The 72,089-nt window shown below is 40.3% G+C and overlaps 1 long non-coding RNA gene across 1 annotated transcript; it reads left to right on the top strand.

Moving 5' to 3' along the window:
• The first annotated feature begins 25,456 nt into the window (after nt 1–25,456).
• LOC142162815 (uncharacterized) lies at nt 25,457–40,039 on the top strand. The gene is made up of 2 exons (XR_012694234.1): nt 25,457–26,167; nt 39,640–40,039. It is a non-coding gene; the product is annotated as an uncharacterized LOC142162815 (long non-coding RNA).
• Nucleotides 40,040–72,089: the final 32,050 nt, after the last annotated feature.

Here is a 72,089-nt window from a genome sequence, read left to right as displayed (position 1 = left end):
AAGTTAGAACACACTCCTGTTGATCCTGCCCCTGCGGCCCCAAAAGAACCAACCTCGAGCATGACATGTTCGCTCAAAGGAACCGCCGACCGGGAGTCAGGCACTCCGGAAGCAGTAGACTCGGGCGACGCCCCTTCCATAGAAGTGTGAGCCTGACCAGCACCGCTAAAGGCTCCATCATGCCATGGGTGTCGATTCCTCTTATTGTCGTCGTACCTCGACCCAGAGGCCAACGATTCCTTCCCCTCTTCAGAAAAACATTGCCTTATCCCAAGGAACCGCCCGATATCTGCAAACGGCGAATCTAGTACAATTGAAAGGGGAAAGTGTTACCTCGGGTATATGAAGGCAAAGGCAACATACGCATATACCTTGGTATTGTGCTCCCCATCTAGTACGAAGCACAACTCGCCTCCTGCGCTCGTCACAGGACGAATGGATCACCAGCCTCTGGACCCAGCCGGGCAGGTCATAGACTTCACCCAGTATCCACGAAGTTGCTACAACAAGGGAGACAACATTATTTCTCAACTTTTTTTTGCTATATGCAGAATCTGAAAAAGCGCCAAATGCCTCACTCACATGCATGATTCCACAGTTCGGGAAATGGTAAAAACTCCACAGGGATAATATCGGTCGTCCGGACCCGAATAAACCAACTAGCCCACTCTCGATCCCTGCCTTCCTCATCATCAACAACAAAAGGCGTGGACGAACGACACCTCAGAGTTAGCAGGCCTCGATGATGAAAGGGCCAATATAGCCTGACAAGATAGTCAAACGTGAATTCAAGCCCGGCTTTCTCTGTGAAGAATCTCATCATCAACGTTGTTCATCAAAATGACAGATGAATCTGTGTCAGGGTAACCCGATACTTCGAGCAAAAATCAAGCATAACCCTATCAGGGGGGGCAAATGTGAAAGGGTATAGGTATACACTCAAAAATCCATTAATGGAGTCCGCGATGCCCTTATCTGGGGAAAGAACCTATAGTGTTATCCCCTCGCTCCACCCGCAGTACCTCCTCGCTATCTCCAGGTGTCCCTCTCTTATCAAGGACGTCGTCTCTAGAGTAAAATCCCTCGGTTCTTGAGCATCAAGAGCAGCGTCCCTCGTCCCCTGCTAGATCGGCCCCGAAGTGGTTTCCATGACTATGGTGAAACTAACAGGTCAAGTCAAGGGTGCGCACCAACACTTTTTGCGCATAAAGAGATGAAGTACCCCGTGCCAAAGCGGAAAGGCGACTATCTAAAAATAGTGAAGTCTTGCGAAGGAGCTGAAGCAGCCCCACATATATGCGAGAAGCAGCGACGTTTCCCCTGCCCGAGGCAAGCCCCGGGAAGCCAACAACCTCGAAATAGATCAATGGATCGGTACCCGATCCAGAAAGCACCCTTCAACGATGAGTCAAGACTCGAGGGGCCATTCATATTATCTCCAAGCTCGAGGCAGCACTCTACATCAAGAACCCCCGACCCAAAGAAGTCGAACCTCGGTAAGCTTTAAATGCTGACACTCGACGCAAGGCAAGCACCTGGTCTCGTGATCCCCTCTTTCTGAAAAGAGGAGTAAACATAGGAAGCTCCGATCGCGAAAGCTCCACAAAGGTCCGAGGAAGCGCCCAAATATAAGCAAACTCCTTAGTAGAAGTCAATCTTATACATTCTAAAAGGGTTATCTACATCAAGATCAATAGGGACCCCCAGGTACCCGAAGATGACCTTCATCCATGATAACGTTCCCAAAGGCCCCGAAATTTGATGCATGATCTCCAAACAACTCGGAGGGCCTCGATATCCCGGACCTATTAGATCAATCTAAGATTGGTCCGAAGCATGACGATGGGTTCGGAGGAGAGCCATGTCGATCAGCAGAAGATCAGAGTGAACGCTCATGCTCAAGTCAGATATCAGCAGTCAACGAGTAAAGGAAGGAATTCAAAGAGCCTCGAAGGGCATGAGAGCATACAGAAACAAAGCAAAGCAAGGAAAGAAGAAGTCAGCAAAGTATAATCTTATTCATAAAAATTTGCATACAAGCAGCCCTCGAGAGGTCGTTACATATAATTACAAAATCCTATAGGAGTCTACACCTAAAGCGGAGGAATGAAAGGGTATACATGTGATGAAACCCGGACGCCCGGTCCGCCCACGAGAGTCCATCTCCGGTATCAGCATCCTCGGGTGCCGTACCCTCGAGCACGTATCCTCGAGGGTGATTCCTTCGACCTTCACCTCCCATAGGTTCCCAGCTCAATCCCCCGAGGGATCCCCTCAAGAGAAGATGAAGAAGAGGAAAAGGAGGGGACGCAGAGGAGGCAGAGAAAAGAGACATGGCCTGCCGAAGCCAAAGGTTGAAGATTCGGCAGGCCCCAGCTTTATTCCTTGGGAAAGAAAAAACCCTAGGGATGAAGTGTCACACCAGGCTTGGGTGGGAGAGTGAGCAGCAGTGCATAATCCAAATGACTATCTACATAAGGGAGGAACCGACTCCCCATCCCCCATCACCTCGGGCAAGCAGCAGCAACAAGGGCCAACATACCGACGACCATAGTAATAGCGGGACATCATGTTTATGTTCGACGAAGGGAAGCCCCGACAGAAGGCCACAACACAGTCTAAGGGAACTCCTCCAAACGGCCATAAGATTATAAGCCCTTGGCATGATGTTCAAGGGTGAAAGAAGGTGATAAGAAGGAAAAGGCAAGTAAGCCAATGAAGGCACTAGGATAGGAAAAACAAAGCCAAGGCACCCCCATTTATAGGGGATTATGACACGGTTATCTAGGCTTTGGAAGATTGACCGACGGGAACAGTTAATGCATTCATGGAAAACTAAACCGACGGCAGTACCTGCACCTTGGGAAGCAAGAATTAGGGAGTGCAATGAATGAGGTAAAAAAGCACGAGCCCGTGGATGTCCAATCACCACGAAGCTTACGACAGGGGTTGCATCATCAATATGGCGTCGCCAAAAAAAGCTCGAGGAGTCAAGTGTCAAAATCATTTCCCATCACTTCGTTATGGGAAACGCGGAGACTATATATACGCGGAAAAATCAAAAGACTTGATTTCCCGCTATCAAGACATTTCAAAAGCATGTCCCGGGACCCTGAGGGTGGGAGGCCGCGACCGAGTTCTCGGCCTAGGGGATCGTCGAAGCCCGACTCGAAGGAAACGAAGAACGAAGTCAGGACAAAGGTGGAAGCCCCCTAGGGACATGGCTACATCTGACAGGCCTGACCTATCAGGTGCCTATGCTGAGGCATCACGTTAAGCCATCCCATCGCCGTACTTTGTAATTAATCTCAACTTGAGTGTAGCCGAGTCTCCCCTCCTATATAAAGGGGACTCACCCTACCTTATAAAGAGGATCCCCACCTCTTTGCAGGGGGGACGGATGTTGCTCCATTTCTCCACAAGTGCAATAATATCTCTCTCTCTCTCTCTCTTTTCTTCTAAGTTGTTCGCTCTCACTGGCCCGAGGCCGCTTCAGCATTTATCATTCTCTTATTTGTTCTTCACTACTTTTCTCAATATTGGTAACATAGAGCCTTGCTCGATCATATCTCTTCCTGTTATCCCATTTCCGACTACCCCCGATAGTTCGAGATCGACATTAACGCCGGCCCTGAGGTCCCATCTACCATCTATGCACCCGGGCGACAGCCCCCCCTTCAGTTTGGTTACCGCCTCTTTTTAACTCGAGCTCTATCGTTAAACTTAACATTCTTAGCATAAACTTCTTTAACAACTAGCTCGAGAATAGATCACGTATTTTTAGAATCCCATTTACAAATTTAATTGTTGTTACCATTTTCACGGTAAACAGGCGAGAAATCGATCCCTCCGATTTCACCGTATAAATTTAGAAAAGAGAAAACAAATAAAATTTCAAAAAAGTATTTTCTTTCTACTTTTGAAATTCCCAAAGTTCAAATAAAAAGAAAAGGAATTTTTAGATGTTGTTCTTTCAAAAATAAAATATGTGATTTTCTTTTTCTTAAAGCTTTCATGGTCTGAGTATTATTAAAGTAAACAAAAAAAGAGTTAGCTTACTTACTCCATTCTCAATCTTCCGAGCTACGCAAGATTTGATTCATGCAGCGCCATGATACGTAGGCAATCCCCTGTCACGCCCCAAAATCCGAGGAGCGCGACCAGCGCGCAACTGAGTAAACCCGAATGAGCAAGCCTGTTAGGTTTCATTCTACCCAAACTAATTCATGAATAAATAGGAGATGGACTCCATTAATCATACTTAGTAAGTATTTCATTAACAACTTCCATTTCATTTCCATTAGCAGCTTAAATCATAGTTATCAAAATATTAAAAGTTTTATAAGTCTTTGCCAACATCAATATTTCTACTTTAATTCCAATACCCGACACTACCAACAACCTGTCTACAGAGCCTCTAAACACAACTAAAGAGTAATGTAACATGGAAATGCCGGTAACAAGGCTCCGACTATGCCTCAAATACAAAGTACATGATGAACAGATGAAACAGAACCTCGAAACAAAGTGGGGCTCACCAAGTCAGCTGAAAGGATGATAAGGCACTAGCTATGACCAACACTGCCTACTATAGAAACACCTACATCCATTAAAAATGTAGCGCCCCCGGCAAAAGGGACGTTAGTGCCATCGAATAGCACTAGTATGTATAACTAAACACCATTTGCTTAGAAAGAACTTTCATACAAGAATAAGAAATCACAAGTATAACTCAAAATTTTAACGGTCAACATATTATCAAATAAAAGAATCATACAACTTTCACATCATTTTCCCATAGCTTTTAGTATGGGGCATTTCACACTATCCATCATTTGTTCACAATACCACCACTATCTTGAGCAGAGTCCGATCTCAACCCGATCGGCTAGGTCGCCTCATTTGAGGCATATACTTTAATCACAATCTCATTTTCCCTTCCGGAATTCATTCACAATACCACCGCTATCTTGAGCGGAGTCCAATCTCGGCCCGATCGGCTAGGTCGCCTTTCCAAGGTATTGTTCCCTTTGCATTAATCACTTCGTTTCACATATATCATTTCGTAGGCACTTGGGGCCACAACTTATCACATTATCCTTGGCACTAAGCCGCATTTTTACATCGTTCCCACAATCAATATTAGCTTTTCCATTTAGAACAGTAGGTGAACACAAGAGCAATTTAAATTGTAAGCATAGATAAGATTTCACGTAGATGGCACAACAATGCAACTTCAATCTAAATTTAAGGTCTAAGCATTTCAATACATAATTCAAATCTTTTGCCCCTTTCAAGTTATCAAGAATAGCACATTGATCATATTGAGAAACATCTTTCACACATATAAGGTTGCAACTCCAAATTCATGTGAAACAATAATCAATACAACGATTCAACTTTAATCTTGCCATATTCACACAAACACCGATGAACCTCAATTTCTAAAAGACGGGGTTTTATCCATACATGCCTCAATGGAGCTTTCCTTAAATCTCTACAATACACCAACACCTGTAGCAATAACAATCTATAAGGAGATAGCGGAAATCAATTAATAATTAGGAAGATTATCCATGGTGTAAATCTCTTAGGAGTTTCATCGAATACCTAGCATGTGAAGTAGACTACAAGGTTTAGAAATGGAAATACCTTCCTACCTCAACCAATTTTAACATGAACTACCCATATTAGTTATTTAACATCACATACTACAACTTAGTCCCACATGCATGGCCTATTTCTGACCCCCACAACAGATTTGAACCTTTAACCTATTGCATGAAGTTTTGGAAGTAGGACTTACCCGAATTGAGGACAATCTATGGTTATCTTCCTTGATTCTTGAAGACTTGAGAAGGATTTGGATGATTATGAAGATAGGCCCTTCCTTTATCTCTCTATATGCTCTCATCTCTCTAAAATCATTAGAAAATGACTCCAAAATGAACTCCAACGCTTATATATTAAAATGGGGTCGGGTTATAAAAATAGGATAAATAAGCCTCCGACATCGGGTCTGCGATCGTAGAATGGACCACAAAACAAGAATGTGGGCCGCATAATGCACCACAAAATAGGTTCCCAAAACTGGGCAACACTGGCCTAATTTGCGATTGATTTGCGACCGTAAAGTCGAAAATGCGACAGCTTTGCGATCGCAGATTCGACACAGGATCGCATTTTTCCAGCCTTTGGTAATTTGATCATAACTTTGTGTAGGAATGTCCAAATGATAAACGGTTTGAAGTGTTGGAAATTAGACTCAAAGACCTTTCATATGATAGGTTATTCACCACATAAAATCTTATACATATTTAGATGTGCTTGTTCAAAATGTGGACTTGTGCAAATCATTTGGAATCTTAGCCTATTATGAAATATTTCCCATTTGGCTTACACTTAGGACTCTCCTTGGACCCCACCTTACTTAATATATGACTCATACACTTGTTTACCAAATCCAATTTATGCCCACCATGTTAATAGCACATAAAATATTATAATTAGCCTATGTGGCATCACGAAATCCTAGATTACCTAGCAAAATTTTCCGGGGCCTTACATCCTCCTCCCCTTAGGATCATTCGTCCTCGAATGAGTAGTAGAGTCCGCCCCAAACACTTTAACATCACATATCTCTTTTGTAACCTACCTTAAGTCCCTAAATGTTGACTAACTTCCAAATTGTTTAGAAATTCGGACAAAGTCTCCTTTGTAACTAGGACTATCCACCTGTTTGGGAACTACCGAAACTATCCTAAAAATACATCCACAACTTGATAAATCACCACAATATATATATATCAATAACACTAACCTTAGCATTACAAGCACTACATTATCACGATGATACCTGGACATGGACTGCACATTTGTAAATCATTACACATAAAAGGTACCTTTCAAGTCAAAGCTTTTTGATATACAATCAAGCGAAAATATTTTCCTTCCACGATACTTTCGGCCTTCAAGGTGGCCTCCTAGACTCTCAAGCTTTGCTATAACACATTTACGGAAGCAATCCCAACCACTAAACTTATCTAACAAGGATGACAGCTAGATACCTTGCATAAGCTAACCATCCATTGACATTTACCGTCAATAATTTACACCAGGATGATACACAAATGATCTCCACCTACCTTCTTAGACATAGACATATGAAAACACAAATTCATGAGGAACAACTATGGGGAAACATCATACTCCTAGTGCAACCTAATGGGAAATGCGCTTACATCATCAATTCACATAACATCTACATGGGAAAATTTTGAGAATAACCGGTTCAACCTCCTAAATTCTAAATCTCTACTCGAACACTCATGCTAAACCTTTGATGACCTTCGACAATTACTCTAAGATGTGCTATCATAAACTGGCCATAAAACTACCTATCGAACATATGTGATCACACGGGGATGATCCCCATTTGACATGTTTGGACCTTCAATACCTAATAAATTTAATGCAATGAGGAACACAGAGTTCAAGATTGGACTGGAGTTATCTAGGAATTCATTAATGCGCTGAGTAGAGTACTTTATGAGGTTATATGCTAAGGGACATGAAAGTTACAACTAACATTGCTGACATGGTTAATCATTGTGACGACATCAATTATTACACAAATGAGGCATAGGGGTAAGTAGTACATTGGCAATAGGAATCATTGAGGAGGAATATTCAAGTACATGACCTAGTCGTCTCCTAGAGCGTAGGGAAAATCAATTTACACTCTGGCACCTTGAATGCGATATGGGATTCAAAATACATGAAGTAGAATTACACTCCTAACGTTAGCTAACACAAGGAATCTATGCCATAAGCACATGAGGATGAAAATGAAGTTAAACACTTATGAGATTATCATAATTTAAACAGCTTAACCCTCCCTGACAATTAATCCTATATGAGAGAACTAAAGATACGACAACTTGTCTTCCAATTCAATATGCTAATGATATGTGCAAAAATCTGAAGGCATCTAATCTCACCCTTTCACGAGTAAAACCACATAGCTAGGACATGTAGATGTTGGGGTGAAATCATGTATTGGTTAGAGGCGTTCTAATGGTTAACATGATGCTCCGGGGAGAAAGACAAATGACTCTCCTATCTACCCAAGGAGGTGGAATACAATACCAAGGGTAGCAAAACTCCCCTCACATGACAATGATATAGTCAATTATTCTAGAAGTCGAGTGAGTAGAAGATCGTGTAACCTATCCAATCCGACCCATTTAAGATTTTTTGAAAAGGGAACACAACTTTGGTTTGAAATCACGGTAGTATAAGCTTGAACTTAGGGTAAATCATTACTTTTGGAACCCATGAGACAAGCCCACGTAGCCCTAGAAAATTGTCAATCAATGGCAAGAAGGCACTTAAAATCATTACGAGTTAGTATAGAACAAGGCCTCAAAGTGCCCACATGGATAAGTTTGAAAGAATGATATGTCTTAATGCATTTATCGGGGAAAAGTAACCTAGGTTATCTAGTCACAGGGACAAGTAGAGCAGGTAAATGATTGTTAGAAGAACATCTACAAGGAATACCAGCATTATTTATTTATTCTAAAAAGGAATATGTCCCTACCCTTGATAATATAAAACTTCCTCTTTGATGCCATAAAACATAAAATGAGTTTTTACAATGAGAGTTATCAGATGAAAATAGATGGTAAGGCAGCACATTTAAGAGCAAGCTTAAACAGAGTTGAAGACATTAGAAGTCTGTAGAAAAAGGGAAATTTGCCACTCTCAGGGCGCTTGTAGAGTACATAAAAGTAAGGTTAATTAAATCAGATCATATAGTTGGATAACTAGTCTAGACATTGAGATAATATCGCATTGAAGATTACGGGTAAACAACACGCGATGCAAGACAAATGAAAAGAAAGTGAAAGAGCCTTATGGAAGTAACCTTTACATTTTAACCACTAGGAATGGTGGTAATGTAAAGCGATTATGAGAAGCTACATTTTTGAAATAAGATATCTATATGTAGTCACGTGGCGTATAGCTCCAGATTCAAAAAGAATCCAATTATGTTTAGCAACTCTACTTCACAAGGAAGCACTACCGCACACTTCTACACAACCAACTATTACCAGCCAAATTGGGAGATGCTACAAGACTTGACTGAGAGAGAAGCTTTGGCATACGAATGTGTTACTAGGTGTAATGCTCCTTGGTCAACCCAAAACCAAAAGGAGAGAGTTATACTGATAAGCAGATCGTTGGACTAGCACATGTGTAGATAATCCATTATCAAAAGGAGATCATTCAATCTCAGCAATTATGGCATGCTATCAACCCTTGATGAACTTGAAGCGAGGTGGGAGCCCAATGAGATAGTATAGAATAATCATGGAGGATTTGCAGATGTTCATAATGAGTTCTTAATGGATTTTGACTTGAGAACTACCCAGATACTAATGAAAGACAGAAAAACATGAGAAACAGGTGTTGTGCTATAATAACCCCCAAAGGTGTGCTTGGTCTTGACGGAGAGCCTAGTAAGGGTCCTTACGAGAAAGGAAGTGTTACAATGACTCATAGAAGGATATGTTCTCTCATGGTTATCGAACAAGTGTGGGGAAACTAGCACAATAAATTCACTAACTAAGAACACAATTAACACATGTTGTGGAGGTGTAAAGAGAAAATAAACATTTGTTATAAGCTAGACATGCTTCTGCTATATTAACTCCCAACTGCAATATACGACCATGTCACGAGCAACCACAATACTAGGACCAAGTGAGATACTTACTGCGGGATGTCCCAAGTGGACACGAAAGTTATGGCGACAAAAGATCTTCCTATGATGGGGATGTGAGGATCTCAATTTTCAGAGAGACTTTATGCACACAGTGACCATTTCGATTGACATGCACTCATGTGAGGTGTTAAGATATACTCTTATGTTACTAGATAATGAGAAGCTTTCATGATGATATTCCCAAGAGAGTAGATTGACTGTTCAAACCATATAAGCTATATACACAACTGAGTAAAAGAGTGACTCGAGAAGGATCGCAATGCTGGGATGCTTTGCATGGAACTCGACACCACATAGGTAAACTTTACATCGGTGCATGGATAGGCACAAGTGGGCAGATGTTGTCCATTTCAATAAAATATTCTGTAAGAGATTTATCAGGTATAGTGCCTTGTTAAGAATTTAGGAAAAGCAAGTCGGAAGTATTAATCCTAGAGTCATAACTCCATTCAAGGACACAATTATAGAACTTATTTCCACAAAAATGTAAATAAAAGGATTTGTAATAGAGTGGATTCATGAATAATGCATCTCGTTTAAAGAGTCGATACATGAAATGTTTTGTTATTCAACACCTTGTTAAGACCATGTTTATGAGAATTCTTCAATATGGATACACATATACAATGAGTAATTTTTTTTAATTTGACTCACTTAATAACTTTAGGTTGATATGGCATATAGCTTAATTGATACCTCTCGACTCCACATCCCTAACATATGTAGGTAACATACTGATATACTACATGATCTGGTGGTGCATAGACATTAATAGGAATAAGGGTACTCCCCTTAGCAACAAGTTCTACCAATCCCTCCATGGCTCGATACATTTTCCTAACAAAAGGTTGGGCAATCTCCCTCACATTCAATGGTGGGGGCATTCCATCTTTTCTACTTCCAAAATCATGAATTACTTATTTTGAGATTAAGACATAGAATGGAAATTAGCCCCCTATCTTGAGCTCTACTGCACGATCTGGAGTATCAAAGAAGGGTGAAATTCCTAAATGTCCGAATTGCCTCCAACTTATAGATGTGGTTGACTACACACCGATAAGAAGGACTCTACTAGACACGGCTCCGAGACATCCTAGGACACTTTAAAACCTTAGGCTCTGATACCAAGTTTGTCACGCCCCAAAATCTGAGGAGCGCGACCGGTGCTCAACCGAGTAAACCCGATTGAGCAAGCCTGTTAGGTTTCATTCTATCCAAACTAATTCATGAATAAATAGGATATGGACTCCATTAATCATACTTAGCAAGTATTTCATTAACAACTTCCATTTCATTTCCATTAGCAGCTTAAATCATAATTATCAAAATATTACACGTTTTATAAGTCTTTGCCAACATCAATATTTCTACTTTAATTCCAATACCCGACGCTACCCACAACCTGCTTACGGAGCCTCTAAACACAACTGAAGAGTAATGTAATATGGAAATGTCGGTAACAAGGCTCCGGCTATACCTCAAATACAAAGTACATGATGAACAGATGAAACAGGACCCCGAAACGAAGTGCGACCAACACTGCCTGCTATAGAAACACCTACATCCATTAAAGACGTAGCGCCCCCGGCAAAAGGAACGTTAGTGCCATCGAATAGCACTAGTATGTATAACTAAACACCATCTTCATAGAAAGAACTTTCATACGAGAATAAGAAATCACAAGTATAACTCAAAACTTTAAACGATCGCCACATTATCAAATAAAAGAATCATACAACTTTCACATCATTTTCCCATAGCTTTTAGTTTGGGGCATTTCACACTATTCATCATTTGTTCACAATACCACTACTATCTTGAGCGGAGTCCGATCTCGACCCGATCGGCTAGGTCGCCTCATTTTAGGCATATACTTCAATCACAATCTCATTTTCCCTTACAGAATTCATTCACAATACCACCTCTATCTTGAGTGGAGTCCGATATCGGCCCGATCAGCTAGGCCGCCTTTCCAAGGCATTGTTCCCTTTGCATTAAACACTTCGTTTCAAGAATATCATTTTGTAGGCACTTGGGGCCACAACTTATCACATTATCCTTGGCACTAGGCTGCATTTTTACATCGTTCCCACATTCAATATTAGCTTTGCCATTTAGAACAGTAGGTGCACACAAGAGCAATTTAAATTGTAAGCATAGATAAGATTTCACGTAGATGGCACAACAATGCAACTTCAATCTAAATTTAAGGTCTAAGCATTTCAATACATAATTCATATCTTTTGCCCCTTTCAACTTATCAAGAATAGCACATTGATCATATTGAGACACATCTTTCACGCATATAAGGTCACAACCCCAAATTCATGTGAAACAACAATCAATACAACAATTCAACTTTAATCTTACCATATTCACACAAACACCGATGAAGCTCAATTTCTAAAAGACGGGGTTTTAGCCATACATACCTCAATGGAGCTTCCTTTAAATCTCTACAATACACCAGCACCTCTAGCAATAACAATCTATAAGGAGATAGCGGAAATCGATTAATAATTAGGAAGATTATCCATGGTGTAACTCTCTAAGGAGTTTCATCAAACACCTAGCATGTGAAGTAGACTACAAGGTTTAGAAATGGCAATTCCTTCCTCCCTCAACCAATTTTAACATTAACTACCCATATTAGTTCTTTAACATCACATACTCCAACTTAGTCCCACATGCATGGCCTATTTCTGACCCCCACAACATATTTGAACCTTTAACCTATTGCATGAAGTTTTGGAAGTAGGACTTACCTGGATGAAGGTCAATCTATGGTTATCTTCCTTGATTCTTGAAGACTTGAGCAAGATTTGGATGATTATAAAGTTAGGCCCCTCCTTTATCTCTCTATATGCTCTCATCTCTTTCTAAAATCAGTAGAAAATGACCCCAAAGCCTATATATTAAAATGGGGTCGAGTTATAAAAATAGGATAAATAAGCCTCCGACGTCGGGTCTGCGATCGCGGAATAGACCGCAAAACAAGAATGTAGGCCGCATAATGCACCGCAAAATAGGTGCCCAAAACTGGGCAATACTGGCCCAATTTGTGACAGATCTGCGACCGCAAAGTCGAAAATGCGACAGATTTGCGATCACAGATTCGACACAGGATCGCATCTTTTCAGCATTTGGTAATTTGATCATAACATTGTGTAGGAATGTTCACATGACGAACGGTTTGAAGTTTTGGAAACTAGACTCAAAGTCCTTTCATATGATAGGTTATTCATCACATAAAACCATATACATATTTAGATGTGCTTGTTCAAAGTGTGGACTTGTGCAAACTCATTTGGAATCTTAGCCTATTATGAAAATTTTCCTATTTGGCTTACACTTAGGCCTCTCCTTGGACCCCACCTTACTTAATATATGACTCATATACTTTTTTACCAAATCCAATTGATTCCCACCATGTTAATAGCACATAAAATATTATAATTAGCCTACGTGACATCCCGAAATCCTAGATTACCTAGCAAAATTTTCCGGGGCCGTACATCCCCATCGGATTCGATCATAGCCATACAATTAATTGAGTGAAAAATAAATTGAAAAAAAGAGAAAGAAAAATTGAGTGAAAAAAAGAAAAGAATAGAGTGAAAAAAAGAGTGACAAAAAATAAAAAGGTGACAAAAACCAAAAAAGAAAAAGAAAAAAGAAAAGAGAGTGCTAAAAAAATAAATGAGCAGAAACAAAATGAAAAAAATAAATAAATTCAAGAGTGATTAAAGAGAGGCAGAAATAAAAAAAGAGGTGCATAATGAAAGAGTTAGTCAAGGTCGGGATGTAATATGCAACCGTTCAAACACATGGTGGAAGCGTTTAACTGGTAGGTGCATTGCATCCCAACGTGCGATTTCCTATATCTTAAATGTCGCAAAACTAACAAGGTTGTTGGTGTGAGCAAACTAGTCAGGTTTTTTTGATTGTTTTGTTGGTAGTCTAGCCTCCCTCCTTCATAATATCCAAAGGCACAAATGGCCTCCGCAATCAATCTACCAATCATTGGTCCTAAGGATAGCCCAACATCGACTATTCTGCAGCTAGAATCAACAGTTGATGAAGAGAATAAGATGTTGCGTCTCTGCATATTGGAAATGTGGGACACTTGGTCTAACGGTAGGGAATCGCCAAGTGCAATCCTTGGGTTCCCTAAGTTGATCCCCAGGTCAGGTGAGGTTACCAACGCTCCTCTGCCCAACCCGCTCATCCCATGCGGGCACCCTCCAATTCCATCCAATGATCCTGACATGCCTTCTGTGGTTCGCCCCCATGCGCCAGTTTCCAGGGCACCTTTAATGTTGTTCTTTACAGCACCAGTCTGCACCAGAGCACAACCAACTTTACCATGGCCGCATATTGCGCCTCCAATGTTCACCTTTTAGGGTCCACAACTTCAATCAAAAATAACATATGTGACCCCGTACTCTTTCACTCAACCTCCGCAATATGATCTCTCGGTGGAGCGAGAAAAAGTTGTTAAAAATCCCGAGGAAAAGAAAATGGCTCGGAAGATGAAGAGCCTGGAACAAAGCCTGAAAAACATGTAAGGTCCAAGTGGCCAAAAGAGTGTCTCATACTCTGACCTCTGTATGTTTCCCATGTCCACTTGCTAGCTGGTTTCAAGATGTCAAAATTTGAAAAGTACGATGGGCAGGGTGACCCGAACGCTCACCTGAAACGATATTGTAACAAGTTGAGAGGCGCTGGTGAAAAAGAGGAGCTGCTAATGGCCTATTTTGGGGGAAAACCTCACCGAATCACTTTTGAGTGGTATACGGATCAAGAAATTACTCATTGGCACGTGTGAGACGATATGGCCTGAGATTTTGTCCGCCAGTTCTAGTATAATGTGGACATCGCTCCCGACAGAAACGCTTTGTCCAATTTGATAAAGAAAACCGCGGAAAACTTCCGCGAATATGCTATCAAATGGCGTGAGCAAGCTGCCAAGGTAAAGTCTCTATTGGACGAAATTGAAATGGTCACTGTCTTTCTACAGGCCTTAGAGGAGGACTACTTCAAGAACATGATGTCTGCTATGGGCAAGTCATTCGCTGAGGCTATCAAAATTTGGGAAATGGTTGAAAACGGTTTAAAAACAGGGCAAATCTTGACTTATGTTGCCTTTAAAGCCACATCACAGGCTGCTAAGAATGGTTCGGAGGGTTTGATGAACAGAAATGGGGTTGAAGAGGGAGCCATGATGGTGTCAAACTCGAGGGGGGCCTGCAGGTCATTCAGCCAATTATATGTGCTGCCTATGGTCCCACCACACTATTATCCTATTCAAGATGTTGCTTATGCCGTGGCACCGCCTCCCTATGCGGTGATGAATGCACAACCTTACCCGCGGCCACAATATTATACACAAAACCGAGCTCCACCTCTCATAAATAACCATTCTTACCAAGCTCCATATAATCCCCAACAAAATGATCCCCAAAACAATCCTCGCCCAAGAGAGCCTTTAAGAAAGAATAAGTTTACCCCTATTGGTGAATCGTATTCAATCTTGTTCCAAAAGCTAATCAGGCTAAATCTATTACAGCCAGTGGCCCCGAACCGGTCGAACCCCAAGTCCCCAACACACCGAGCTGATGCTAGATGTGAATACCACTCTGGAGCAGTCGGACACAGTACAGAGGACTGTTGGACCCTCAAAAGGGCAGTTGAAGATTTGATTAAAGTTGAAAGAATTGTTTTTTGGGATGAAGAAGCTCCTGATGTGATGAACAATCCGTTGCCTGCTCACAACATCGGGCCAATAGTCGGAATGATTTGTTAAAAGTAAGGAATTTGATCCGGCACTGAAGCCCATTGCATCCATTGTCGAGACAAAAGAAAAACTGAAAAACGGTTGCCAAGCCTGAAAGTTCCCCATCAGACGGGAGTCTCGGTAGCCAGTCTTGCTATCCTTTCTGCATCCAGATTATCTCAGGGTGTTATCCGGATGTTTTACTTTATTGTCTTACTTTCCGATGTTAACCCTTCTATATTTTGAAATTCAAAAAAAAAAATCAAAAATCAAATGAAATTAATATTTCATTTTCCAGGAATGTCTCTTTTCTTAATTTCACTTTTCTTATTCTCCTGTTAGTTTTGTTAAATGCAGATTTCAATAACATGACATGCTTGCGGACTTCATGCCCAGATCCTAAAACACTGTCAGACCTCAAAATAATTAATCAAGAATTAGATCGCAATGAAGATAAGTTTAAGGAAATAAAAAAAAGCGTTGGAACAACCGAAGGAAAATTGGTTCCAGATTGGAAAGGTCCATACATGGTAACGAGATTACTGCCAAAAGAGAGAGCGTTGCACTTGGGAGACATTGAAGAAATATCCTTGAAACAGTTGTCAATGCAAATGCATGCAAAGGTACTATGTTGGATCTTCTATACAGCGTTAATGTTCTTCGGTTGGGATGAAGAAGTCTTTTTTTTCTTAGTATGCAAATATTCAACCCTTTGCGAACCCTTTGAGCCAGGTTTGATTACCCTATTTGGAACCTGAAAGTTATATTGAAAAAAATGATGAATGAAAAATGAAAAAAAAATAAAAGAGAAGAAAAGAAAAATACAAAAAAAGGGGAAGAAAAGGGCAAAAAGAAAATGAAATGAAAAATTAAAAAAAGAGAGGAAAAGGAAATAGAAAACAAAACAAAACAGAAAAATAAAAGAAAATAAAAACAAAGTTCCCTGAACTACGTTCGATTTGATTCCGAAAGGATACGTAGGCGGCCTCTCTTTGGGGTTCAGTCACACCAAAACAAAAATCCAAATTCCCCAAAAGTTGAAACTGGGGCAGAAGTTACAATGGTTCGGCGATGGTTTCGCTTGAAAGGTTCCAAAGTTATAATTCAATCCAAATTCGTTTTACCCGAAATCCCGTTCAAGTCTTTTCGATCAGTCGGTGAGAATTTTCAAGGATCAGAGAATGCAGCTACTTGGATCCGAAGCAATCAAAATGAGAGAAATAAAATGAGAGAGTTTTATTGGTGAAACCTACACGGGCACCATGAGGCGACAGTAAGCAGAGAAACTAAAATGAGAGAGTCTTGTTAGTGAAAAGTCATAAAGAGCACTATAAAGCGATGGTGAGAAGAGAAATGAGAGAGGTTAGCTGATGAAAACTCGCAAAGGGCGCCCCTGATCGAAAAGAAAATCCTCATAGCCATCGGCATCGACAGAGTCCTGGAAAGGTTTCTCGATTTTGAGGCAAAAGTTGTGATGAATTTCTAAGATTCGGACGGTTCACACAGATTAGACATCCAGTCCAAAAGGCATGTCATGTTCATTGAAGTCTTCATGTACTCTGGATAAGTCCTTCTTTCCTTTCCCCGAAAGGGACACTTCTTATTTTAAACTCATTCTCCATCCCATTGTTTGTTTTCTTTGTATCGTTTCGGTCTAACTCTGTTCCGAAACTAAGACAAAGAAAGGATGGTAAGACTGATTTATAGGGTTCTCATTTGATACAAGCTAATATGCAAAAAGGCACCCAGCCTCGTCAGGGGCATCAAGTCGACCTCGACCGGCCATGGCGGTTGATGCTTCGAAATCAAAACTCTTGGAAGGAGAAAATCAAATTGAAGTTCCTGTAAAGGCAAATGAAGTTGAAAAGGTTGTTTCCCACGTGGTTAGCCGTCTCGACAAAGGTTTGAAAATCCCCAAATGCTCTAAAATTGAAATTGGAAGAAAGAAGCCAGAAATGAATGGCCTACGAAGGCGAAATAAAGTTGGAAAAGGTTAAGTCCCACGCGACTAGCTGTTGCAGCAAAGTTTGATGAGCCAAAAGTTCCCCAATGATCAGAAAAAAAAAGTCAGAAGGGAAAGGTCTACAGAGGCAAAATAATGTCGACAAGGTTGGGTTCCACCGACAAACCGTCATGGCAAAGTCTGGAAAAACCAGAGGTTCTCCAGGGCCTGAAATGAAATCGGCCCTCAGGGAACAAACATTTGCAATTGAGATCTTCATCAAAGAAGTCGGGCCGAGATCAAGTAGTTGAAATAATCAATGCCACAAAACCAACCACTGTTTCAAACTGATAAATTGTTCTTTGTTTGTAAAAAAAAACAAGAAACAGGTGTAATTCAAAGCAACCTTGCAAGAAGTAGGTGCAACAAAAGGAAACCGCGCAGAGGCTACAATAGCTTTGCAACAATAATCAATCCAAAAGGCAAGTATCCTCCAAAATTCTTTCCTGCATTTACTCATTCTATGAAAAAAGAGAGAGAGAAAATGATGATTAAAAAAAAATAGAAAAAGAAGAAGAAAAATTCAAAAACCATTGTTGCATAGGGTCTCCAATCTCTAGCTACGTCTTTCCCAACATAGGGTCTCATTTCCTAGTCGATGCCAGCATAACCTGGTAATCTTTCCAACATAGGGTCCCACCCCTTAGTTGATCCCGACATAATCTGAGGACCTTTCCGGCATAACCCGAGGACCGTTTCCGATATAACCCGATGACTTCCCCGGCATAACCCGAGGACCTTTCCGGTATATCCCGATGACTTCCCTGGCATAACCCGAGGACCTTTCCGGCATAACCCGAGGACCTTTTTCGGCATAACTGGATGACTTCCCTGGCATAACCGGAGGATCTTTCCGGCATAACCCGATGAATTCCCCGGCATAACCCAAGGACCTTTCCGATATAACCCGATGATTTCCCGAGCATAACCCGAGGACCTTTCCGGCATAACCCGATGACCTCCCCGGCATAACCCGAGGACCTTTCCAGCATATCCCGAGGACCTTTCCGGCATAACCCGATGACTTCCCTAGCATAACCCGATGACTTTCCCGACATAACTCGAGGACCTTTCCGGCATAACCCAATGATTTTTTAGCATAACCTGGTAATTTTTTCCAACATAGGGTCCTATTCCCTAGCTGATGCCAACATAATCTGGTAATATTTTCCAACATAGGGTCCCACTCCCTAGCTTTGCCAGCATAACCTAGTAATATGTTTTGGCCTAAGGTCCCATTCCTTAGTTGATGCCAGTATAACCTGGTAATCTTTCCAACTTAGGACCTCCGATCCCCATTGTCACGGCCCTAAATCCGGACCCAATCGTGATGGCGCCTATCGTGAAACAAGGTCAGCCGACACAAACTCCCAATTCATTTTTAACAGTTACAATAGTTCAATTTAAAACATTAACAGGTGATAAATCCCAAAATAAGTGTAACAGAACAAACGCAAAAATAAACACAGCCCGATATCGGGGTATCACCAATCATGAGCATCTAACATAAGTCTAAGAGTATGAAAAAGGAATACTTAGTCTATTACAGAATCCAATACAAGGGAAAATAAAGATAGGAGGGAGAAACACTGGGCTGCGAACGCCGAGCAGCTAGGCGAGTGAACTCCAAATGGCAAGCTGGAAACAATCAGCCCTCGCTAGAAGGACTCGAAGCTCCTGAATCTGCACACAGGGTGCAAGGAGTAATGCGAGTATGCCACCTCAGTGAGTAATAAAAGTAAAGGCAGCTGAGCGATAAGAAAACACGTAAAACACAACAAAATGCTACAAAGAGGCAGTATAAAATCAATACAATGCAATAGAACAGTGAAAACTTGTAAAACAAACCTCAATTCAGTAAAAGCCTCTGTAAAACATCTTTTAACAGTTAAACAAATGAATGAAAAGTAGCAAAAAAAGATAAACACATAAAAATTAGCCCCTCGGGAACAATATCAATAGAATCAGCCCATCGGGCAATAATATGGAACAACATCAGCCTCTCGGGCTATATCACATATCACACTGGGTACCCGCGCTCACTGGGGTTGTACAGACTCCGGGAGGGGCCCCTTACGGCCCAAGCGCAATATCAAGCCATCTCGTGGCATAATCAAATAGGCTCTCAGCCTCATATTAAGCCACCTCGTGGCATAACAACTCAGGCCCTCGGCCTCATAATCATAAATCATTACAACACTGCTGCGACGTGAAGCCCGATCCCATAATAACCTCACAACAAAGGCCCTCGGCCCTACTCAGTCAGAAATCTCTAAAAGCCACTCGGGCACAGTAAAATATGATGCTCAACTCAAGATATCATTTAATATGTCAAAACAGAGTAAACATGGTTGAGTTATAAAAACAGTAAAATATAGCATGACTGAGTACAAGTATAAAGTAACAGTGAGGAGTAGTAGTAAAAATCCCCTAAGGGTCCAAAACAGTTGGCACGAGGCCCAAATATGGCATTTAACCCGAAACATGATGATAGCAAATAGTTTTCAATCAAATACGCAGTAAAACAGGCATTCGGGATGGACTAAGTCACAATCCCCAATGGTGCACAACCCCACGCTCGTCATCTAGCATGTGCGTCATCTCAACATAGTACAACAATGTGAAATCCGGGGTTTCATACCCTCAGAACAACATTTACAATCATTACTCACCTCTATCCGGTCCAAACTCTAGCCTGCAATGCCTTTGCCTCTTGAATAGGCCTCCGGATGCTCCAAATCTAACCAAAATCAGTACATAACTATTAAAATATGCAAAGGGAACAAAGCCCACTCGAAATAAATCAAATTACGACCCAAATTCCAAAATTAACCAAAACCCGACCCCCGGGCCTACATCTTAGAATCCGATAAAAATTATATAAATAAACTCCTTATCCTCCAAAGAGTTCATCCATATCAAAAGTACCAAAATCCGACTACATTTGACCCCTCAAACTCTCACTCAAAGGTCTCCAATCTCAAGCCCTAATTCCCAAAGCCAAATTAGTGAAATAACACCATAGAAATGAGTTTAGGGTCTAAAAATATTACCTCTATGAAATCCCCTTGAAATCCCTCTTCAAATAGCTCCCTCAAGCTCAAACCCGCATGAAAATGGTGAAGAATAACTCAAAAATCGCGAAGGAAATCTTTTATACTTTCTGAACCAGGCTTTTCGCACCTACGGTCCCATTACCCCTTCTGCGGTCCCGCTTCCGCGGTCTTGGCCACCGCACCTGCGGTTTTCACTTGAATGCCCAAAGTCGTATCTGCGATAAGATCTCCGCACTTGCGCTATCGCAAGTGCGCTCACCTAGCCGCTTCTGTGGTTCCAGCTCCCCATGGCCTAATATGCATATGCGACTTGCTTTCGCATCTGTGGGGGTCGCACTGCCGGCCTCCCAACTGCAGATGCGGTTATGACAGTAGCCTAAAACTTCAGCTGCAAACTCCCAACTCCTAACTTTCCGTCAACGATTAGAAATCACCCCGAGGTCTCTAGGACCTCAACCAAAAGCACAAACAAGTCATACACCACAATCCGAACTTATACCAATCTTCAAATCACCTAAAAAAACATCGAATCAACCAAATCACATTGAATTCAAGCCTAAGGTTCCAAAATTTTCCGAATTTCGCTTTTGATAAAAAAACCTATCAAACCACGTCCCAATGGCCTGAAACTTTGCACACACACCCCAAATGACACAACGGACCTAATGCAACTCCCGGAATTCCATTCCAACCCTTATATCAAAATCTCATCTATCAACCGGAAAATGCCAAAATTCCAATTTCGCCAATTCAAGCCTAAATCTACTCTGGACCTCCAAAACACCTTCCGATCACACTCCTAAGTCCCAAATCATCCCCTGAAGCTATCTGAACCATCAGAATTCACATCCGAAGCCTTTTTCTCATAAGTCAACATCCGGTTGACTTTTCCAACTTAAACTTACTTAAAAAAGACTAAGTATCTCAAACCTTACCAAAACTATTCCAGATTCGAACCAACTAACCTGATACCACATAATACGGATAAACAAGGCATAAAGAAGCAAAAATTGGGAAAATGGGGTGGTAACTCATGAAATGACCGACCAGGTCGTTACATCCTCCCCCTCTTGAACAAACTTTCGTCCTGGAACGAGTCAAGAAACATACCTGAAACCTCAAACAGGTGAGGATATCTGCTCCGCATCTCCCACTCGGTCTCCCAGGTAGCCTCCTCCACGGGTAGACCTCTCTACTACACTTTCACTGAAGCTATATCATTTGATCTCAACTTTTAAACCTGACGCTCCAAATAGCTGATGGCTCCACATCATAAGTCAAATTACCATCTATCTGAACCGTGCTGAAGTCCAAAATATGAGACGGATCCCCAATATACTTCCGGAGCATAGAAACATGAAATACCGGATGCACACTCGACAAGCTGGGTGGCAAAGCAAGCTCATAAGCCAACTTCCCAATCCTCCAAAGCACCTCAAAAGGCCCAATGAACTGAGGACTTAATTTACCTTTCTTCCCAAATCTCATAACACACTTCATGGGCGAAACCTTCAACAAGACCTTCTCACCAACCATGTAGGACACATCCCGAACCTTCCTGTCAGCATAACTCTTTTATCTCGACTGCACTGTACGAAGCCTCTCCTGAATCACCTTCACCTTGTCTAAAGCATCCTACACCAAGTCTGTACCCAATAGTGTAGCCTCACCCGGCTCAAACCAACCAACTGGAGATCTACACCGCCTCCCATAAAAGGCCTCATATGGAACCATCTGAATACTCGACTAGTAACTGTTGTTATAAGAAAACTCTGCGAGTGGTAGATACTGATCCCATGACCCTCCGAAATCAATGATGCAAGCGTGCAACATGTCCTCCAATATCTGAATAGTGCGCTCGGACTGTCCGTACGTCTGAGGGTGAAAATTTGTGCTTAACTCAACCTGAGTACCCAACTCTCGCTGCACAGACCTCCAAAATTGTGAAGTAAACTGAGTGCCCCTATCTGAAATGATGGAAACTAGGACACCATGCAAACGAACAATCTCTCGGATATAGATCTCTGCAAACTGCTCTGAAGAATAGGTAGTACACACAAGAATGAAGTGCGCGGACTTGGTCAGCCGATCCACAATCACCCAAATAGCATCGAACTTCTTCAAAGTCTATAGGAGCCCAACTACAAAGTCCATGGTGATCCGCTCCCACTTCCACTCTGGAATATCCATCTGCTGAAGTAAGCCACTCGGTCTCTGATGCTCATATTTCACCTGCTGACAATTGAGACACCGAGCTACAAATCTCACGTTGTCCTTCTTCATTCTCCTCCACCAATAATGTTGTATCAGATCCTGATACATCTTTGCGGCACCAGGATGAATGGAATACTACGAGCTATGGGCCTCTTCCAGAATCAACTCCCCATGCTCATATTTCACCTGCTGACAATTGAGACACCGAGCTACATTCGACCCCTCAAACCCTCACTCAAAGGTCTCCAATCTCAAGCCCTAATTCCCAATCTTTAACTCTTAATTTCCATTAAATTTTCAATCCAAATCAGTGAAATAACACCATAGAAATGCGTTTAGGGTCCAAAAACATTACCTCTATGAAATCCCATTAAAATCCCTCTTCAAATAGCTCCCTCAAGCTCAAACCCACATGAAAATGGTGACGAATAACTCAAAAATTGCGAAGGAAATATTTTATACTTTCTGACCCAGGATTTTCGCACATGCGGTCCCATTACCGCTTTTGCGGTCCCTCTTCCGCGGTCTTGACCACCGCACCTATGGTTTTCACTTGAATGGCCAAAGTCGCATCTGCGATAACATCTTCGCACCTGCGCTATCGCAGGTGCGCTCACCTAGCCGATTCTACTGTTCCAGCTCTCCATGGCCCATTCCGCATCTGCGACTTGCTTCCGCATCTGTAGGGGTGCACCTGTGGCCTCCCAACCATAGTTGCGATTATGACAGTAACCTAAAACATCAACTACAAACTCCCAACTCCTAACTTTCCGTCAACCATCTGAAATCACCCCGAGGCCCCCGAGACCTCAATTAAAAGCGCAAACAAGTCATACACCACCATCCAAACTTATACCAATATTAAAATCACCTCAAACAACATCGAATCAACCAAATCACATCGAATTAAAGCCTAAGGTTCCAAAATCTTCCGAATTCTGGTTTTGATCAAAAAGCCTATCAAACCACATCCAAATGACTTAAAATTTTGCACACACATCCCAAATGACATGATGGGCATACTGCAACTCCCGGAATTCCATTCCGACCCCTATATCAAAATCTCACCTATCAATCGAAAAACGCCAAAATTCCAATTTCGCCAATTCAAGCCTAAATCTACTCTGAACCTCCCAAACACGTTCTGATCACACTCCTAAGTCCCAAATCATCTCCCAAAGTATATTAACCTTCAGAATTCACATTCGCGCCCTTTTTCGCATAAGTCAACATCTGATTAACTTTTCCAAGTTAAGCTTACTCAAAAGAGACTAAGTGTCTCAAACCTTACCAAAACCATTCCAGATTCGAACAAACTGACCCAATACCACATAACACTGATAAATAAAGCATAAAGAAGCAGAAATTGGGATAACAGAACGCTAACTCATGAAACGACCGGCCGGGTCGTTACACCCATTTGATTTCATTTTAGATATAGGGCTCCACTCCCTAATCTCTTTTCTCCCAAGAATACACAATCCTGATTTTATTTCTTTCAATAAAGAAGTAGTTTAGATTTTTGTTACAATAACTCACGAAATTTTCCCAGTGAAAACTAGGGCAAAAAATTTCGTTCGTTTGTTTGTTTTGGTGCCTGAGCAGGTTTTTATCTTGAGGTACAAGTTTCGAGGCGACCAAAAGAAGAAGTCTCGATTCAAATAAATGAAAAGAAAAACAATAAAAAAAGTGAACTCTAAGTGTAGAAGCGGAGAAAAGGATACAAATTGCTCAAGAAATGATTGAAATCACAAGCTTTGCATGTCCCGCCTTGATCTGAAAAGCTGAAGAAGAATGAACTAGTGGTTGCAACTAACGAGCATCAAGATTCAGATCAGAGTCTGCAGGAAGAACTAGTCAAGACTCAAGATCAAGCTTTAGAAGGTTTATAGATATGAATATTATAACTCATAGTTGATAGGCTTAGCTAGTTTAGTTTTTTATATTTCATTTTGGTGTAATAAGGAGCTCAGCAAGCAGAAACAACAACAACATCAATGAAAACACAGTTTCTCGGTAGTCCCAACTTCCAAAACTCCCAAAACTACACTGACCTAATTCCTTTATAGCCAAGGATATGTAGGTAACCTCTGAGGCAAGGTTCGGTCAGACTTTTCAAAAAATGTTTCACATGGAGTTTCAAACGGGCAAAAATTGTTCGTAATTGCTCACTTTATCTTTGCCCAAAAACTCTTCATGTTTTCGAGAAAAGAGGGGCAGCTGTGAGCACCTAATTTTTGCCCTATATGAAAATAACTCCTAAACATAAATCAAGAATAATTTTAATGAATTTTAGGAGTATTTCTTTATTTAGTTGCATTTCATGCATGTTTAATGTTTTTAAAATCATAAAAATCATAAACAAATTGTCACGTTTTAATTTCATGCCATATTAGGATTAATTTGCATGTAGGAATTAATTTTATTAAGCAAACAATAACAAAAATGGTAATTATTACATATTTAGATTCTAGCCTTTAAAATTAGCATTTTTCTTTAATTTTAAGTTAATTAATTGTTTTAATATTTAAAATAGATAAAGAATTCTAATTTCTACAAAAATAGATTGATTTAGGATTTTAATTAATTAAAGAAATGAAAAGGAAAAAACAAAGAAAAGAAAAATAGGAAGAATATATTTTGGTCTTGTTTCTTTTAAAATTGGGCCAATTCTTAAAATAACACTTATTAATTTTAAACCTCATCTCAATTGCCCAATCCACCCCAAGCCTGACCCAGTAAACCCTTCCCTCTCCATTAAAACACACATTAAAAGACCTAAAAAAGGGGATCAGATTTTTTCCATCTCTAGACCTAACATTAGAAGACCTTCCTAATTTTCCCTTCAGTAGCGGCGCAAGAGAGGAACTAAGGAAATGAACGCTCCATCTTGACTCCATGACAATGCCACACACATATTCTCTCTCTGTCTCCTTTCTTCTCATTCGACTAGACAAAAATACATCAGATCCCCTCCCATTCTGAAACCAACACCTTCCCCTTAAGATTTTTGAGAAATCCTCTCTCAAAAATTGAAAAGGGACACACACACACACACACACATAAACGACTTCTTCTTCTTCTTAAAAAATAAAATAAATAATTTTTTTAGATTCGAAAATGGCATCCCAAATCAGAAAATTAGAAGCTAAAATGGAAAGAAAACTTGAATTTTCAATGGAGATTTGAAGAAGAATTGATTTCAAAGCTCGATTTCTTTTCGTTCTGGGTATCTAACAGCCCTTTTGGAGCTGTGGATTTGCTTAATTTTTGTCGCTGATTTTGTTGATTCGTCGCTAATTATTTATGCTCCTTTCGCTACTGCCAAGGTATGAACTCGTCTTTTAAGTCATGTACGCACTGATTTAGCATGTTATATTGTTATAAAGTTATAGTAGTTTATTCATGTGTTTGAGAATGTTCTCCAATGATTGATTGTAGATTTGACTTTGCTTTGAATTACTTTTATGTGTTGAACCAATGCACAAATCTGGGTGCAAGTATAAATTTATTTTGAGCACTATTAAGCTCTTGTTGTAGTAGGATTGGTTGCTGGAATTTTGAGCTAAAATGGTGTTGTTCTGGTTTGTTTGGTTTTTTTTATGAACTAGCTAAAATTACTGATTTGGAAGAGACAATGTCACGTTTTATATTCTGGCTATACACTGCATAAAATTGTTAAGATATGGTTTTGCTTCTAATTTCAGAACTACCAGAAAAAGGAAGTTATGAAAAAGGAATGAGAAATAAAGAGGTTTCATCTAAAATGTTGTAGAAAATTTGCAGATTTAAGCCAGTGTACTGGTCTTTCTTCCCCTTTTCCACATCGAGCAAATATTTGTACAAGTTCCAAATTGTGTTCTTACTATCAAAGTGCCTTAAAGCTGCTTTCAGTGGCTGTCGAACATTAAATTTATTGTCATTTGAGTTCTGTTATAGTATGACATTGCAGATGATTCACAATATTTTTTTATTCATAACTACTTATCCTTACAATAATCTTGAAGTAGCTTAGAAAGAAAAAATTATGAACATCCGTAGTTTGCTTTAAGTTGAGTGCAATCTTTTGAAACAAATTGAGGCGTGTCATTCTCAAATGAATCCTATAATCTATGGCCCTCACATCAATACTGAAACTAGTGTGAAAAACAAATACTTGGAACATTCATGACTAGTGTAGAAAACACTTTGAACTATTCGTAGTTTGCTTTAGGCGCGTTTATAATAAAATTATCATAGCTACGGGTACGGCTCCCGTGACGTAGTTATGATACATAATTCCCAAATTTGGGTGTGCATTTCAAGTGACCCGATCGTAATAACTTCGAACATTAATAAAAATAAACATATTGCGAATCGCGGGAGCATTTCATGTAGCGTAATTTACGGTGTGTTCCAAAATGGCAAGTGTACGACAATCGTAACTTGTTCAAAAAATAATTCCATAAATCCTAAAAGCAGTTTAAAATAATTAAAAGAAGTTATAAAGTTAAAAATGCCCAATAGGTTTAAAACATGTAATAAATCTAATAATTAGGCCATTTAATAATAGTTAAAGCGATTGTGGTAGAATCACAGAACTTGGGAATGCCTAACTCCTTCTCCCGGTTTACAGAATTCCTTACTTAGAATTTCTGGTTCGCAGACTTTTAAATAAAGTCGAAAATTTCCTCGATTTGGGATTTAAATAAACCGGTGACTTGGGACACCATAAATTATCCCAAGTGGTGACTCTGAATTTAAATAAAATAATCCCATTACGAATTATATCACTTTAATTGAAAAAACTCCCTCATATTCCCACCTCGGGTGGTAAAAAGAAGGTATGACAGCGATAAGGATACTAGAAATATATGTAAGCTTAGAAAATGTGAGTTGAAATGGAGTTCCACCAATTCCGATTAATAGTTAACCCTTTGAAGGTGTATTTGGAGTTATTTATCAGAATATGTACTATACCAAAGTGTATGGCCTGATCTGAAACCTATCTTTGCTAGATAAGAAGCCAAATGGTGATCGATTGGTTCCAATATAATCCTTTGTTTTGTCCATTCTAGATCTTTTCACTACTTCAGGTATGTCTCTATGCTCATTCGAGGACGAACAAATGTTTAAGTGTTCCGGATGTGACGACCCAGCCAGTCGTCTTAAGAATTTATGCTCTGATCCCCTATTAACTATTTTTCCCATGTTTGTTTCTACTATTGTGAGTTGCTGGGAGGAATTATTTGAGGTTTCGGAGTGTTTTGCGACACTTAGTCCCTAGAGGAGAGATTAAGCTTAAGAAATTTGGACCATAGTCAGAGTAGTGTGAAGATGACCTCAAAATAGAATTTTGTCAGTTTCGTTAGCTCCGTTGGGTGATTTCAGACTTAGGGGCGTGTTCGGATTTTGTTTTGGAGGTCCGTAGCTTTTTTAGGCTTGAAATGCCGAAAGTTGAATTTTTGAAGATTCCGGTTTGATGGTGAGATGTTGATATCGGGGTCAAAATGGAATTCCGAAAGTTGGAGTATCTCCATAGTGTTGAATGCGATACGCTTGCAAAATTTCAAGTAATTCGGAAGAGGTTTGATAGACTTTTTGATCGAAAGCGTAATTTGAGAGTTTTGAGAGTTCTTAGGCTTGAATCCGATGTTAAATTGGTGTTTTGATGTTGTTTTGAGTGTTTCGAAGGTTGGAAAAAGTTTGAATGATGTTTTAAGATTTGTTGGCAGGTTTGGTTGATGTCCCGGAGGCCTCGGGTGTGTTTCTGAAGCTCAACGGACTATTTTTGGACTTGGAGAAGGATTAGATTTTTGGTGGTATTTGTTGCAGACTTTTCTTCATTGCGATCGCATGAGGAAGCTTGCGATCGTGAAGGCTTAGATGAGGCAGAGGGGATTTTTATTCTACGTGATCACGGGAAAGGTAGTGCGAATGCATAGTAAGGCAGAAGTTGAATCGCTAACGCGTGGGCTGCACCACGTTCGGGAAGAGGAAGAAGTGAGGCAGCTGAGGAGTGGAAGATTGCTCTTCGCGATTGCGTAACGTCAACCGCGATCGCGTAGAGCAGAGCAGTGCAACATCGCGATCGCGTAGTGTTTATCGCATTTGTGTAGGGTTAATTTGGGTGTCAGTAAAGTTGCTCTTCGCGATCACGTGGGAGTTTCCGCGATCGCGATTAAGGACGCGTCTGGACAGAACATAAAGTTCAAAATCGAGGGATTTGAGTTCATATCACAAAATTGAATTGGGAGCTCTGTAAGACGAGTTTTGGAGAGAATTTTGGAGGGAGTTTGCGGGTAATAATTCTTATCTCTTTTTTGCTTATAACCCATTAATCTAAACATGAATTCATCATCTAATTTCGGATTTGGGGTGAGAAATTGGGGAAAAAAATTGAAAAATTTCTTAGACCTATTTTCGAGTTTTGATTGGGGATTTGACATCAGATTTGGATAATTTTGGTATGGTTAGACTCGTGAGTGAATGAGGATTCATAATCCGTAATTTTTACCCGATTTCGAGATGTGGGCCCGGGGGACTTTTTGGGCGATTTTCTTAATTTTGAGTGATAGCTTCGAATTAATTAGTGGAATTAGTTACTAAAAGTTATATTTACATTATGCAATTGATATGAATAGATTTGAGCCATTTGGAGTCGAGTACTCGTGGCAAGAGCGTGGATTTGGGTATATTTTTAAGCCGGTTCGAGGTAAGTGGCTTGCCTCACCTTGTGTGGGGGAACTCCCCTTAGGATTTGATATTGTTGATATTTGAGATGCCTTGTATGTGAGGTGACGAGTGTGTACTTGTGCTAATTGTTGAAAATATTGTTTTCATTAAGTAACTATAACTGTGTTTCCTTTCCTGTTTATACTACTTGTAATTTAAGCCTACTATTAGCTTAGGGAAGCATGTCTAATTGACTTAATTACTTTACTTACTCAAATTTCTTTATTTGAATTATGTGCAACATGCTAGGTTAGAAATACCTGTTTACCTTGGTATGATATTTGGATTGAACTGAATATTCTCCGTGCTGCTGCTGTCTGTTTACTTTGGGACTACGAGAAGGTATCCCGAGATATCCCCCCGCATGTTTACTTTGGGACTATGAGAAGGTATCCCGTGAGATCCCCCCCTGCATGTTTACTTAGGGACTATGGATTTGTATTCCGGTAGATCCCCCTGCACATTATATTTGAACTACGGGACTGCACCCGGTAGATTCCCCCAGTACTGTGTATTTACATTTGGGACAACGGATCGGGATTTCAGTGGATCCGTGCGCACTATGAGCTAGACTATGGGAGGAAACCTGGGAGATCCACTGGATATTTACATTTGGGGACTACTGGAAGGTATCCTGGGAGATCCCCGGTTGTTATCTATGTGTTGAGCTGTATTTCTTCTGTGATTATTTTATCTCTACTATAGTTGTTGTTATTCTTATTATCTTGTGTTACTTCATACTATTAGCATTTAATTATATTACCGTATTCTATACTGTTTTACCTCGTTTTTCAGCTATAATTAGTAGGGCCCTGACCTTCCTCGTCACTACTCGACCGAGGTTAGGCTTGTCACTTACTAAGTACCGCTGTGGTGTATCCATGCCCTTTCTGCGCATGTTTTTCATGTGCAGATCTAGGTACTTCGACTCAGCCCTACTACCCTTGAGGTGAGGCGATTCTCCAGAGACTTCGAGGTATATCTGCCGCGTCCGTAGACCGAGGAGTCCATTTCCATTCTCTCTTACAGTATTAGCCCTTATGTATTTACTTTTGTTTAGACATTCTAGAGTTAGACACTTGAAGTTATCCAACAGCTTGTGATTTCATGAGATTTTGGGTTTTGGGGAGTTGTTCAATTTTTGAGATCTTGTATTAGTATATGCCGAGCGACATCTTAAACGATTCTATATTTCCTTATAATCAATTTTTATTAGTTTTTCCGCATTTTGTTTCTTTTTCCAAAATTGTTAGGCTTGCCTAGTCGTAGAGACTAGGTGCCGTCAGGACAGTTCACGGAGGGCAAACTTGGGTCGTGACAAGTTGGTATCAGAGCTCTAGCTTCATAGTAGTCATGAATCACAAGTCAATTTATTAGAGTCTCGCGGATCGGTACGGAGACGTCTGTACTTATCTATGAGAGGCTATGTAACTGTTAGGAAAATTCCACTTCATTTGATTTCCTTGTCGTGCGAGATTTTGATATCACAATTATAAACTTCTGTCTTCTATTCTCTCACAGATGGTGAGGACACGTGCTATTAGAGATGATCAGGCACCCGCGCCCCCTACTAGAGCCGTCAGAGGTCGGGGCTGATGTAGAGGCCAAGGACACGTGCGTGGTGCAGCCAGAGCACCCGCGCGAGCTGCCACCGAGGTGCCACCTACAGTTCCATCTGGAGTCCATGCACCTGATACGCCTACTGCTACTACTACTCCAGCACTCCAGGAGACTTTTGCACAGTTCATGAGCATGTACACCATTCTGGCTCAGGCAGGGTTGCTTCCCCTTGCAGCAGCTACATCTCAGGCCGGGGAAGGAGCCCAGACTCTCGCTGCCTGCACTCCTGAGCAGTGAGTGCATGTTGATCAGGTATCAGAGATTATTCCTATACAGCCTGCAGTCGCAGATCAGCCCGAGGACAGGGCAACGACTTCCAAGGATGAGCAGTTGAGGCTTGAGAGGTTTAAGAAGTACAAGCCTCTGTTATTCAGTGGTCTAGCATCAGATGATGCTCTAGAATTTCTAGATGAGTGCTACCGTATCCTCTATACCATGGGTATATCCGGATCGAACGGGGTTTCCTTCACTACCTTCCAGCTTCGAGGAGCCGCTTATGAGTGGTAGCGTACCTATGAGTTAGACAATCCGGGTGAGGTAGCTTCCCTAACTTGGACTCAATTTTCAGATATGTTCCTGAGAGAGTATGTTCCTTAGAGCCTCATGGACGCATGGCGCATAGAGTTTTAGTGTTTGCGCCAGGGTTCTACGACTGTCTCAGAGTATGCTGTCCATTTCACTAGCTTGGCTGGACATGCACCAGCTTTGGTTTCTACTATTCATGAGAGGGTTTGCCAGTTTATTGAGGGGCTCATTCCTAGCATCAGGTCTAGCATGGCTCGTGAGTTGGAGATGCATATTTCTTATCAGCAAGTGGTGAGAATTGCTAGGAGAGTGGAGGGTATGCATACTAGGGATAGAGAGGAGAGGGATGCCAAGAGGTCTCGAGAGTCGGGCCATTATTCTGGTGCTCCAGCTACAGTTCATCATGGTAGGGGTTATACGAGTCGCGTTGTTCATTCAGCTCTTTCAGTAGCTAGTGGTAATCCAGCTCCTCCTAGGCCTCAGGAGCCTTATTATGTACCTCCAGTATCTAGTGCGCCTCCTGCACGGGGTGCTTTCAGTGGTCAGTCCAGCAGATCTGGCCCGACCTAGTCACAGCCACAATATCCTCCCAGAGCTTGTTTTGAATGTGGTGACACCTGCCATATGGTGAGGGATTGCCCCAAACTTAGGAGGGGTGCATCTCTACAGACTTCTAAGACACAACGTGCCCCGCAGAGTTCTCAGGCTATGGTTACAGCTCCAGTTTCTACCCCACCTACTCAGCCAACTAGAGGTAGAGGTCGAGGAGGTAGAGGTTACCCTAGAGGGGGAGGCCAGGCCAAATATTATGCCCTTTTTGCCCGTACCGAGGCTGTCGCCTCCGATTCTGTCATCATAGGTATTGTCCTGGTTTGTCATAGAGATGCATCACTTTTATTCGATCTAGGATCCACATATTCTTATGTGTCTTCTTATATTGCCCCGCATTGTGGTATATCTCGGGATTCTTTGAGTTCCCCTGTTTATGTTTCTACTCCTGTGGGAGATTCTCTTATTGTGGACCACATTTATCGGTCGTGTGTGGTTGCTCTTAGTGGTTTTGAGAACAGAGACGATTTATTATTGCTCAGCATGGTAGATTTTGATGTTATCTTGGGCATGGACTAGTTGTCGCCCCATTATGCTATTCTTGATTGTCATGCCAAAACCGTGACACTGGCTATACCAGGTGTACCACGAGTAGAGTGGAGGGGTACCTTAGATCATAATTCTAGTAGAGTTATTTCATTCTTTAAGGCTCAACGTATGGTTTAGAAGGGGTGTGACGCGTATCTAGCTTATGTGAGAGATGTTAGTATTGATACCCCTACAGTTGATTCAGTCGCAGTAGTACGGGATTTTTTTGAAGTGTTTCCAGCTGATCTTTTGGGCATGCCGCCCGATAGAGATATTGATTTTGGCATTGATCTGTTGCCGGGCACTTAGCCCATTTCTATTCCTCCGTATCGTATGACCCCTCCTAAGTTGAAGGAGTTGAAGGATCAGTTACAAGAATTGCTTGATAAGGGTTTTATTCGGCCCAGTGTATCACCTTGGGGTGCCTGTCATCTTTGTGAAGAAAAAGGATGGTTCTATGCATATGTGTATTGATTATTGCCAGCCGAACAAAGTTATAGTGAAGAACCGTTATCTTTTTCCCCGAATTGATGATTTGTTTGACTATCTACAGGGTGCACGAGTGTTTTCTAATATTGACTTACGTTTAGGTTACCATTAGTTGAAGATTCGGGAGCCAGATATCCCGAAGACTGCTTTCAGGACTCGGTATGGTCATTACGAGTTCCTTGTTATGTCATTTGGGCTGACTAATGCCCTAGCAACCTTCATGCATTTGATGCATAGTGTGTTCCGGCCATATCTTGACTCGTTCGTCATTGTCTTCATTGATGATATTCTGGTATACTCCTGGAGTTGGGAAGATCATGAGCAACACCTAAGGACAATGCTTCAGACTTTGAGGGAAAAGAAGTTATATGCAAAGTTCTCGAAATGTGAGTTTTGGTTGGATTCTATGGCATTCTTGTGTCACGTGGTGTCCAGTGAGGGGATAAAGGTGGACCCGAAGAAAGTGGAAGCAATGAAGAGTTGGCCCAGACCATTCTCAGCTATAGAGGTCCGCAATTTTCTTGGCTTGGCGGGTCATTACCGTCGATTTGTTAAGGGGTTTTCATCTATTGCAGCACCTATGACCAGACTAACCTAGAAGGGTGCTCCGTTCTAGTGGAAGAAAGAGTGTGAGGCGAGATTTCAGAAGCTTAAGATAGCTTTGACTACAACCCCAATTTTGATATTACCTACAGGTTCGGGGTCTTATACCGTCTATTGTGATGCTTGGAGGATTGGCCTTGGAGCGGTATTGATGTAGGACGGTAGGGTGATTGCCTACGTGTTCAGACAATTTTAAGGTACATGAGAAGAATTATCCTGTCCATGATCTCAAGTTAGCTGCTATTGTTCACGCCTTGAAGATCTGGCGTCATTATTTGTACGAGCTGCCTTGTGAGATTTATACTAATCACCGGAGTTTCCAGCATCTGTTCAAGTAGAAGGACCTTAATTTGGATTAGAGGAGGTGGTTAGAGTTGTTGAAAGAGTACGATATCACTATTTTGTATCACCCGGTCAAGGCCAATGTGGTGGCCGATGCTTTGAGTCTCCGGGCGAAGAGTTTGGGGAGTTTGGCTTATTTACCAGCAGCAGAGAGACCCATGGCGATGGGTGTTCAAGCCTTAGCCAGCCAGTTTGTGAGATTGATCTTTCGGAGCCCAGTCGGGTTTTAGCTTGCGTGATTTCTCGGTCTTCCTTATTTGATCGTATCAAAAAGCGTCAGCTTGATGACCCTCATTTGCTTTTCCTCAAGGACAAGGTCATGCATGACGATGCCGGAGATGTGACTATTGGTGATGACAGGGTATTGAGGATGCAAGGTCAGATTTGTGTACCCAATGTTGATGGGCTTCGGGAGTTGATTCTAGAGGAGGCCCATAGTTCGCGGTATTCCATTCATCCGGGTGCCGCGAAGATGTACCAGGATTTGAGGTAGCACTATTAGTTGAGGCAGATGAAGAAAGATATAGCTAGGTTTGTAGCTCGGTGCCTCAATTGTTAGCAGGTGAAGTACGAGCACCAGGACCGGGTGGGTTGCTTCAGCAGATAGAGATTCCGGAGTGGAAGTGGGAGTGGATCACCATGGACTTCGTGTTAGGCTCTCACGGACTTTGAGAAAGTTCAATGCCATTTAGGTGATTATGGATCGGCTGACCACGTCCACGCACTTCATTTCTGTGTGTAATACCTATTCTCCGGAGTAATTGGCGGAGATTTATATCCAGGAGATTGTTCATCTACATGGTATTCCAGTTTCCATCATTTTAGATAGAGGTACTCAGTTCACATCACGGTTCTAGAGGGTAGTACAACATGAGTTAGGTACTCGGGTGGAATTGAGCACAACATTTTACCCCCAGATGAACGGATAGTCCGAGTGCACTATTCAGATTCTTGAGGATATGCTCCGTGCGTGTGTGATGGAGTTCGGAGGTTCTTGGGATCAGTTCTTGCCACTGGCGGAGTTTGCCTACAATAACAGCTATCAATCCAGCATTAAGATTGAACCGTATGAGGCCTTGTATGGTAGGCAGTGTAGATCCCCGATGGGTTGATTTGAGCCGGGTAAGGCTATATTATTGGGCACAGACTTGGTTCAGGACGCTTTGGAGAAGGTTAAGGTAATCCAGGATAGACTCCGTACAACCCAGTCCATACAGAAGAGTTACGCAAACCAGAAGGTTCGTGATGTTTCCTATATGGTTGGAGAGCGGGTTCTGCTTCGGGTTTTGCCTATGAAGGGTGTTATGAGATTTGGGAAGAAAGGGAAATTGAGTCCGAGGTTTATTGGTCCTTTTGAGATATTAAGACGTGTTGGGAAGGTTGCTAATGAGCTTGCCTTACCTCCCAGCCTGGCAGGAATTCATCCGGTATTTCATGTTTCGATGCTCCGGAGGTATCACAGTGATTTGTCGCACGTGTTTGATTTTAGTTCAGTCCATTGGGACAAGGATCTATCTTATTTTCAGGAGCCAGTGGCGATATTGGATATGCAGGTTTGAAAGTTGAGGTCAAAGAACATTGCATTAGTGAAGGTTCAGTGGCGGGGTCAGCCGGTCGAGAAGGTGACCTGGGAGACCGAGCAGGATATGTGCAGCTGTTGCCCTCATCTTTTCACTACTTCAGGTATGTCTCTATGCTCGCTCGAGGATGAAAGAATGTTTAAGTATAGGAGGATATAACGACCCGGCCGATCATTTTAAGAATTAATGCCCCGATCCCCTATTAACTATTTTCCCAGTGTTTGTTTCTTCTATTGTGATTTGTTGGGATGATTTGTTTTGCGTTTCGGAGTGTTTTGGGACACTTAGTCCCTAAAGGAGAGCTTAAGCTTTAGAAATTTGGACCGTAGTCGAAGCAGTATGAAGACGACCTCGGAATGGAATTCCGTCAGTTTCGTTAGCTCCGTTGGGTGATTTCAAACTTAGGGGTGTTTGGATTTTGTTTTAGAGGTCCGTAGCTTATTTAGGCTTGATATGCTGAAAGATGAATTTTTTAAGTTTCCGGTTTGATGGTGACATTTTGATATCGGGGTCGGAATGGAATTCCGAAAAATGGAGTAGCTCCCTAGTGTTGAATGTGATGTGTTTGCAAAATTTCAAGTCATTCGAACGAGGTTTGATAGACTTTTTGATCCAAAGCGTAATTTGAGAGTTTTTGGAGTTCTTAGGCTTGAATCCGATGTTAAATTGGTATTTAGATGTTGTTTTGAACATTCCGAAGGTTGGAACAAGTTTGAATGTTGTTTTAGGATTGGTTGGCATGTTTGGTTGAAGTGACGGGGGCCTCGGGTGTGTTTTGGATGCTCAACGACCCATTTTTGGACTTGGACAAGGATCAGATTTTGCTGGTATTTGTTGCAAACTTTTCTACATCGCGATCGCGTGAGGAGGCTCGCGATCGCGAAGGATTAGATGAGGCAGATGGGATTTTTGTTCTACGCGATCGCGGGAAAGGGAGTGCGAACACGTAGTATTGACAGAAGTTGAATTGCGAACGCGTAGGCTACGCCGCGTTCGCAAAGAGGAAGAAGTGAGGCAGTTGAGGAGTGGAAGATTGCTCTTCGCGATCGCGTGAGGTCAACCGCGATCGCATTGAGATGAGCAGTGCAACATCGCGACCATGTAGTGTTTATTGTGTTTGCGTATGATTAATTTGGGGGTTAGTGAAGTTGCTCTTCGCCATCGCGTGGGAGTTTCCGCGATTGCGATTAAGGACGCGTCTGGGCAGAACATAAAGTTCAAAATCGAGGGATTTGAGTTCATATCACAAAATTGAATTGGGATCTCGGTAGGAGACGAATTTTGGAGAGATTTTCGGAGGGAGTTTGCGGGTAATGATTCTTAACTCCTTTTTGCTTATAACCCATTAATCTAAATATGAATTGATCATCTAATTTCGGATTTGGGGTGAGAAATTAAGGGAAAAAATTGGAAAAGTTCTTAGACCTAATTTTCGAGTTTTGATTGGGGATTTGACATCAGATTTGGATAATAATGGTATGATTAAACTCATGAGTGAATGAGGATTCATAATCCGAAACTTTTACCCAATTCCGAGATGTGGGACCGCGGGACTTTTTGGGTAATTTTCTTAATTTTGCGTGTTAGCTTCAAATTAATTAGTGGAATTAGTTACTTAAAGTTATATTTACATTGTACATGAGGTGACGAGTGCATACTTGTGCTAGTTGTTGAAAATCCTATTTTCATTAAGTAACTATACCTGTGTTTCCTTTCCTATTTATACTACTTGCAATTTAAGCGCACTATTAGCTTAGGGAGGCATGTCTAATTGAATTAATTGCTTTACTTGCTCAAATTACTTTATTTGAATTTTGTGCAGGATGCTAGGTTAGAAATACCTGTTTGCCCTTGTATGAAATTCGGATTGAATTGAATATTCTCCGTGTTGCTGCTGTGTGTTTACTTTGGGACTACGAGATAGTATCCCGGGAGATCTCCCTGCATGTTTACTTTGGGACTACGGATTTGTATTCTGGTAGATTTCCCTGCACATTATATTGGAACTACGGGATTACACCTAGTAGATTCCCCCAGTACTGGGTATTTACATTTGGGACTACGGATTGGGATTTCGGTAGATCCCCGCGCACTATGAGCTGGATTACGGGACGACATCGGGGAGATCCACTAGATATTTACATTTGGGGACTACAGGACAGTATCCTGGGAGATCCTCGGTTGTTATCTCTGTGTTAAGCTGTATTCCTTATGTGATTATTTTGTCTCTGTTATAGTTGTTGTTATTCTTATTATCCTGTGTTACTTCATATTGTTAGCATTAATTATATTGTCGTATTATATACTATTTTACCTCATTTTTCAACTATAATTAGTAGGGCCCTGACCTTCCTCGTCACTCCTCGACCAAGGTTAGGCTTGGCACTTACTGAGTACAGCTGTGGTGTACTCATGCCCTTTCTGCACATGTTTTTTTATGTGTAGATCAAGGTACTTCGACTCAGCCCTACTGCCCTTGAGGCGAGGCGATTCTCTAGAGACTTCAAGGTATATCTGCCGCGTCCGCAGACCAAAAAGTCCCTTTCCATTCTCTCTTACAGTATTGTCTCTTCTGTATTTACTTTTGTTTAGACATTTTGGAGTTAGACACTTGAAGTTATTCAACAACTTGTGATTTCATGAGATTCCGGGTTTTGGGGAGTTGTTCAATTTTTGAGATCTTGTATTAGTATATGTCGAGCAACATCTTAAACGCTTCTATATTTGCTTATCTTCAGTTTTTATTCTTTTTTATGCATTTTGTTTCTTTTTTCGAAATTGTTAGGATTACCTTGTCGTAGAGACTAGGTTCCATCACGACAGTTCACGGAGGGCGAACTTGGGTCATGACAGATGTGATATCTCGGATGACAAACTTAAAGAAATAGGAATTGGATATGTCTACCTACTTGGGACAGGTGCATGCAGTTATGGAGGAATTTGAGAAGTTGATGCCAGTCACTGATAGTGTTGAAAACAATAAGAGCAACGACAAAAGGTGTTTCTAGTTCTTACACTTGCTGGACTGCCTAACGAGCTTAACTTAGTGCGAGACAATATTTTGGCTAGTACTTCGATCCCTATAGTTGATGAACTATTATCTTGATTGATTTGTCTTGTTGTGCCACCTAGTCACATAGTGGTCTCACCACCAACTGTTGATTCCTCTATTCTGGCATCTCAGACAATGGAAAATCGGACATCTCAGGCTATAGAGAATCGACAAGGAGGAGATCATTTTGGTAGATCTCGACCCAAGTGTTCTTATTGTAATAAACATGGATACACTCGTGAAGTGTGCTATCCTTTACATGGTCCACTACCTAGAAACGCTCATATTGCTCAAACTAAGACTACAATATAATCAGGGATTTTCTTTATCTATAGGGGAATATAATGAGTTCCTTCGATATCGAGGAAGTAAGCAGACATCTCCACAAGTAGCCTCAGTTGCCCAGAGTGATACTCTTTTTGCTAGTAATTCTTGTGATAGTGTTTCTCAGTCTAGTACTCTTGGATCGTGGGTTATGCACTCAAGATCTTCTGATCATATCTTTGGTAATAAATCACTTTTGTCAAATTTTGTGTATTCACCGTCTTCCTACTATTACTTTAGCCAATGGGTTTCAAACTAAAGCAAAAGGAATTGGACAAGCTAATCCCTCATCTTCTGTCACTCTAGATTCCATGCTTTATATCTTTGGCTGTCCTTTTAGTCTTGCATCTATTAGTCGTTTGACTCGTTCCCTTCATTGTGGTATATATTTTTTGATGATTCTTTTATTATGCAGGATCGCAGTACGGGGCAGGCGATTGGCACAAGCCTGAATCACAGGGCATTTACTACCTTAACTCACTGTATCCCTTCATAACTTATCCAGTAACATATCCTCCAAACCTAATTTACGAACGCTCAGGACATCTGAGTTTATCCAAGCTTTAGAATATGGTGCCTAATTATCTAGTTTGTCTACATTAGATTGTGAGTCGTGTCAACTTGGTAAACATACCCGAGCCACCTTTTCACGTAGTACTGAGAATCTCTTAGAGTTTATTTTCTCTTTAGTTCATTCTGATATATGGGGTCCTAGTAAAGTTAGTTCAACCTTAAGATTTCGTTATTTTGTTAGTTTCATTGATGATTACTCAATATGTACTTGGATTTTCCTAATGAATAGTCATTATGAGTTGTTATCTATCTTCCAGAACTTTTGTGTTAAAATTAAAAATCAATTTTCTATTTCTATTCGCACTTTTCATAGTGATAATGCTTTAGAATACTTATCCTCTCAGTTTCAATAGTTTATGACCTCTCACGGACTTATCCATAAATATACCCCTCAGCAGAATGGGGTAGCAGAGAAAAACAATAGGCATCTCTTTGAAACTACTCGCACACTTCTCATTCAATCCTATGTTCTACTACCTTTTTTAGGCGATGCAGTTTTTACAGCTTGTTACTTGATTAATTAAATGCCTTCATCTGCTATCCAAATACAAATTCCACATTTAGTGTTTTTCCCTAAGTCACCCTTACACTCTCTTTCTCCTCGTGTTTTTGGGAGTATATGTTTTGTTCACAACATAGATCCTAGAAAAGATAGGTTAGCTCCCCGTGCTATTAAGTGTGTCTTCTTTGGTTAATCTACGTTCAAAAGGGGTATCGCTGCTACTCACCTGATCTTCGTAGGTAACTTATGTCATCCGATGTCACATTTTTTAAGTCTCAACCTTATTTTACTTCTTTTGATCTTCTTAATAAATCTGAGGTCATACTTGTACCTAATTGTGAAGAATCCACTTCCACAGCACCACCACAACTACTATTTCCTATATAGATTTTTAAGGAGTCTACATTTGCTCCTCCTATATCCCCCAGCCATAAGGCCACCACTCTTGACTTATCATCATCGTCCACATCCATCATCAGGCCCCTATGATTTATGTCTTGTGTCATATTCTGCATATATTGCGGACTCGTCTCCTCCTAGTCCACCAATTGCACTCCAAAAAGGTGTACGATCTGTACTTAATCCTAATTCCCATTATGTTAATTTTAGTTATCATTACCTATTATCACCTCATTATGCTTTTGTATCATCTTTATCCAGTGTTTCCATCCCTAAGTCTACAGGTGAAGCACTATCTCATCCAGGATGGTGGTAGGCTGTGTTTGACAAGATGTCTGCTTTATATGTGAGTGATACTTGGGAGCTTATTCCTCTTCCTTCTAGTAAGCCTACTGTTGGTTGTCATTGGGTTTATACAATCACATCCAGCATGGATGGCTAGGTTAATCGGCTTAAGTCTCGTCTTATTGCAACAGAATACACTCAGATATGTGGGCTTGATTATAGAGACACTTTCTCTCTCCCGTGGCTAATGTAGCATCTGTTCGGCTCTTTTTGTCCATGGCTGCTACTCGTCATTGGCCTCATTATAAGTTAGACATTAAGAATGCTTTTCTCTACGGTGATCTTGAGGAAGAAGTTTATATAGAGAAACCACCAGATTTTGTTGCTCAAGGTGGAGTTTAGTGGTCTTGTCTGCAGATTGCGTAAGTCATTAGCCAGCTCCAAGGAAAGGATTACTATTTGAGGATCAAGGCCACAAATAGATTGTTGGGTACATAGATGCTGATTGGGCCGGATCACCTTCTGATAGACATTCTATGTCTAGATATTGTGTTTTAGTAGGAGGTAGTTTAGTCTCTTGGAATAGCAAGAAACAAAATATAGTTACTCGATCTAGCATAGAAGCAGAGTATGAGGACATGACTACGGTATTCGGGTCAAGTAGTTGCTCAAGAAGTCAAAGTTCGGAGAAATCAGCAAGATGGAACTCGTGTATGATAATCAAGTTGCTCTATATATTACGTCAAATACGATGTCCCATGAGAGGACTAAACGCATTGAGATCGACTGTCACTTTGTCAAAGAAAAGATACTCTTAGGAGATATTGTTACAAAGTTTGTAAAGTCAAATGATCAACTTGCAGATATTTTCACTAAGTCTCTTACTCATTTTCGTATTAGTTAAATCTATAACAAGCTCGGTACATATGATTTATATGCACTAGCTTGAGGGGAGTGTTAAATAGTTAGTAATGTATAGTGTCCCACATTGGGAAGTAAATACCTATTATTATGTCATTACTGTATATAAATAGGTCATTGTACAACACATAGACATAATTAATGAAACTTTTTCATGTTATACTTCTCATATGGGACTTGTGTGCAAAGTTTGGTTGTTATCGGATTTGCTAGGCTTAAATCTGATGCTTGGTTTGAAGTTTTAAAGTTCTTGACCTTAAGAGAAGTTCAACTATTTTTTTTGTCTTTGACTCGTTGATGTTATGTTATTGTATGTGTTTGGAGGCTTTGAATAGGTCCGAGTAGTGTTTATAGACTTGTTGGTGTGATTGGACAGGGTCCCAGGTGGCTCGGATGATTTTTGGACCACCCGGAGCATTGTTGGAATTGTAAAATTTTGCTAGTGTCAGGTCTTTCTTCACGATCGCGGAGCATATTTGGTGCTAGGCAGGTTTATTCTTCGCATTCGTGACTGGGATGTCTGTTCACGGTGTGTTGTGGCAGATTGGCCTTCGCGTTCATGCCTTGGTGGTCATGTTCGTGTATCTTTAAGGAAGGTTGGGTATTGGCTGGGCTTGGCTTTTGTGATCGTAGGTGGAGGCTCGTGTTTGCGTAGGTCTAGGGTAACCGTGCATCACGTTCCAAGGGGGAAGCTGCATTTGTGAAGGGTTATTTTGAATTGTTGCATGTTGTGCTTTGTGAACGCGAGGCACATGCTGCGTTCGCGAAGAGAACTCCTAGGCAAAACTTATAAATGACTTATTTTAAGATTTTAGCCCATTTTTTCATATTTTGAACCCTAAACTTAGAGATGGGCAATGTTTGAAGAGGATGTTCAGACAATGCAAGAGGGTAAGTGATTTATACTTGATTTTAATATAATATCTTGTTGTCCCATGTATTATTACACCTAGATTATGGCACATGAATGAGAAATTTGGGGGGGTTTTTTACTATGATTTTAGAAAATAAAAATTGGAGATTTGGGAGTCGATTTGGACTTTGCTTTGGGATCTAATCATATCTTTGTACTCGTGGGATTATGGGTAGTCAGGATTGTAATGACTCAATTGGTCGTTTTTTGTAGTTGAGCCCCGTTTTCCCGTTTGAAGCTTCCCATATATGCATTGGTGGTTTTATGACTTGCAAAGATGGTCGGTTTCGTTTCGGGGTTGTTTTTGGAATGATTTGGGTCGATTGTTTATTAGATTAGAAGTTTAAGCTAGAAATGTTAATGAAGGTTTGAATTTTGTAAAAACAACCCCGGAATGGCAATTTGATGGTTCCAATAGGTTCGTATAATGATTTTGGACTTAGGCATATGCCCAAAGTTGGATTCAGAGGGTCCTAGTTGATTTGGCTTGTTTTGCCGAAAGTTGGCTATTTGAAGGTTTAAAAATTTCCTAAGTTTGACTGTAGGTTTACTTCTTGTATATCAGACACAAAGTTTGGTTTTGAGACTTAAAATGGGTCCGTTTTGTTGGAACTTGTATTGCAAAGTTTGGTGTCATTTCGAGTTGGTTTGATAGGAATCGAACGCTTGGTTGTGATACTAATGATTCCCGAGTTTCATTGTAAATTTTCATGTGTTTTGGTATCTAATTCGTGATTTCGGATATTATTTTGGTATTTTGAGAGCGAGAATGAGTTCGTATGATATTTTTAGACTTGTGTGGATGTTTGTTGTGGATTTTGCTGGTGCTGGAAAGATGTTGCAGGTCTTGAAAATGCGAGATCTTGTTCACATTTGCAAGGTGGGAAGCACATTTGCAAGATATGAAGCGTATTTGTAGGGTGGGAAGCGCATTTGCAAGGTGGGCTTGGGGCTGCAGTATTCGCATTTGCCAACTTTGCATCGCATTTGCGATTGGGGCTCCTGGACACGATCGCTTTTGCGAAGGGGCTTGACGTCGCATTTGTGACATTTTCTGGGATCAACAAACACTGTATTTGCAATGGATTTTCCGCATTTGCATCTTCCGCCGCTGAACAAAAGGTTGGGATTTCGGGACTTAGTCTCATTTATCACATATTTAAGTCCCGGACTCGGTAAGAGGCCATTTTAGGAGGAGATTTTCATACACAACTATGAGGTTAATGCTTTTGATCCATTTTTTATTATATAACATGATTGTTTATGTGATTTAACATCTATATCATGAGAATTGCAGGGAATTTTTGTCTATTTTTGAAAAATAAAAATTTGAGATTTGAGAGTCGAATTGGACTCAGATTTGAAAATAAAATACATATATGAACTTGTAGGTTTATGGGTAGTCGCGATCTACCTTTTAACTCGGGGTTTGACCTGGCGGACCCAAGGTTGAATTTTGAAAAATTGTGTAAACATCTTAATTTTATTAATTGAAATTGGTTTTCTATTTCATTGTTTGATATCATTAAGTCTTTTTGGTTAGATTTGAGCCGAGTTGAGGTGAACGTTAAGGGAAAAGCTGTTTTTGAGTGTTGAATTGGCCTAATTGAGGTAAATATCTTTCTTAACTTTGTGTGGGGGAAACTTTCACTTATGATTTGGTCTAATTGTATTATTTGTACTATATGAAAAGATGTGTACATGAGGTGACGAGTGTGTATATGGGCTTATGTGTGGAGATTGATCGGGTTAGATTCTTTGGCTATTAATTTGCATTGAATTGAAGTTGTTTTTATATGGAACAGATTTGATTGTTGACTTTTTCTCCGTTTTATTGTGTTTCTATTGTAATTATTGTATACATTATTATTAAGACGTGGTTTATGTATTGTTGTGACATTGGTATTATCATTCGGGCAATGTGGTGGCGTATGTCCACGTGTGGCATGAGTTGATTGTTGTATTGTGATGAGATGCGCATAAGGTGGCGTAAGGGTGGTGTGAATTGATGCGTTGCAGCGAGATAAATGGGCTTATATGCATGTTGCTAGTAAGGGGAATGCTCCACTGTAAGGCACATGCGGAGAGATAAGGGGGCTTACACGAGTGAAGCTATTTGGGGAAAATGCTTTAAAATGTGAAGCTCACATGGTGTTATTAGGATGATTTGTGATTTGTGACTCGTGATTTGTGATTATGAGGTGTGGTCCCTCGGGGTGATTCTTGTTGTAAATCTTGTGTTGGAACAACTTGAGGATTTGAACTGCCATTGTTTTCCTTATTTGATTCACTTGTATTTTAACTTTGTTTGGGTTAACTTTTTATGTTATCACATGTTTACTCTCTATTTCCATTTATCGTTTTGCTCTCCGTTGTTAGCTTTATATTGGTTTTCTGCACAGATTTTATCCAGTGAGGGTCTTCACTTAAAACTCGTCACTACTTTAGCGCGGTTAGTTTTGATACTTACTGGGCACCATTTGTGGTGTACTTATACTATGCTTCTGCATATTTTTGTGCATATCTAGGTACCTCTAAGTGTGCCGGTCATTAGTATGCTAATTTCGGGATTGCTGTGGAGACTTCAAGGTATACCTGTTGTTCCGCTTGCAAGTCTGAAAGTCACCTTCTAGTGTCTTTATTATTACTATTATTTTTATTGCAAAACAATGATGTATTTTGAGATTCTAATGTATTTTCAGTAGAGCTTATAAATCCATACTACTAGTTTTAGAATGTATTACTGTTGATCCTTTTTCAGCTATGTTATGCCATTTATCAATTTTTACTTAATAGTTAAATGGTTTTAATCTATAAATCTCAGCATGTTCTAGGATTAACTGTCGCGCCCCATTTTCATGAAAAAGCGGGTTTCGACATGTGACAACTCTTTTAAATGGGGGTTAAAATAGAAGAGTCTCCACCTAACTATTTTTAAGGTGCGTTAGGGCACCTATTTACGAATAACTCTGCTTGACTAGTGAATGCCACCAAAGATCGGGTAAGGACTCAAATTACCTCGGAGAGAAGGTGTTAGGCACTCTTTGATATCCACAATTGTGGGTCCCGACCGAACTTTAAACTATGTGGATTATGTAATTAGGCTAGGTGATCAAATAAATAATGAGAGATTAGAGGTCGAAGAGTCTTATTATAACATATGAGAATTGGTATGAATCTTAATATGACTACAAGGATACAACTACATTGGTCTATATTAAATGACTAAGTGTAGATAACAAGTGTATGAAGGAAAGAAGGGGGGGTGTGGGAGTCCTAAGTTTTTTAACCTAAAGGATCACCCCGTACAACATAAATAATACTTCATAACTCCCTTAAGGTATGGGGTTTCTCATATTATTCAGCGGGCACAAACTATCATCTCTTGTTGCCCAATTACTATGTTGAAGTTGTTTACTTAAAGGCACTCTAATTCAATTCTAAGTCGTGTCCTATGCTTGTATTACCCGTCCCATGCATATGGTCCAGGAGGCTTTGGACCTACTATTTGGGTGGTTCTAGACTTTACTTAGCACGCTCAAATTGATAAAACTAGGCGACATTCAAAACAGGTAGGACTGCACATAATAACAATGAAAGGCTCAAGTTAGCCTCCACATATAAGCACAAAAAGCATGTATCAGTCACAAATTTTCAAATGAGGCAGTATATGATGTTAGTCGTTACATCCTATAGGCAGGATTTCTATGTGATTCTGATTTCCAGTATTATATGGGCAATGCGGTAATTTTTGGACTAACGTATAGGCAAACTGAATGTTGCAAGTCCTATAGACATGATATCTAATTGTTGCATAAATAAACAATGAAAAAAATCATAGTTATAAATTACTAATGCTGGTTTTATAGACATACGTCTCAGACAGGCAACAGTGTAATGAAAACAACGGGAATAGTCGATTAGAATATTAGAATCCTATAGCCATGATATCCAGATGAGCAGTGCACTAAAAGTAACAAAAGAAATTGATAAATTGATTACTTGAAGTCGTATAGGCATGGTATCTAGGTCAACAAGGCGTACGTTATACATCTTATATGCATGCTGCCTAAATGAAACAATACAAAAATAGCACAAAGTAATTGATTAATTAGTTAAGATCCTATAGTCATGGTATCTAGGTAAGTAAAAAATATTGCATTGATGCGCCCTATAGATATGTTATCTAAGAGTGTTGAATAGTAGACATGGAAACAAGTGCAGTATATCTGATAAATAAAGTGTCCTATGTTCGAGATTCTTATAGGCATGCTTTCTACACATGAAACTAAATAACATATAAGGCATGTTGAATAATATAGCAAATAGACCACATAGACCCTATAGGAACGTTTTCTACCCTTTTATGTAACTATTAGAATATACTCGTTTCCCAAATTTCACTAGTACCACAATTATTTATTTACAGGTTATTACAGGCCCAAGAATGATATAATACAGACTTGAAAATGACAAAGCATAGGCTGAAACAAATAGAAGCCTACTAGAGCAATTACGGAAGTAACCCAGGGATATCCCAAACCTTCAACAGTCTCACTCTCCGGACAAATGACTGGCCCAAACCATAGGCTCACAAGACAATTAGAGTGCACCTGAATCCAGTTCCCCAGATCCAACAACACACATGGCCCATTTCCAAGCCCAATGAATAACTTACTCACCCAACCGAATGCTAAATTTAACTATGCAAGTGATCCAATACTTATAAGACAACTTAAACACTTAATTCTTATAGCTGCAACCATCAACAGTTCTAGACAAGACATATAAATAGGATCGTACAAAATTTAAAGATACACAAGACACATATGAGGCAAGCTTATACGTGTATTTCCAGAAATAAAGTTTGATACTGACAAGGTTGGGCATCATAGGACAGCAAACCATTTCACAGGGTTTCAAAGTAAAGCAGTATCCAGAAACAACCTAAATACCTTTAGCTAATAGTCTAGAATCATGAACAAGAATCAGGTAGAGTACAATCTTTATATGAAAATTTTAACATGATAACCTAATGAGAATGTGGTTGCAAACAACATAACAACATGCTACTGGGCACAATTTGGCAAACCTATTACTTTACTGATCTTGAAGCTTAATATGATGGACATTAACTATAGCACAAGATTTTTAAGAACTCATAGTAGTTAAAAGAGCATGTCAATTACAGACTAACAGAACAAGCAAACATTAAGATTCATGTCAGACAATCCCACATGAGAGAAAACTACACATTGATATTTATCCTTGAAGCAATTCTAAGAATGTAGGATTGGCAGGCTAAGGAACACAACCACTAGATTTACATATTGCAGATAAACCTGCTTGGTTATATATTGAGACAGTGCTATAACATGGGAGAATCAAGAATCAGTTTGTAGGAAATAATAGATTATTCCTAAAGGATTTAATAGGAAGAGATTCATTACAGCAGATTCTGAGCAAGCAATTTCGAAAAAAGATCCCAAAAATAGAAGGCATAAATATGAACTTATTACAAGCAAGGAACATGACATTAAGGCTAACAAGAACATGATCACTCAGGCAAAACTTAAGAGGGCTAGAAACTACTCGAATCAAATACACAGAGTGAAGGTTTACTATACATGTTGAAACCTATCAAGTTCGATACTAGAGATCATGAAAATGCAGAACATCATTGAGTTAATAGAATTACAGAAAGCACACAAAAATACAATGCTGAGAGTTCACAAATAATAGAGAAGCTTAAGGAGTGCTTATCTAAAAGTTCAACCACTATTGGCATATAGAGTACACATACATGAACAAGTAAACGAGTAACAATTAAGGCTATAAGAGTCAATAATGCTAACCAGTTGCGAAGATAAACGAGTAAAAGAGTGAGTAACTCATAATCTCAGTTGTGACAGCAACAGAATGGCAACTGTGAGAACCCTTAAATCCTAGTGCATCAGAGTTCACAGGAGCTTTAGTGAGCCCCCAGCATTGCTTGCACTAGGGAGCAAGAACTAAGTAACACTACAGACATATGTACAATAGTGAAGCATCACAAAATAGGTAAGTGAATTAATGATTGATTCCATTTTAGAGCCAGATTTGGAGAGGTTTAGAGATACATCGGCTAGGGTTTCTCAGAGAAGAAAAGAGAGTAGAGAGGATTTAGGGGTGCAGGTTAAGGAGAATGGGTGGGATTTCGTGGGGTTTGGGTAATTAAAAGTGAGGGAGTGACTATGGGCAATTGATCATTTGAGATTAATGGTCATGATTGAGAGAGAGGCAGGGCGGGTTAGAGAACCGGTCCCGATTGGGTTAAAAATTAAAGGGGTCTGGTTGGGCTGGGAAAATTGGGCCAGGGATTTTGGGAAATTTGGCATAACTTGGGCTATATTTTACATACAAGGAATTAAGGGAAAATAATATTTATAAAATAGTTAGATAAAAAATATAAAAATGATATTTATGAAATTTACTAATTTAAAACAATAATTTAAGATTATAAGAAATGTGAAAATTATTTTGACCTTAAATAAATGATAAATTAATTGTAAAATATAGGCTATTATTGCAAAATTACGTAATTAGCATAAAAATGCTAATATAATTATATAAAATGAAGTAAAATATTATGAAACATATATGTGTATGCCAATAATAAATTCGGATGATTAAGTCATTACAAAGTAATTTGAAAGGGTAATTGATAAATAATAAAGTAATTAAAATACAAAAAAAATCAATTTTAAAGCTCTAAATATTGCAGAAAATTATAGAAAATACTTGTATAATTCTTGTAAATTAAGTAGTGATGCAAAAAATGACCTTTTGAAAGTATATATACTTATTTTAAAAATATGAGGGCGAAATTGGGTATCAATAACTGTCCCTCTTTTCCCGGGTGCAATAGTGAGGGCAGTGCTTAGACCTATGCAAGGAGTAGAGGCAATGCTTAGTATCATGCAAGAAAGGGAGTGCTTAGCCTTATGCAATAATAGAGACATTGTTTAGCCTCATGCAAGGAAATGCAATGCTTAGCCTTATACAATAATAGAGGCAGTGCTTAGCCTCATACAAAGTGAGGGCAGTGTCTAGCCCTATGTAAGAAGCAGAGACAATGTTTAGTCTCATGCAAAGGGAGGCAGTGCTTAGCTTTATGCAATGGCGAGGGCAGTGCTTAGACCCTATTCAGGAAAAGAAATGACTAAATACGAGACGATAAAGCATTTCTTAGCTTGATGTGTTTGTGTTTGGTGACTTTTATCGTTAAGAAGATAGCGACCCTGTTACATGTATGCTTTTGCAGACATTCCTATTGTGTTCATTGTACCAGCATCCAGAGAAAAATCGTGAGTTTTGCGGGGGAAGTTGGTTTATGATCTTGATTCCTTGCTTCGCCTTTACTTTTGTTGTGGGCCCCTACTTGAGTCACACTGGGTAACATCTGGCTGCTATAGAAACAAAAATTTTGAAAAACATGCACGCATTCGGCAAATTATTTGTAGAAATGTAGTTATTTAAAATATGTGATAATACACGAGATCAAATAATTTAGATGAACTGGTGACTGTGACACATTTTGAGATGTCGCAACCTCCTTGCTTTAGAATTTTGAGTGTCCTCCTCAAAATTCTGCCCCAGTTTAAATGCATACTTCTGGCAACACATTCCTTGACGGTTCCGAACGTGATGAAATCAGGAAAACTCGAGATCTTGCCCTAGTTTCTGATCATAAGGGAAATGAAGATTTTATTATGATGTGACCGAACCCACAGTACTACCTACGTATCCCCTCTTAAATGGGAATCTTTTCAAGCGTAGTTCAGTTACATCAAGTAGAAAGTGCACACATAATCTTAAACATAGTATCTCTTGAGTGCATCCGCATTGATTGGTTTTGGCCAAATCTCTCCATCAATTTCTATAAATATAAGTGCTCCTCCTGTTAACACCCTGTGAACCATGTAGGGGTCTTTTTAGTTGGGTGAGAATTTCCCCTTTGCTTTATCTTGATATGGGCAGATCCGTTTAGATACCAATTGCCCCGGTGTGAATCGCCTTGACCTGACCTTTTGGTCGAAAGCTGTTGCCATTCTGTTTTGGTTGAGTTGACCTTGACATACTGCATTCATTCTTTTCCATCAATGAGAGCTAGTTGTTCATACCAGCTTCGTACCCATTCCGCATCGCTGAGCTCGGCTTCTTGTATGATTCTTAAGGAAGGAATTTCAACTTCAACGGGAATAACGACTTCATTACCATAAACCAATAGATACAGAGTTTCCCCAGTTGATGTGCGAACTATGGTACGTTACCCAAGTAAAGTAAATGGTAGATTCTCGTGCCATTGTTTGTAATTGTCCACCATTTTACTCAATATCTTCTTGTCGTTTTTGTTGGCGGCTTCCACGACTCCGTTCATTTGTAGCTTGTATGTTGTAGAGTTCTGATGCTTGATCTTGAATGTTTCACACATGGATTTCATCTAATATCTATTGAGATTAGCGGCATTGTCAGTAATAATTGACTCTAGTACTCCAAATCGACAAGAGATGCGGTCCCAAACAAAATCTGCTACAACCTTCTTATTTACGACTTTATAAGATACGACTTCAACCCATTTTGTGAAGTAGTCTATGTCCACCGTAATGAACCTATGTCCGTTTGAAACACCTTGTTCCATTGGTCCGATGGAATCTATACCCCAAGCGGAGAAGGTGTTACAACCCATGTTTTGTATGTGAAAGTGCGTCGTAAGTCACTTAATGTAGGCTTAGAAATGAAATCCTCTTTAAAGTATATTTGACGTTACGTCCCATTTTTTTTCAAGCCTTTAAAAGTTAATATTCAAGGAGAAATATTTATAATGGTAGATGTTATTACACCCCGTGCTTCAGACGTTACTATCATTATAGGATTATCTAATGTAAGCTCAAAAAGGATGAAATCCTTCTACAAGGATAAGAAAGGTTTGTCGAAGTGTTAAGTAAGTTAAGATGAATATGAGACTTGTTAATCATGATTTAAATGAGTTTAAAGCCATGATATGACTATATATGATGTTTGGATATGAAGTATAAAGTTTGAGAAAAATCGGATTTAAGTTGCGGAAAACCCGACTAAGGATTTGCCTTGTAATGGAGCTTTTTGAGTAATAAATTTCGTGTGCTCTATGAGATCTTTTTGGAACATATTATATACCAAATTGAAGGTCTTGGAATGTAGTTTCCAACGTTCTTAACCGTTCGTTCATACGACATCCAGATAAAAAGATAAAAATGTTTGAAAAAGGGCCAATGAGATGGTTCCAAGTAGCATCTTTTGACTTTTCAACCAAAATGGATATTTATCTTCCTATGTCGTCTCTTTCTTCATAATTCCAGAGAGCTCGACCAAATAGACCCCTAACCTCACCCTTAAGCTGTCCACAAGGTTATCCAACAAGATTATTGTCCGAGGCACGAAATCACGAAGCAATAACACTAGAACAATCCCCACGACGTAAGTATCGCTATATAGCCTCTCTTTTTCTTTGTAGTTTGAGTTTTGGAAGTTATTTTGAACATAATAAAAATGCCTAATTTTTGGTTTCAAGCTCTTAAACATCAAGGAACATTGATTAATTTATTTTATAATAGTTAGAACTCACGGGACGGTCATCGAAAGTCGTGAGTTTGAGTTATTTGATTTGTCATGGACTGTTTTGTGGGCTGTTTCGTGTAGCTTTTGGGCTGTATATTTCGCTGCTATTTAATGGAGTTTTTGGAGGATAAATGGTATGGAGAAACACCACATAATGGCAAAATGATGTATTAGTCATTCTTTGTAATATTTTCGAGGTGTTGGACACTACTATAAACGTCGTTTTTGGTATGAATTGATTGGGATGTGTTGGGCTGTTGTAAGCTAAATATAACATGGATTTCGACTTGCATCCACTATAGGAGGTAATTATATTTTGTTCCTACAGGTGCTTAAGGTTATCTTGGCATTGGTTAAGTTAAATGGATGAACTAGACATGAACTAGTGAATAAAGTTGCTAATTAAGAATAATTGGAGTTGTGGATTATTTTCTTTGTTATGGATATATGGTATAAGGCTGGAATTATTGATGAATGACTTCATTATCATGTTAATGATACTATTAAGTTAAAGTAAAAAAGTCTATAAGGGATTATATGGGGTATAAGAATTCCAATTGAAGCTTGTCGCTCGTCGTAAAATAGTTATGACTTGTTGTTGTTTTATGGTGTCTTGTTATTGATAATTATGTATTGCTGGATTTCTCTGGTAATTGTTGTTGGTATATGGTATTGGAGGAGGCTCTTGTTACAGGGGAGATGCTGCCCGAATTTATATAAACGAGCTACAAGTTTAAGTTGCAGACTTAGCCTTTATTCAACACCGATTTTGAATCTCCTTATGCAATGGTAGATTGAATTGAGTTGTTTGAAGAGTAGCTTGGGAGTTATTAAGGACTCACCATGGTTAAGGTATGTTAAGACACTTCCTTCTTTCTTTTGTCTTGATCTAAAGTGAAATGAATACATTATTTTATAAAGGATCTACTCCTTGCAAGTAAGGTTGTCCATGTTGTTCTTTTCTTATAAAATTATTCTAAGCAAGTGTGTATGATCCTTGAATCCTACTAAGGTTCATATTGAGGGTGTGGATGTCCATAATGTTCTTAAGTCACTCCAGAAGGTTTAGAACGTGATTCCATGAGTCTAGCACGTATTATATATAATATCTATTTTACTCTACCGAGCCGCGCTATAGTCGGCCGGGTATGACACCTATTGTGCAACCACTAATCAGTTGGGTTTACCAAGCTCTGCGTGGCCGGGTACGATTCTACCAAGCCTTATGATGACCGAGTATATTTTTATCGAGTCCACTTTGAGGCCGGGTACGATATGATGATGATGATTGTCGCACCCCCTTTTTCTCGCGAAATCGGGTTTATGACATTTGGTATGGGACAACTCATTCCTTTCATGAACTGGGTTTTACATTTTTGAAGAGTCGCCACCTAATGATTTAAGGTGCATTAGGACACCAATTAGGTTCAATTCTAAGTCATTTGAATAACCATGATAGGGTAAGGGCTTGAGGTTATCCCACGTGGAAGGTGTTAGGCACCCCTCAGGATCCACTAGTATGGTTCTCGACCAGACAGTTGTTGTGAATTTAGCAAATATACAAGTACAGGCTCAAATATTAGGGGATTTTAACACAAAAAAACAATTAAAAGAAGAGTTAAAAAAAGAGTTTGCAAATAAAAGGAAAGGGGATCCTAGGTTTACATTTAATATGGATCACGTCAATGCAATACCGGATAATCACTCCTCAAAAGAGGGGTTACACGTGGCATTTGCGCATCGGTCGTCATATCCATATCCACCCTTCCCACCCCGTTAAGGTATTAAAGCACGGTTTGGTCTCGATTACTATTGCATGCTATTACCCGTCCCATTCCTATCAGTCCCGGAGGCACTTAAGACTACTAGTCCTAAAGGGTGAGATATTAGGCTGATTGGTTTCAAAGGATAAAAATCTAAGGCGACATACAAAAAACACATATTGCATGTTGGGGAAGCATATAAACAGATAAAGGCTCAAATATACCTCCTTGAACAAAAGCACATAACTAGCATGACTTGCACATACTTTTTAGGTCTGATTAAAATACTAAAGACGAGGGGAGTTTGATTATTGAAGCAGATTTGTTTATTACATAACTCAAATAAGAAGTCCGAATCAGGCTTTCCTGCTGGTTGTAACAATTAACAAAGGCAGAGTCAATTGTACAGTTATTACTCAAAGGCTTGCCTAAGTATTTAGACGGGGTCCTATAGGCATGATATCTATTTAATTCAGAAGGTGGAGAAACAGTGATAACTCAAAGCGAATTGTTTGAAATCCTATAGGCATGCTTGGTAAACCTCGTTAAAACAAGGGAATCAGATTATTAAAAAAATGATTCAGAATGGACGAATTTTAAATTAGACCAGTTTCAGTTTCTGCAGATGACAGTATCCACTATCGCTGATTTTTACTCCTATGAACATGGTATCTAGGATTACTAATTTTAGACCCTTGTAGACATAATTGCCGATTTTAAACCTTTGCGTACATAATATCTGTATAAATGTCAAACCCCTATAGGCATAATATCTAGAACACAATGAAAACAGACGGGTTTTCACTTGGGAATTCCTATAAGCATGATTTCTATTCATTATGCTGATTTTAACAGGCGACTAGGTTATAGCCAATTGGGCCCTAAAAACATGATATCTAAACGATGACAAACATGCAAAATTTTAGATAATTCTTATAGGCAGGTTATCTAGATGTGAAGTTGAACAAGTAGGTCCTATAGACATGGTTTCTAAATGTGATGTGAATATGCAGAATTAAAAGCAGTCCTATAGACATATTTTCTACCCTTGAGCATGCATAATTACCCAACCCTTTTCACTAGCCAGACCCAAATGTTCATTATAAATTATTACAAACCAAGAATACTGAATCACATCAGAAAAGTACAAAGAAAAGTTACAACCAGAGGAAGCCTGATTCTTGACTTCCTTTCTGAGTTATGGAGTAAACCACCTCAAAATGCCATTGATCCAAAGCCTTTCTCAGACTTAAGTGTGTCAAAGCTCCCTAAGGGCCTCAATAGGACCCCGGGCAGTGCTCGTACCCAAGTTACATAACCAGGATGGAGATGAGTGCAGTGTGAAAATGTCAGCCCTCAAGTGTCCAAGTTTAGAGGGAGCTCATGGGTCCTAAGGCAAGGCTCACATGAGGGGGTAGAACTTAAGTCTAAGAAGAGAGTGAAAGTGCAGAAACAGAGTTCTAAGAGCTGAGGGAATAAAGGAGAGGGAAAGGGTGATGAGAGACAACCATTAACATTTCAGGGAGTCAATAACTTCACAAAAAGGGGGTAGGGGATTGGGAATCCATTGCAAGGAGCTTATACACATAGGCATGGGTTAACTTTGGGCATGTACAATGATAGGAAGTGTTGACATGCCTTTAAATCAACCAGAACACACAACATATAAGAGAAACATGGAGGTTATGATTCTAAGAGGATCAAGTTTGGGTCATGCACAACAATTTCCAATGTTGTCATGCCCCAAACCAACCACAAGTATTAGACACATTGGGGTAGGGATTTAGAATTCACATGTCATGATACATTGATTCAGAACAAGAGAAAGGAAATTACAGCATGCTAAACAATGGTACTGGGCTAAATACAAACAGTAGGCAAACAAGAATGCAAGAAACAGTAAATAAGCATATTGTTGTTGGTGTAGAAAACTTAATTAGAACATACCAGTAAGAAATGCAAGTGCAGAAAATAAGCAAGTTTCCCCACAACCTAGCCTTGGCTTTCAGCCGGCTAGGTAAGACAGCAATGTAGTAGTCACATAGAAAAGAGAGATTTGGTGGAGTGTGTATTTGAACTCAAGTGTTTATGCCTTGTGTTCGTGTTTTTTGAAAGAAAAGAAGTACATGGTATTTATAGATTTTTGAAAATGAGTAAGAGAGGGTAATAAGCTACAAACATGGAAACGATTATCATTCAGAATCAATTATACAAGTGATTGCCTTTAATTAAGGGATCAATTTGCTTAGCGGGTAGTGACAGGTTCAAAAATAAGGAAAGAAATCAATTTATAAGCAGGCTAAAAATTGCCATAAAAGAAGTTGTAAAATATTAAGTAGGCCATCGAGTCTAGGTATAGAGATACACTAATTTTGGAAAGAATTCAGCAAGGCAAAACAGGAAAAGAAAATCAATTAACCCTAACAGACAAGTGAAATCAGAATTTCACAAAGGAAAAGTTCGAAATCAGTCACAAGTTGAAGGTCAAACAAAGAAGGAAACTTAGCATATAAATAGGGTGCATAAAAACTATACATGCGAGGCCAAGCCTGTTGACAGAAAGAAATAACATACAATAGTAGCACAAAATTTAGTGGATAGAAACATTCGAAACATGATAGCCCAGTAGGTCAAGTAGTGAAGAAAACATAGAATATCAAAGCATGTGAAGATCTCACAGTAGCAGGTGAAGAAAACCCCTCTTGAAAATTAGGGTTTCGAGCATAATCGATTTTTAGAGATGATAGAAAACCAGAGCCAGAAGAATCACACAGAGAAATAAGAAATTTTGAGAAAAATAACTTCAAAATCGAGTTATGCACTTAAACGAACAGCCTCATATCCAAAACCATAGGATTTTCAACAATAGAAGAGTTTATAAAAGAGGATAAACAAACAAATCGGACATAAACTCAAGCAAACAAACATTCGTCTAATAAACAGTCATAAGAAATTTGGGCTTTTAACATGCAAACTCAAGTAGAAGAAAGATATAGGAAAACACAGCAGAACATGTCAAAAATCATAGAAAAGTTTTGAAACAAACTAACAAGAACTCTAATCGGAAAAATAAGGGGTTTTGAAGGTAGAGTTTTAAAAGAAACTTCGAGAAAAACTCTTAGCAGTTCAGAGCAAACATAGATCTTGAAACAGATCTAAAATAAATCGAAAGAACCTTAGAGGTTAGGGTTTCAGAAGAACCCCAAGTGATGAGAAAGGCTTTGAAAACTATCGATCTAAGCAGGAGAGTCAAGAGTTTGACTCGAATAGCCATGGCTGACCGGAAAACAGTCATGAACTGAAATCGAACAGGGTCTGGACCAAGTTCTTTCAAGATCTAGCCTTGAGACCATAAGAATCGAACACATAGGATCCATGGAGGGTTGATACAGGTCTCCGATGACCTTGGAAGCCATAGATTTTGGTGGTATTAGGTTGGGTCAGGTGGCGGCAGCTAGGGTTCATGAGGGATTGCAGAGAGAGTTGAGAGGGAAAGGGATTCAAGGGCGGCGTTTGGTTTAAAATGAGGTGGGGTAAGGGGTCGTTTGAGGTTAAAAATGTAAAGGGCCGATATTGGCCATTGATCTAAATGATCAACAACCAGGATTGAAGGGGTTAGGTAAGGGATCCGGGTTGGGTTATTTAGATTGGGTTGGGGTTGGGTTGAAATTGAAATTGGGTTGAGAAATTGGGGGCCTGTTTTGGGTTATAATTGAAACTCAATTTGGGCTATAATTGCAATAGCCACTTTTCCCTTTTAGTTTTATAAAAAATAGTAAATTAATTCCTGAAAATAAATTAAAGGTACTAAAATGATTTGTAATACATAATTATCAATTTAAAAATACTGGACTTAATTATTTATAAATATAAACGCAATTAAATCTAAAAGAGGCTAATATTGCAATTATATGCAATTTAGCTTTAAAAATACTAAATAAATTTGTAAAAATATGCAAAAATTATCTTAACTATATTTTAGTATAATGAGAATTCAATAAATAAATCACCAAGATTGATAACTTTGGGAATTATTATTGGATTTTTTTTATGAATAAAATAGAGGAATAAATTGGTTAAAAAATCTTTAAAATTAAGAAAAATAATAAAACATTGGGACATACTTATATATACATATATATGCTATTTTGAAAGTATTTTACGTATAAAAAATATACAGGAAAAAATTGGATATCAACAGCTGCCCCTCTTTACCCTGGAAGGATAAAAGAGTTGTCGGGTAAAGATATGATGGCCAATTTTGACCAAGCGAAATGGTTTGAGAAATTAGGCCGCACCCTGGCTTCTGAGTTGCCTACATATCCCTGGTCTTATAGGAATCAAGCCATATATAGTTCGGGATTCGTTGGCGGGGTATGCCGATGGAGACTTTCGAGAACGGACGCAATATTCAGGATGGAGGAATGGTTAAGATTGGACATGGCTGCGGGAACTGAAGCGAGATCGCTCCTGCCGAGATCTCCATTGCTTGCCGTTTTACCTGCAAATAAGCAATACAAGCATATACTGTGCATAAATTTAAACATGATGCAATCTCCTACCGGACAATGAGGATTGTCTTAGGATGGTTAGAATGATATCCTTAGACCATGATATCCTAGGCCATGAAGTGTATAATAAAGGATTCGTAGGCCATGAAATGATGCTCTCGGGCTATAAGGATGATGCCTCCCAACCATGACGCCTTTGAATAATGATTTGCAAAAGATTAAAAGGGGTCCTCAAGCCATGACATGGCGTTCTCGGGCTATGAAAATGGTGCCTCCGAACAATGACGTCTTCGGATGATTTGGCGATCTTTTAGCCCATGAGATATTGTATTTGGCGATCTTTCAGCCATGCAAATGTGGACAAGATGGTGATCTTTCAGCCATGCAAATGTAGATAAGGTGGCGATCTTTCAGCCATGCAAATATAGATAAGGTGGCGATCTTTCAACCATGCAAATATAGATAAGGCGGCAATATTTCAGCCATGCAAATGTATATAAGATGGCGATATTTCAGCCATGCAAATGTAGATGAGGCGGCGATCTTTCAGCCATGCAAATGTAGATAAGGTGGCGATCTTTCAGCCATGCAAGTGTAGATAGGGTGGCGATATTTCAGCCACGTAGATGCAGACGGAGGTTGCGTTTAACCTCAAAAGGCAGAATGGTAGCCTTATGCAATGCAGAAATACAGATGGAGACAACGTTTAGTCTCGGAAGTTAGAATGATAGCCTTATGCAATGCAGAAATGCAGATGGAGATAGCGTTTAGTCTAGAAATACAGAATGGTAGCCTTATGCAAAAAATAAAGTAGCAAATGGTAACAGAGCTTTCTTAGCTGATAGTGGATTGCGATATTGTGACTGCTGGGAATGTGGTGACACATGGAACGTCACTGGTATGCATGGATGGAAAATGCGAGTAAGTGCGACAGTTCTGAGAGTTGTATTCCTGAATGATGTTTGTCTTGTGAGTGTATTGTATGTATGATGCTTTCGTAATCCAAGTGCCTGCATCCAAAGAAAAATCGTGAGTTTTGTAAAGGGTAAAGGTTAGTTTATATCCCCACCGGCTCTGCTTGACTTGCTCGAATTTGATCTGGTGATACTATATGTATCATTGGGGTAGCGTTGCTAAGCAAGGCAATTTCAGTAATAAACATGCATGATTTGTAAAAATATAACATACGTATATAATTAAGATAGTTTTTAGATGAACCGACGACTATGACATAGTTTGAGACATTGCAGCCTCTCTTGCTACGGAATTTTGAGGGTCATCCTCAAAATCCTGCCGTAGTTTGATGGGTTAATGTTTTTGATGTTGCTTGTGCGGCGATCGGCTGAAATTACTTCAGAATTTTGAGGGTCCTCCTCAAAATTCTGCCTTATTTTCCAATTTCAGGGGGGGAATGAAAATTTTATTGAGTTGTGACCGAACCCATAGGGCGACCTACATATCCCCTCTTAAACGGGAATCAGGTCAGGCATAGTTCAATTTACATCATATAAGGGAAGCATAAAGATTACACATGGTAACGTTTGACTGCATCTGATTTGATAGGTTTTGGCTAGACTTATCCGTCCATTTTTTGCAAGTATGAGGGCTCCTCCTATCAGAAACCGATGAACTATGTATGGACCTTTCCAGTTGGGAGAGAATTTCCCTTTGGCTTCATCTTGATGCGGAAAATTTTTCTTTAACACCAGCTGCACGATGTGAACTGTCTCGGCTTGACTTTTTTGTTGAAGGCTCTGGACATTCTATCCTGATAGAGTTGACCATGGCAAACTGCGTTCATTCTCTTTCCATCTATAAGGGCTAGTTTCTCATAACGACTTTTCACCCATTTTGCGTCGTCGAGCTCAGCTTCCTGTATGATCCTTAAGGAGGGAATTTATACTTCGGCGGGAATGACGGCTTTTGTACCATAAACCAGCATATAGGGGGTTGCCCCAGTTGAAGTGCGAACTGTGGTGCAATACCCCAATAAAGAAAATGATAACTTCTCGTGCCACTATTTATGCTTCTCTACCATTTTCCTCAATATCTTCTTGATATTCTTGTTGGCGGCTTCTACAGCTCCATTCATCTGAGGTATGTAGGCTGTAGAATTCTTGTGTTTGATCTTGAAAGTTCCACACATAGCTTTCATTACGTCACTGTTGAGGATGGAGCCATTATCAGTAATGAATGACTCTGGAATCCTGAATCAACAAACAATGCGGTCGCAGACAAAGTCTGCCACAACTTTCTTAGTCACTGCTCTGTAAGATGCTGCTTCGACCCATTTGGTGAAATAGTCAATTGCTACCAGGATAAATATTTGTCCATTGGAAGCAGCGGGCTCGATTGGTCCAATAACATCCATTCCCCAAGTGGCGAATGACCATGGTGAGCTTGTTGCATTAAGCTCGTTTGGCGGTACCTTTATCATGTCTGCATGTATTTGACAGCGGTGGGCCGGACATACTGGATGCAGTTCGTTTCCATAGTCATCCAAAACTAACCAACTCGCAGTATCTTTTTTACTAAGACAAAGCCGTTCATATGTGGACCGCAGGTCCCGATGTGAATTTCCTCTAGTAACCTGGATGCTTCTTTTGCGTCGACACACCTTAGTAATCCCAAATCAGGAGTCTTCCTATACAGGATTCCTTCACTGTGAAAGAAATTATTGGACAACCTCCGAAGCGTGTGTTTCTGAGTAGGATTTGCAAGCTCTGGGTACTCTCTTTTTGCTAAATATTCCTTGATATCATGAAACCAAGGCTTTTTGTCTGCTTCTTCTTCAACATGGGGACAATAAGCCAGCTGATCATGGATTTTCACTGGAATGGGATCAATGAAGTTTTTGTCTGGATGTTGTATCATGGATGATAGGGTAGCCAATGCATCAACGAACACATTTTGGACTCTAGGAACATGTTAGAACTCCGTTTTCGTGAACCTCCTCCTAAATTCCTGTACATGATGCAGATACGGGAGTATCTTGGAGTTCTTGGTCGCCCATTCTTCACGGACCTGATGTATGAGTAGGTCTGAATCTCCAATCACTAACAACTCTTGAATGTTCATGTCAATGGCCATCTTGAGCCCTAGGATGCAAGCTTCATATTTAGCCATGTTGTTGGTGCATGGGAACCTGAGTTTGGCAGAAACCGGACAATGTTGACCAGTTTCTGATACTAGGACTGCTCCTATGCCAACTCCCTTGAAGTTTGCTGCTCCATCGAAAAATATTTTCCAACTATCATAGGATTCTGCAGTGTTTACTCCTATGAATGATACCTCCTCGTTAGGAAAATATGTTTTCAGGGGTTTGTATTCTCCATCAATGGGGTTTTCAGCAAGGTGATCTGCTAGTGCCTATCCCTTGATTGCCTTCTGAGTTACGTAGATAATTTCAAATTCACTCAACAGGATTTGCCACTTGGCTAGCTTGCCAGTAGGCATGTGCTTCTGAAAGATGTACTTCAAAGGATCCATCCTTGATATGAGATACGTGGTATAGGCACAGAAGTAATGCCTCAGCTTCTGAGCTACCCAAGCCAAAGCACAGCAGGTGCGCTCTAACAGAGAATACCGGGCCTCGTACGGGGTGAACTTCTTACTGAGGTAATAGATGGCCTGCTCCTTCCTCCCCATTTTATCATGCTGCCCCAGAACGCAACTGAAAGCTCCATCTAATACTGCAAGGTAGAGTAATAAGGGTCTACCTAGCTCAGGAAGGACCAGGACTGGTAGTGTTGACAAGTACTCCTTGGTTCTATTGAAGGCATTCCGATAGTCATTGGTCCATTCGATAGCGGCGTCCTTCTTCAACATCTTAAAGATCGGCTCACAGATAACTGTAGACTGTGCTATGAACCAGCTGATGTAATTAAGCCTTCCCAAGAAACTCATCACATCCTTCTTGCTCTTTGGTAGTGGCAATTATTGAATAGCTTTGACTTTTGACGGATCCAGTTCTATTTCTCGGCGACTCACAATAAACCCAAGCAATTTCCTAGCGGGAACCCCAAATGTGCATTTTGCGGGGTTTAGTTTTAGGTTATACCTTCGCAGTCTATTGAAGAACTTCCTCAAATATTCCATGTGATCAGTGACTCTCTTGGACTTGATGATCATCTACATATACCTCAGTCTCCTTGTGTATCATATCATGGAAAATGGTGTCTATGGCCCTCATGTAGGTGGACCCTACATTCTTCAACCCAAATGACATCATCTTGTAACAATACATTCCCCACGGCATAATAAAAGCCGTTTTCTCAGCATCTTCTTCATCCATCCAGATGTGATGATAACCAGTAAAATAATTCAAATGATTGCAACTCATGATTGGCGCAATTGTCGATCAGGATGTGTGTGTTTGGCAAAGGGAAGTCGTCTTTTGGACTGGCTCGATTGAGATCCCGGTAGTCGACATAGACTCTGACCTTCCCATCCTTCTTTGGTACAGGCACAATGTTGGCTAACCACGTCGGGTATTCTACTACCCTGAGAACCTTAGTTTTGACCTTCTTAGTGACTTCTTCCTTGATTTTCAGACTCACATCAGGCTTGAACTTTCTGAGCTTTTGCTTTACCGGCGGACATGTTGGATCGGTTGGCAGTTTGTGAGCCACAATAGACATACTCAGGCCAGTCATATCATCATACGACCAGGCGAATATGTCCTCATATTCTCTTAGAAAATCTGTGTATTCCTTCTTTTCTGATGGTGATAAGTGGACACTGATTCGTGTTTCTTTGACGTTTTCTACATCTCCCAGGTTAACAACTTCTGTCTCGTCCAGGTTGGACTTAGGTCTGTTTTCAAAATTCTCAACTTCTTTAACAATATCCTCCGGTATGTCATCTTCATCTGAATCTATGTCCATTTGTTGCGTTGTCTCATTGCATGTCACAGTCATTGGCTTATCAAGATAAGTAATAGTAATGCTGTATAAGTAAAGTAATGACAGAAAAATAATAATGAGCGTTGATTCATAAGAAAAGTCAAAATGCTTTGATAAATTGCATAACTGTTTTAGAACATTGGAGATCTTATTGTGGGAATTAAAATGCGAAAATAAAATCATTTAGTAAAATAAAGATAGTGCATGATGCTTGTTTTAGCTTGGCTACCCCGAGGCTCGTCAGGCTCTGGTTGTCCTGATGGTCCAGTTATTGAGGCGCACTCCTCTGCTTACAGCCTGTATGGAAGGACATTCCACCCCCTTCTCCTCGAGAATAACACAACAGTCCATATCATTGTCTTCTAGGAACAAGTTCTTAACCGCTGCCAGGGCTTCCTCCTCATCAGACCCACAGATAATATCGTCCGGTTGGAAAGTCTGCGCCAAATGTGGTATTTGTTGCTCCAGCGTATAGTAGGGACCGCGCCATGGTGGTGATCAGTTGTTGAATTCTTCCTAGGTGTACTCGTATCCTAGACCGAAAGTGGTGCCATATTTCTTGAGTTTTATGGGCTTAGTGATTCCTTGGAGGTTCTTCCCGAGCCCTTGCCAGGTTTGTACCCACTCCAATTCAGTATACTCTCTATCTTGTTATCCCACCATTTATTTTTGTCAACAACATTTACCCGTTCAATGTGATGGTGAGTCTCTCCATCTAGCTTTCTTATTCCTTCGATTGATGGGATGGTCTGGCGACTGTATATAAGGGTTTCTACCGTCGCCGTGAATGATCACTTCCTGGTGAATCCATTCAAACTTTACTACCTAATGTAGTGTTGATGCTACGGCCCCAGCAGCATGCATCCACGACTGTCCCAACAACAAATTGTAAGATGCCAGCATGTCTATCACTTAGAAATCAACATCAAACCAAGTTGGCCCCATTTGCAGACATAGACTAATCTCCCCAATGGTGGACCTTTAAGAATCGTCAAAGGCTTTCACATTGATGGCTCTGTCCTTTATCTCATGCAGTCCTTTTCCCAAATTCTTGAGTGTTACTAGTGGACAAATGTTGAGACTGGAACCCCCGTCGATCAGAATCCTGGTGATGAAATAGTCTTTGCATTGCACGGTGATGTGCAGTGCTTTGTTATGACCCAACCTTTTAGGTGGCAGCTCATCCTCATGAAATCGAATTTTATGACTTTCCAATACATGTCCTACCATGTTATCCATTTCCCCACCAGTGATGTTGCTTGGCATGTATGCTTCACTCAGCACCCTTAGCAGGGCATTTTTGTGTGCCTCAAAATTTTGTAGCAAAGCAAGTATGAAGATTTGCACTGGTGTTTTGTTTAACTGGTCAATGACCGAGTATTCCTTGGCCTGTATCTTTCTCCAAAGATCATCTGGACCTGTCTCAATAATGGGTGGCCGGTTGGAGGCCTGCTTGCTTGACTCAGCCAGATGTTCAGGGGTATAAACTCTACCAGTTCTCGTCATACCTTGTGCGGCAATAGTTTCTTAGAACCTACCCTTGCCTTTCCTCCATGCCTCGGTTATATAGTTCCATGGTATAGCCTTTGTATGGTATGGTGTCATGGTTGACATCGCCACTGGAATTGGCATGGATATCTTTACTCCGAACGGAGCATGTGCCTTGGGTGGTAAAACCACAACTTCAAACGGTGTGGGTGCATTTGCTGGAGACATGAATTCGACCTCAATTGGTGCTGGTGTCTTTGCAGATGACGTTGTTTCAAAATCAAGTGGCACTGGCATATTTACCTTGGCGTCCTTAGAGGGCTGAATCTGGACCACGGTCGGATTAAGAGTAACTATTGGCTTATTTGGGTTAGCACCTTTTGTGATCAAATCGATTGATCCCTCGGGATCCCAATCATCCTCTATTTCAATCATGTGAATACCTTCACCCTTGTGGTCTAGCAGTGGGTTATTGCAGACATTCCGAGTGGTTCTTTGCCACAATAATTTTGTTGTCAATTAAAGTCTGGATCTTGTCCTTCAAAGAACGACATTCGTCGATGGTGAGTCCCTTCATGCTGGAGTGGTATGCATAGGATTTGTTTGGATTAACCTACTGAGAAGGGTTCTCAGGAGTTGCAGCAGGGATGGGAGTGACATAACCAGTAGCTTTGAGTATTTCTTAGAACTGGTCAATAGGTTCAGCAATGGCTGTATATTGTTTCGGAGGTCTGCGGTCAAAATTTTGTCAAGGTCTAGGGAAGTTTTGGCTTATAGAAGGGGATTGATAGTAGGATAGTTGAGCATTGTAGGCTTGGTAAACATGTGCGGGTAGGGAATATCTGGGTGCAGTAAGCTGATATGTGGGAGGTGGAGGTAATTGATAAGTGGGTGGCGGAGTTTGGTAAGAGGGTGAGGGTGCTTGGTAGTTCGGGGTAGGCTGATATGTGAGTGGAGGCATTGGGTAGGTTTGGTATTTGATGGGAGATTTGGTTCTTTGTGCAACCATTACGGCTCATACGTCCCTTTTCTTGGACACACCACCAGACTTTAAGGCCTTATTTGTAGCTTGCAAGACCTCGAAGTTTGTAACCATACCACTTTTGATGCCCTCTTCGATCCTTTCACTCAACTTGATAATGTCAGAAAATTTGTGGCTCTCAATCATCATTAGTCGTTCATAATATTGCGGGTCCTGAGCCCGGACGAAGAATTTGTTCATTTGTTCCTCTTCTAAGGCAGGTCTGACCTTAGCAACTTCGGACCTCTAGCGAGTAGCATACTCGCAGAATGTTTCTGTGGGCTTCTTCTTTAGATTCTGAATATAGAACACGTCTAGCGCATTCTCTGCATTGAACCTGAACCTGTCCACAAAGTCGGACGCCATGCCTACCCAATTTGACCACTTTTTCGGATTTTGGCTAATGTACCAAGACAAAGCATCTCCCTTCAAACTCCTCATGAATAGCTTTATGCAGATTCTTTCATCTTTCCCTACTCCAACCAGCTTGTCACAGTAAGTTTTCAAATGGACCCTTGGATCCCCCGTACCATCAAACATTTTGGAGGTTTGTTCCCCTCGGGCAATTCGACATTGGGTTATATGCAAAGATCTTTATAGTTCAGCCCTTCAATTCCCTTACTTCCTTCAACGCCTTGAATTCGGCTAGTCAATTTCTTGAGTTCTTCAGCCAGGTTCCTGATGAGAAAATCCTTGTCATCAGACTCGGGTGTGCTTGAGATGGGTTGGGTGGATTGTGGCATAGTCTCCACATAGATGGGGGTGTTATGGTGGGTGTAGAAATGGTCATTTGTGGAGATTTGGAGTTCTGGGATGAGCAGCGGGGTATTGTTTAAGGTATGGCAGGTGTTGCAGTGATGGTGAGGAGCGGGATGGTTTTGTTGCTTTGGGATATTTTGTGGAGGTGTAGTGTTCTGAGCATTTGGGAAATTGATATCTGGAATGATGAGGTAAAATGACAGATTTGCCAGATTCCAAACCTGATCAAGTTCATCCTGGAATTTTAGCAGCTTTTGTTTGAGTTTGGATGCATTTTCTTTGGAAACTTGAGTACTGTGACCATGAGTGACCTCTACCCGTTCAGTTGTGTTCTCTTTTCTGACATTATTCAAATCTTCCATCTTCCCTTTATTCTTGTTTTTGATAGGACTAAGAGGAGGAGTGGGTGGAGGACCCAGGATCTCGTGTAATAAGATTATGTTGGCATAATACACGAACTAACCTTTGGGGAGGGGAATAATAAACAAAAAGTAAAAAACAAAAAGGTAACAAGTTAGTGAGGATTATAGGAAGTATTGCAATATTTAAACATATAATGCGGGAATGTAAATCGTGTCCTAATTTGGGGACCTCTTTGTGCCCGAGGTAGGCCTAGCGACAAATTGATTTGGAGAACTTAGAATGCTCAATACCTAATTTTATTGATAGAAAATAAGACGAATCCCAAATTGACACTAAATAAACAGGAAATAAATGTCACTACTGGCCATTGGCCTTATTACATTTTACAAAGCGAAAAGAGAAAACTCCTATCTACTTGGTCCCAGAAGGACTTTCCCCAGATTCGGCATCTTTGGCTCCGTTGAATAGCTTTCCCAACTCGCGAAGTCCCAGCAATAGGTAGGCTCTGTCTAGATGTCCGCCTTCATTTCCTTCAGCATTTTGGCAGTCTTCGACCTTCTTGAGAAACTTCCTTTCCAATTCCACTATGCCCCGCTCCAAGTATCCCAGTCCCTTGTTTGCACTGATAGCCATGTCCTTCCACTCCTCAATTAACTTCTGGTTGGCTTCTTGTATCTCACGGTGCTCGCTTTTGCACTCTCGGATCCTCTTGCGCAGTTGGTTGTATTTGACTTGTACCTCGGCCCTTTCATCTATGATCCTGTGGCCCCTAGTGAACCCTGGCTGGACCAGACCGACGTGATTATCTGCCAACCAACCTGAATAGTAGGGAGCGCAACCAGCATGGTATTTGTCTGGCTCGATGGAATCTCTCCCCATGACGATCTTACAGTGCCACATATGTTGAGCTTGGCATTTATAAGGACTATCATCAACCTGAAAGTTAGCCCGGAAATGACTCATCTTGTTGACCCTGGGTATAACCTGCTTCCTACCAGCTTGTCTCATAACCCGGAGAGGTACATGGGGGTATGTTCCTTGCAGACCGATCAATAATAGGAAAGGTGCATCTCGGGATCGGGCAAATTCCTCGGTCGGAAACCACTCAAACATCCATTGTACCTGGTCTTTAGTTAGATTGTCAAATAACTCTACCCATCCTTTGGCATCTTCTAGCTGGGAGAACATATTGGGCATGTAATTTATTCATTTCGGATGATGGAAAGCGATATGATCATCTCAGTCTCTTTGCCGGATCTCTTGTCGATATTCACCCCTTTGGAGATGCTCCATGAGCCAGAGCTGAAGTAGCAAATTGCAGCCTTGGAAGTGTTTGGCTCCATGTTGACACTTCTTTAGGGCTCGGTATATTTTCGCAATGATCATGGGCACAATGCTAAATGGTTGTCCACCAATTCCCTCCATTAAGGTCCTAGTTACCATAGCCAGCCTGGTATGAATTCTTGCTTTCTTCATGGGAAACACGATTAACATGAGGAAACAAAACATGAATACAAAGACACTTCGGTGAATATGCTCTAATGATGTGAAGGCGAACTCGTCAGTATAGGTACGGTAGGATTTGCTGTGTCCGTACCTCTCATACAAATAATCAAAAGGGATGTAGGATTCTTTCAAACATGTCAGTTCTGGGTTCTTCTTCAAACCCATCATTTTGAGGAATCCCCTACCCTTGCAGTTCTCAGGCATTAACAAACCCGGAGTTTCCCATGCTATATCGGCCAATCCTCTTATCTCTTCTAGCAAGGGTGTCATCTCAATGTCCCCGAAGCGGAATACAACCCTCTCACAGTCACAAAACAAAGTAGCAGCTTCTATGATCCTGTTGGTGGGGTGAATCTCCAGAAGAAAAGGTAGATTGCCCAGATATTTCTGGACAAGAGTTTGACCAGTAGAGTGAAGGTCCTCCACCAGCTTAGCAATTTTGGGTGGATGTTGGTGACCATGCCGAATCTGGGGACTTCCTGCCTCATATTTCTGCAAGACATATAAGGTTAGGCCCTTACCCCCACCAGACTCGATTATTTAATATCAACAATCGGCATAAAGCATTTAGTTCTTCGAGTAAATGCACAGAACATAGTGAAGTCCGTTTGGGTTTAGGGAAACCTAGTGGACTTTGGACAAGGCTTATCTTAAAGAGTCATTATGCGGACAACATAACTGACTCATCTAGGTTTAACCATGATGCATGCATAGTTTAAACAGAGTAAGGTTTCTATAGGGTTTTAGACTGGTACCCTTGAGCGGACAACTCAAGGGGGGAAGGCACGGAACCGTCGACTACACCGTTGATCGACTGGTTTTACTAAAAATATGCCTTTTCCAGATTTAGGGGGTAATAATACAGGAAGAGCGCAACCACTCATTATAAGCGTTGCAATGGTATTTGTTTGGGCACGAGTGGGATATGATGTTGAGCATGATTATGCAATAATTAAAAGCATGTTGGCACATATTTGTACATTAAGAAAGCAGTAAATACAACAGTTTCATAATTTAACGCAACAATAAAAGGAGGAAACAAAAAGAGAAGTTAGTTTTGTAATTGAAAAGGGAATTGAATGCTTAAACAAATTAAGTAAGTAATTGCACATAAAGGAGCATAAATTCACAATGATAGTCTGGAATGGTAAAAGCCTAAAAGTCCCCAGCAGAGTCGCCATGCTGTCACACCCCCTTTTTCTCGCGAAATCGGGTTTATGACATTTGGTATGGGACAACTCGTTCCTTTCAGGAACTTGGTTTTGCATTTTTGAAGATCGCCACCAAATGATTTAAGGTACATTAGGACACCAATAGGGTTCAATTCTAAGTCATTCAAATAACCAGAGATAGGGTAAGAGCTTGAAGTTATCCCAAGGTGTTAGGCACCCCTCAGGATCCACTAGTATGGTTCCCGGCCAGATAGTTATTGTGAATTTAGCAAATATACAAGTACGGGCTCAAATATTAGGGGATTTAAACACATAAAAAAGAAAAAAAGAAAGAACAATTAAAAAAAGAGTTAAAAAAAGAGTTTGCAAATAAAAGGAAAGGGGATCCTATGTTTATATTTAATATGGATCATGTCAATGCAACACCCAGTAATCACTCCTCAAAAGAGGGGTTACCCGTGGAATTAATGCACCGGTCATCATATACATATCTACCCTTCCCACCCCGTTAAGGTATTAAAGCGTGGATTGGTCTCGATTACAATTGTATGCTATTACCTGTCACATTCATATCAATCCCGGAGGCACTTAGGACTACTAGTCCTAAAGGGTGGGATATTAGGCTGATTGATTTCAAAGGATAAAAATCTAAGGCGACATACAAAAAACACATACTGCATGTTGGGGAAGCATATAAATAGATAAAGGCTCAAATATACCTCCTTGAACAAAAGCACATAACTAGCATGACTTGCACATACTTTTTAGGTCTGATTAAAATACTAAAGACGAGGGGATTTTGATTATTGAAGTAGATTTGTTTATTACATAACTCAAATAAGAAGTCTGAATCAGGCCTGCCTACTGGTTGTAACAACTAACAAAGGCAGACTCAATTATACAGTCATTACTCTAAGGCTTGCCTAAGTATTTAGACGGGGCACTTAATTCAGAAGGTGGTGAAACAGTGATAACTCAAAGCGAATTGTTTCAAATCCTATAGGCATGCTTGCTAATCCTCGTTAAAATAAGAGAATCAGATTATTAAAAAAAAATCAGAATGGACGAATTTTAAATTAGACTAGTTTCAGTTTCTACAGATGACAGTATCCACTATCGCTGATTTTTACTCCTATGAACATGGTATCTAGGATTACTGATTTTAGACCTTTGTAGACATAATTGCTGATTTTAAACCTTTGCGTACATAGTATCTGAATAATGTCAAACACCTATATGCATAATATCTAGTAGACAATGGAAACAGGCGGGTTTTCACTTAGGAATTCCTATAGGCATAATTTCTATTCATTATGCTGATGTTAACAGGCTACTGGGTTATAGCCAATTGGGCCCTAAAACCATGATATCTAAACAATGACAAATACACATAATTTTAGATAATTCCTATAGGCAGGTTATGTAGATGTGAAGTTGAACAACTAGGTCCTATAGTCATGGTTTCTAAATGTGATGTGAATATGCATAAAAAAAAAAAGCAGTCCCATAGGCATGTTTTCTAAATGCGAATTGAACATGCAGAAAAAGCAGTCCTATAGGCATGTTTTCTACCCTTGAGAATGCATAATTACCCAACCCTTTTCACTAGCCAACCCCAAATGTTCATTACAAATTATTACAAACCAAGAATACTGAATCACATCAGAAAAGTACAAAGAAAGGTTACAACTAGAGGAAGCTTGATTCTTGACTTCCTCTCTGAGTTATGGAGTAAACCACCTCAAAATGTCATTTATCCAAAGCCTTTCTCAGACATGAGTGTGTCAGAGCTCCCTAAGGTCCTCAATAAGACCCCGAGCAGTGCTCATACCCAAGTTACAAAACTAGAATGGAGATGAGTGAAGTGTGGAAATGCAAGCCCTCATGTGTCCAAGTTCAGAGGGAGCTCATGGGTCCCAAGTCAAGGCCCACATGAGGGAGGAAAAACTTAAGTCTAAGAAAAGAGTGAAAGTGTAGAAACAAAGTTCTAAGAGCTCAGGGAGTAAAGGAGAGGGAAAGGGTGATGGGAGACGGCCATTAACATTTCAGGGAGTTAATAACTTCACACAAAGGGAGCAAGGGATTGGGAATCCATTGCAAGGAGCTTGTACACTTAGGCATGGGTTAACTTTGGGCATGTACAGCA

Source organism: Nicotiana tabacum, chromosome 8 (assembly GCF_000715075.1).
Source record: "Nicotiana tabacum cultivar K326 chromosome 8, ASM71507v2, whole genome shotgun sequence".
Lineage (NCBI taxonomy): Eukaryota > Viridiplantae > Streptophyta > Magnoliopsida > Solanales > Solanaceae > Nicotiana > Nicotiana tabacum.
The sequence above is the reverse complement of the archived record's forward strand: the minus strand, read 5'-3'. Positions and strand labels throughout refer to the sequence as shown.